This window comes from Bos grunniens, chromosome 18 (assembly GCF_055505025.1).
Source record: "Bos grunniens cultivar Pamir isolate PY7600 chromosome 18, Bosgru_T2T1.0, whole genome shotgun sequence".
Classification (NCBI taxonomy): domain Eukaryota; kingdom Metazoa; phylum Chordata; class Mammalia; order Artiodactyla; family Bovidae; genus Bos; species Bos grunniens.
This window is the reverse complement of record NC_141182.1, coordinates 52,329,283-52,401,371: the sequence shown is the minus strand read 5'-3', so window position 1 is coordinate 52,401,371 and position 72,089 is coordinate 52,329,283. Positions and strand designations below refer to the sequence as shown.

Genomic DNA, 72,089 nt, shown 5'->3' with positions numbered 1-72,089 from the left:
TTCCCACACTGCTCACATCTGAATGGCTTCTCTACAGTGTGGACTTTCTGATGAATTTGCAGCTGTGAACTCTGGCTGAATTCCTTGCCACACTCATCACACTTATAGCGTTTCTCTCCCGAGTGCACTCTCTGATGAATGCGAAGTGCTGAGCTGTAACAGAAGCTTTTTCCACACTCACAACATGTATGAGACTTCTCTCCTGAGTGAATTTGTTGATGAAGGTCAAAGTTGGAGAGATCATCAAAAGATTTTGTACATTCATTACACTGAGAAGGTATCTGGCCTGTGTGAATTACAGATAGTCCTGCCCCATTCTGGCCAGGTGAGTCACATTGTTGGTGGAATTCAGAACATTTTATCCTGGAGTCTTGACACCTGGTTAAGTCACTTGCAATGTGTCGCCAGATCTGCCAGCAGGAAAGCTCTTCATGTGGTCCTACTTCTGAAATAGTCTCCATCTCACTTTGGATCTTTTCTTCTGCAAAGACACAAAATTCAGAGATGTGGACAACTGAAGGTTCTGTTCGCTGTTTTCAAGATTTCACATTTAGGAGAGAGTATGAGACGTGAGTGAATCCAGAGAATGTTCAGTTTGTCTCTTCCATTGTGTGTCATGTGCTCTGATTTGCATGCCAGTTGAAACCAAGTGGTGGTCCAGGTCGCTCCTACCCACTAAGCATAACAAGCTTCCTCCATGAGGTGCAAGTTAGATGTCAAAAATTTAACTTGAAAAATTGATAATTAGATTCAAACTGTTCACCTATAGACATTTTCTATTGGATTCAAAGGCAGTGTAGAATCTCCAATAGTAAACTTGATAGTTAGTAAATGATGCAGACAAAAAAGTTATATAGATAATAAAATATGAATCAACTAGACCTTTAAGGGAAAGCAATAACTTTTTTTGTAAATAAAACTTGGAAGCAACTAAGATGCCCTTCAGCAGGTAAATGTATAAATAAAAAGTATGGTACTTCCACACAATGGAATATTATTCAGTGCTAACAAGAAATGTACTACCAAGCCAGGAAAAGATGTGGAGGAAATGTAAATACATATTTCTAAGTTTCTAAATAGAAGCCAATCTGACAAGCATACATACTGTGTAATTCCAACTATATGACATTCTGGAAAACCCAGTGCAGCCAAATAAAGTAAATAAAAATAAATATTTAAAAAGAAAAAAGAACCAGCATCATCATCAACAGGAAAGGGGTCATCACATGAAATACCTATGAAAGTGATACATATAAATCTCCAACACCTGAAATGCAGGTTTTTGTTATGACAAAGCATGCATTTCTTACCATGGCTCATGTTTTACCAAAAAAATCCCTCAAAAACTGAGTCTAACTTCTTGAGTTACTTTCCTGCACAGCAGAAATTAGCACAGCATTGTAAATCAACTATTCTTCAATTTAAATTAAAGAAAAAAAGGAAAGAAATTAAAATAAAAAGGAACTGGGAAAATTAAATTTTAAAAACTAAAAGGAAGAAAAAAAAGAAAGTAATCAGATAGGCAATCATCAAAGACAAAAAATGCTCTCCAACCTCCTTCCTTCACTCTGGTTTTTACATGACCTATAATTATCCCCTTCACACTGAGAGAAACAGAGCTCTCCTATCCCATCCATCAAACTTACACAGTCAACAAATATTTACAGATGCTTGCCACAACTGGGCTGCTCCGGGTACTCAAGACAGACAAAACTCCACACTCCTGGTGATCACACTCCAGTGCAGAGAGGGGTGATAAACAAGCAAAGTCTGTGAGATCCAGTAAGATGCAGAAAGAGGAGAGAAAAGGGAGGATGGAATTTTACACAGGGTGGTCAGAGAAGGCCTCTCTCATGATGTTGGAACTGAGCGAAGACCTGAAGGCAGAAAGGGAGGGAGTTGGAAGACCAGAGGTAGAGGAGTAGGTCTGGCAGAGTTAAAGGCTCATAGGTGGAAGTATCTGCTGTGATCACAGTAACTGTCCCCCAAAGAACTCACATCCTGATTTTTGGAGCCTAGACTATGTCAGATTATGTGGCAAAGGGGAATTAAGATTTCAGACAGAATTGAGGCTGCCGATTAGCTGACCTTAAAATGTAAGTACATCCTCTACTTTGGGGTGGAGTGGGAGGCTCAATGCAATCAAAAGTCTCCTATGAAGCAGAAGCATGATGCAGGAAAAGAGCAGAAGAGGGACATGTGACAAGGGAGGACGGGGCAGAGAAAAGCGATGTCGCTCGGTGTGAAGCTTGAGGAAGGTGGCCACGAGCCACTGGAAAGGCAAACACAGATACTCCCCCAGAACCTCCAAAGTGAAACCACACCACACCTCTGACCTCTGGAAGTGTAAGATGTTCAACGTGTGTTGTGTTAAGCTATGGTGTTTGCAGTGATTTGTTCAGGCAGCCGCGGGTGATACAGCATCCCTGGCGAGTCTGAGCCTGGTGTGGTGTACAGCATGGGTAGGAGACAAGGAGCGAGAGTAAAGGAATCAGAGAGACAGTGGGGGACCATGAGCAGATCCTGGAGGACTGCAGAGCCACTTTAAGAAAAATAAGAAGCTATAAAAGATTTGGAAGAGAGCAATGGCAGTCTTGCCTAAGCATCACTCTTGGCTGCTACCTGGAAAACAGACTATAGGCGGGGCAGGGCAACCAGTACTAAGGTGTGTTAAAGAAGAGGTCTGGCAGTTTGGACGAGATGCCAGCCAAAGGGTTGGAGAGAAGCAAAAACACATGGGAGGGCTTCTCTAAGGACCCCCATCTGCCTGGTTCTTACCTGACTTTCCTTCTCTTTGGGTTGCTGTCTTCACCACCCAAAGCCTTTTTTCCTTTTCTAAGTGAAATATATCATGTCTGAAGGGGTGACACCCTGTGAACATGCAGAGTAACATATTTAAAATGAACACACTGTGGCTGATTCATGTTGACGTTTGGTAGAAACCAACACAATACTGTAAAGCAATTATCCTTCAGTTAAAAATAAATAAATTTAAAGTCAGAAAAAAAAGAAAATGAATACACTAACAGTACAATTTACTGGAAATTAAGACTCCTGTATTTAATGTTGATCAATGAGTCAAAACGAGTGTAATTAAAATATTTAAGAAAACATGACCTATTTGAAAAAATATTGGAACTTCTCTGATGGTCTAGCAGTTAAGACTCTGGGTTTCTATGCAGGAGGCACGGGTTTGATCTCTGATCAGGGAACTAAGATCCCTCATGGCCCAAGGTGCAGTCAAAAAGTTAAAAGGAAAACACACACAAAAAAACCCCAAGATACCAATATTTCAAGACCTGGACACATAAATACAGTAAGTATTACAGAAACCAATTTCTCACCAGTGCCTATTTTCATTAAATCTCCCCTTACTGGTTTTTATATGACTCACACAATTGGCCAGAGTTTTTCCTGCAATGTATTCCATTCTTCCTGACAAATTCTGATATTTTTCTCCCTTATTTTATTTTGATAAAAAGCTTTGGTATGAAAGTCAGGTCCCCAAATGCCATTTCAATACCCCAAAAGCCTTCCACATCTGAGGACACAAAGCCAAACCAAGGAGATGACCTTGTGAGAAAAGGTGCCTGGGACCTCTCTGGGGGTCCAGTGACTAAGACTCTGCACTCCCAATGCAGGGGGCCCGGGTTTGATCCATGGTCAGGGAACTAGATTCCACATACTGCAACTAAGACTCGAAACAGCCAAGTACACATTTTTTTAAAAAGAAAGGGTGCCTGTCCTCACCCACTGAGACCAGATTCCGGAAGTTCTCCAGCATCACATCCTGGTACAGCTTCTTCTGGGCCGAGTCCAGCAGCCCGAACTCCTCCTCCGTGAAGGTCACAGCCACATCCGTGAAGGTCACTGCCTCCTACAACAAATAATCTCAGCTCAATCTTACAACCAGTGTCCAGTGGAAGAGGGACAAAGCCAAGCAGCAGAGATGGATGATGGGAAGATACTCCGGCTCCTGTGGAAATGTGTAGACTTCCCAGTCTCCCTCCTTCTGTCCTGCCAACACCATACACTGACTTTCCTCAGCCTCCCCAGAAGTGCAGCTATGGAAAAGAAAGGATGGGTGAGATGTAAGTTCAGATTCTGAAGGACTTCAGTCAATTTGTAGACTTCCCAGCCCTTCTTCTGTCATGCCAGTGCCACACACTGATTTTCCTCAGCCTCAGTGGCTTCCTCAGTGATTCTCCTTCCTCAGTGGCAACAGACTGACTGAAGTCCCTCAGAATCTGGACTCACTTCCTACTCATCCTCTCCACCTTCCTGGCACTTTCGCTTTTCAAGTAGCCACTGATTGTAAGATGGACATTACATGTGTCTGGTGTTATACCAACATTTTAAAAAAATAAATTTATTTATTTATTTGGCTGAACCAAGTTTCAGTTGCGGCATGCAAATTTTTAGTTGGGGTATGTGGGACCTAGTTCCCTGACCAGGGATTGAACTCAGGCCCCCTGCATTGGGAATATGGAATCTTAGCCACTGGACCACCAGGAAGTCTCCCCAAATCTTTTTAACAAACTAAAATCCCACAAGCTGTGTGGTGCATCAAAAAAAAGAGAGAGAGAAAGAAAGAAAGAAGAGCTGTGCCATGCCATTATTTGGATATTCTACCTAAGAAACAGCCAACACAACACAGATCAAATGTACTCTTTCTATATTGAATGCATAGTACATCAAGGACAAAACTGACATTGTTTTCAGAACTGATTTGAGGGGAAAAGGTATCATGGAAGAAAGCTGTCACTGAAGTGTTGCTTAGAACAGTCAAATTTGTAAACCACCTAAATGTCTACAGGTGGAAAGTAGTCAAAAATAAAAAGGCAGCCCCCCTCCCCAAAAAAAGGTGTATCAATACAGTGGCAAATGTGAAGTATCCATTTAAAAATATAATATTAAAGGGACAAAGTCAAAATTTAAAGTTAGATGTACACCATAAATACAAATACAGTTATAAATGCACATGAGGAAAATACAAAATAAAAAGTTAGTTTGCCAGTAGGGAAGTAATGAAATGGGAGAGTTATTCATTTCTAGTCATTTTTCTACTCCATAAAATATATAATAATCACATAGAATAAAAACAAACACAAAGAAAACTCAAGAAGGACAATGCAATGTCTCCCGTGTCTCCTGTTCTGCTTGAGTCATCCCAAAACAAACATGTAACAATCTGAGCAATGAGATGGAACTTTAAAGTGAGAAAGGCAGGTACTACTCACCTTAAATGTGGTCATGTTTCTTCCTATGCCTGGGGATGGGCACAGTCCTGAATTATACAGGTTCTAGGAGGTCAGAACTGTCTTGAGAGAGTTCTGAGAGTCTGAGAAGGCAGAAAAAACCATGAAAGAGTAGCTTGGGTCACTGCTCATCCACACAGATGCTTCTTGTGAATGAGTGCATGAACATTCATAGCAGCATTACTCAGAATAATCTACAACTGGAAACAACTGGAATGTTGGCCTATGTGTGAATGAACAAACTGTGGTATATTCATACAATGGAATACTATGCACCAATGAAAATGAATCCAGTACTGACTATGCTACAACATGGGTAAACCCTGCAAATGCTATGGCAAGCAAAAGAAGACAGACACAAAAGACTGCATACTGTATGCCTCTATTTACATGGAATGTCTAGAATAGGCAAATCTATGGAGACGGAAAGTATGTTAGTGGTACCCGGGGTTTCTGGGGAGAGAATAGGGGTTAACTAAGGAATCCAACTGCAGAAATGAAAATGTTCCAGATTATTATGGTGATAGTTGTACTGCTGAGCAAAGTTACTAAAAATCTTTAATCTGTACACCTGAAATGGGTGAATTCTATGATACGCATATTTTGGGCTGGTAAAAGTAAATGTTTATTAATCAACATGTCATTTAGATTTGCAATACGAATTTATGGATTGAGTCCATACTAATATTTATATATGAATGAATAAATACATAAGTACGGAAGGAGAAGCTTCTCTTTACAGTAGAATGTAAACTAATAAACATATCTCCCTATTAAAAAACTTTATTAAAAAAAGAAGATAACTTTACAATGAAGAAATCTGACAGACATTACCTGAGCCTAGTAAATAAAGCTGAGTTTACTAATATAGGGATATACTGATATCCTTTGGCTCCAGCTATGTTGCAGTGACAAGGACACCTCACCACTTCTGTGGAATCCCTGCCAACAATGCATAATCTGAACTTAAAAATGGAAAACATCAGACGAACCTCAAATGAAGAACTTTCTCCAAAATAACTTGACTCTATACACCCCCAAAAACCTAGACAGCATATTAAAAAGCAGAGACATTACGTTGCTGACCAAGGTCTGTCTAGTCAAAGCTATGGTTTTTCCAGTAGTCATGTATAGATGTGAGAGTTGGACCATAAAGAAACCTGAGCATCAAAGAATTGATGCTTTTGAACTGTGGTCTTGGAGAAGGCTCTTGAGAGTCCCTTGGACAGCAAGGAGATCAAATCCGTCAATCCTAAAGGAAATCAACCCTGAATATTCATTGGAAGGACTGATTCTGAAGCTGAAGCTCCAATACTTTGGCCACCTGGTGAGAAGAGCCGACTCACTGGAAAAGACCCTGATGCTGGGAAAGATAGAAGGCAGGAGGAGAAGGGGTCGACAGAGGATGAGATGGTTGATGGCATCACTGACTTGATGGCATGAGTTTGAGCAAGCTCCAGGAGTTGGTGATAGACAGGGAAGCCTGGCATGCTGTCCGTGGGGTCATAAAGTCGGACACGACTGAGCGACTGAACTGATACTCCCCCAAAATATCAAGAATAAAAAAGACAAAGGTTGTAGAATCATTCCACATTAAAGAATGTTAAGAAAAGTATGAGAAAAATTCTGTAAAATGTTTATTAACAAAAAATACGAATTAAGGCATAAAATTGGACTTTGAACTGGGGGGAAAACCAGTTATGAAGACTTTTAGTTAAAAAAAACATAACAAAAGAAATACAAGACTGTGGATTATTTAATAGTACATTATTCAATATGCTATCTGGCAATACTTACTTATGATTAACTTAATAGATACCTACTAGATAAAACACTATTCTTTAGTATAATATCTAACATTACCAAGTATGTGATGCTAAAATTCTACAATCAGTCTTTCTGAAATCCCTCTTATCAAGACACCTCCTGATTTCATGTTATGTGGGCTTCCTTCACGCAGAAAGTTAAGATAAGCTGTCATTGAATACAAGTAACTTCCTGGTGTTATTTGGATGATGGAGGTACAGAGCAGATAGGCAAAATGTAAACAATTGGTCAATTTGAGTAACAGGTATATGAGAGCTCCTTATAATATTTTTGCAACTTTTCCATAGGTTTAAAATTATATGAAGATAAAATAGCCTTAAAAATCAGAAAACAGGATAAGAAAGCTATGGTACATATACACAATGGAGTATTACTCAGCTATTAAAAAGAAAACATTTGAATCAGTTCTAATGAGATGGATGAAACTGGAGCCTATTATACAGAGTGAAGTAAGCCAGAAGGAAAAACACCAATACAGTATAATAACGCATATATATGGAATTTAGAAAGATGGTAACAATAACCCTGTGTACAAGACAGCAAAAGAGACACTGATGTATAGAACAGTCTTATGGACTCTATGGGAGAGGGAGAGGGTGGGAAGATTTGGGAGAATGGCATTGAAACATGTAAAATATCATGTATGAAACGAGATGCCAGTCCAGGTTCGATGCACCATACTGGATGCTTGGGGCTAGTGCACTGGGACGACCCAGAGGGATGGTATGGGGAGGGAGGAGGGAGGAGGGTTCAGGATGGGGAACACATGTATACCTGTGGTGGATTCATTTTGATATTTGGCAAAACTAATACAATTATGTAAAGTTTAAAAATAAAATAAAAAAAAATCAGAAAACAGTCATAGGAATAACAATAATGAAAATACTAAAAAAAAAAAGAAAATACTAAGACTAATTATGAAATTACATGGAAGTTCATTAGTTTATTCTATCTTATCAGGGCTTGGAAATTCCCATAGTTAAAACACATAAGGGGAAAACCATTGAGAAAGGCGTGATTAAAAAAAAAAAATCTGTAAAATGTTTATAGAGAAATATACAAGAAGACCCACTAAGCAAAAACATATTAGAAGCTTAACAGTTGCTATCATTACACCCTGGATTAATGAGTAATTAAGAAATTTTTTCTCTCAAATTTTTAATTCCTGAATGCTCCACAATAAGAGTCTGTAAGAATAAGAAATATTATTCACAACAAGGGAAACAAAATAGTTGACAATGACTTTAAAAACTCACAGGAAAGTCCAAACCCATCTTACTTGATTTAAGGTCCTTCATGACCAATTCCTAACTATGATGCCTGATTCCACCTGGTTCCTAAGCCTTAAGGACTAAAAGACTATGAACTCAAGCTCTGGACTGACTGCCTGAATTTCAACCTCAGTTGAGCCCCCTGACTTGGTGGGTGACTATGGGCACATAATTTACAGCACTCTGAGTATCAATCTCATTTTACAGAAGGGGAAAAAAGCAACATTTCTTTTCAGAGTCATGGTGTGGCACAATGTATTTATTTGTGTAAAGCCCTCATCATTGGCGGAGAAGGCGATGGCACCCCACTCCAGTACTCTTGCCTGGAAAATCCTATGGACGGAGGAGCCTGGTGGGCTGCAGTCCATGGGGTCGAAAAGAGTCAGACACGACTGAGCGACTTCACTTTCACTTTTCACTTTCATGCACTGGAGAAGGAAATGGCAACCCACTCCAGTGTTCTTGCCTGGAGAATGCCAGGGACGGGGGAGCCTAGTGAGCTGCCATCTATGGGGTCGCACAGAGTCGGAAACAACTGACGCGACTTAGCAACAGCTCATCACTGGGGCTTCCCTGGTGTCTCAGAGGGTAAACAATCTGCCTGTAATGCAGAAGATCAGGATCCGATCCCTGGGTCAGGAAGATCCCCTGGAGAGAAGAGAAAGGCTACCCATTCCAGTATTCTTGCCTGGAGAATTTCATGGACGGGAGGTTGAAGGGCTACAGTCCATGGGGTCGCAAAGAGTTGGACAGGACTGAGCAACTAACATTTTCACTCATTGAAGTTAACGGTTAAGGGTTAATTATTATCAATGCCCATGTCAAGTTACACATCGGACACATTCTCTGATTGATGTAACCGTCATTGTAAGAGAAAAATATCAAGTCCTACTCACGTGGAGCTTTGCAGTTAGTAGCCCAGGAGTCACTCCTACCTCCTGTAGTTCTTTTTGAGGTCACGTTGGGGAAAGAAAGAATGCTAGGAAATGCCAGGACCGAGCCCTCGGCCTCGTTAAAAGTTAAAGCTTCCCTTCCCTCCGAGCAGTCTGGAATCTTCTCTTCCAAGTCAGAAGGGGTGCAGGATGACCCAGTGTCGCACAGAGATAGAAAGAAGGGTAAGGGTCACTGAAAATGGATCTCTGATGCTAACCCGGTACCTGACCACTCCTTGAGATATTAACAGCACGGAGAAATCACCATTCACTATTTGCCAGGAACCGGCTAAGACTTTTATCCTATCACCTCTTCCCAAAACAAAAAGTAATGGGTAGGCTCAGGCGATAAAGACTCCTCCTGCAAAGCGGGAGATCTGGGTCCGATCCCTGGGTTGGGAAGATCCTCTGGAGGAGGGCATGGTAACAGTATTCTTGCCTGGAGAATCCCATGGACAGAGGAGCCTGGAGGCCTACAGTTCATGGGATGGCAGAGTCGGACACAACTGAGCGACTAAGCGAGCGGCGCGCGCACACACACACACACACACACACACAACGGGAGGCACAGGGAGATTAACTCCCCATGTGAGGAAGTAGAAGCGCGCGTGGACAGTTGAGAGGCGGAACGGGTTATCCCAAAGCCACGGAAACTCCTAATCTAGGAGATATGCGAGGGGAGCCGGTCCTCTCTGTCTCCAGAATACCCCAACCGCTCCGCCTAGGAGAACGCACACTGCCGCCTTTGCTCCTCCGCACCTGCACTCTGCGCCGAGGATTCGTTTCCCCTAAGTCGATTGCCAGGTAATTGCGCATCCCAGGCATGGATCCACGAAATTTGGAAGGACCAGCAAGACGCGGAACTGACAAGCCCGCCCCACCGAAGAGACACCCCAACCTCACTCTCCCTGAACGGAAGTCCTAGGAGTTCGCAGGGCGTCTGGACTACATTTCCCAGAATTCATCAGATTTCCTCTTCCTGAGCGGAAGTGCAAGTAACTAAGTGTCAGAACTACACTTCCCCGAATGCCAAGGGACACTAACCAGAGTCTCACTTTCCAGGAAGTGTTGAAACTACGGGGAGTTCCTTAATTACACTTCCCTAAATACCACAGCGGAAAGAACCCCACAGTCCCGACTCACGGGGTGGTAATGAGGTTTCCTGTACGGAGTCTGTTACTTTTCCTTGAGTTCCCCAGTGAAAATATTCCATAGACATGACTTTCTGAAATCAAAATGTCTCCCAATTTTGGCAGGAGTGTTGTTGGACAGGAACAAGATACAATCTTCAAGATATTAACTGCTTAGGGGACACAAGGTGATTGAATGTAGGCTCATTTTAGTGTAATCTGATGTTATGAGGCTAAAGCTGTGAGATAAAAGAATACGCAAAGAGGAATGACTTGGGAGGGGCAATGAGGAAGGAAGGAGGTAACAATGCCAACTCCAGACCCTTGGTACCACTGCTTTGGCAGGAAAAACAAACTTGAGAGGGCCAAAATGGAAGCTTGCCCTCATGGAAAAGTGCTCTTCCCTCACCTGAACTTTTCATTGAAGTTGATACAATCCCGACTTTGGATGTGAAAACACCCAAATTTCAGAAAGTTATGAAATTGTCTGCTATTTCAATGCAAGCATCATTGCTGAAGAGCTTGTCACTGGAGTCACTGTGATTCCCAAAGCCTATGATTTAATGCCTGAGCACTGAGGAGGATTCTATTGGTGAGGGAGGATGTTTATATTAATATGAAATGTTGTATTTATTGTATTAAATATTAATATTTTCTGGTTAAAATCCTTATTATAGGTAGTAATTTTTAAACATATGTTCAGTTCAGTTCAGTCCCTCAGTCGTGTCCAACTCTTTGTGACCCCATGAATCACAGCACGCCAGGCCTCCTTGTCCATCATCAACTCCCAGAGTTCACCCAAACTCATGTCCATTGAGTCAGTGATGCCATCCAGCCATCTCATTTTCTGTCGTCCCCTTCTCCTCCTGCCCTCAATCCCTCCCAGCATCAGAGTCTTTTCCAATGAGTCAACTCTTCACATGAGGTGGCCAAAGTATTGAGGTTTCAGCTTCAGCATCAGTCCCTCCAATGAACACCCAGGACTGATCTCCTTTAGGATGGACCAGTTGGATCTCCCTGCAGTCCAAGGGACTCTCAAGAGTCTTCTCCAACACCACAGTTCAGAAGCATGAAATCTTCAGCGCTAGCTTTCTTCAAAGTCCAACTCTCGCATCCATACATGACCACAGGAAAAACCATAGCCTTGACTAGATGGACCTTTGTTGGCAAAGTAATGTCTCTGCTTTTCAATATGCTATCTAGGTTGGTCATAACTTTCCTTCCAAGGAGTAAGAGTCTTTTAATTTCATGGCTGCAATCACCATCTGCAGTGATTTGGGAACCCCCCAAAATAAAGTCTGACACTGTTTCCACTGTTTCCCCATCTATTTCCCATGAAGTGATGGGACTGGATGCCATGATCTTCATTTTCTGAATGTGGAGCTTTAATCCACTTTTTCACTCTCCTCTTTCACTTTCATCAAGAGGCTTTTTAGTTCCTCTTCACTTTCTGCCATAAGGGTGGTGTCACCTGCATATCTGATGTTATTGATATTTCTCCCAGCAATCTTGATTCCAGCTTATGCTTCTTCCAGCCCAGCATTTCTCATGATGTACTCGGCATATAAGTTAAATAAGCAGGGTGACAATATACAACCTTGACGTATTCCTTTTCCTATTTGGAACCAGTCTGTTGTTCCATGTCCAGTTCTAACTGTTGCTTCCTGACCTGCATATGTTTCTCAAGAGGCAGGTCAGGTGGTCCGGTATTCCCATCTCTTTCAGAATTTTCCACAGTTTATTGTGATCCACAGTCAAAGGCTTTGACATAGTCAATAAAACAGAAATAGATGTTTTTCTGGAACTCTCTTGCTTTTTCGATGATCCAGTGGATGTTGGCAATTTGATCTCTGGTTCCTCTGCCTTTTCTAAAACCAGCTTGAACATCTGGAAGTTCACGGTTCACATATTGCTGAAGCCTGGCTTGGAGAATTTTGAGCATTACTTCACTAGCATGTGAGATGAGTGCAACTGTGCAGTAGTTCGAGCATTCTTTGGCACTGCCTTTCTTTGGGATTGGAATGAAAACTGACCTTTTCCAGTCCTGTGGCCACTGCTGAGTTTTCCAAATTTGCTGGGATATTGAGTGTAGCACTTTCACAGCATCATCTTCCAGAATTCGAAATAGCTCCACTGGAATTCCATCACCTCCATTAGCTTTGTTCATAGTGCTGCTTTCTAAGGCCCACTTGAGTTCACATTCCAGGATGTTTGGCTCTAGGTGAGTGATCACACCATTGTGATTATCTTGGTCATGAAGCTCTTTTTTGTACAGTTCTTCTGTGTATTCTTGCCACCTCTTCTTAATATCTTCTGCTTCTGTTAGGTCCATACCATTGCTAATTAAAACAGTATAAAGCCAAATGCGGGGGGGGGGGGGGGGGGTCGTGGTGGTGGTGGAATGATACTTAGATTCTGTCCCCTTGAAGATAACCAGATTTTTTTTCTCTCTGTAAACATACTTAACATGTATCAACACACAGACTTGGTTTTTTTTTGTTTTGCCCACACTCTATGGCATGCAAGATCTTATATAGTTCCTTGCCCAGGGTTTAAAACCACACCCCCTGCAATGGAAACACAGAGTCTTAATCACTGGGCCACCAGACAAGTCCCCACATGTACTTGTTTTTTCAAGTCTCGTATTTTGCCTCTATTTCTCTAAACTCAATATAAGCTAGATATTTTCTAATAAAAGCCACTGAAAATCTAAAACCTTTCAATGATGATTATATAATGATTCATTGAATGAATCTGAGAAGTGAAAACAAAACAGCCCCTGACATGTGGAAGCTGGCACGGCACTCCAACTAGGCCAATGTTATTCTCCTTTAGGATATAAACCAATCACAGAATACCATCCTCAAATGAGGTGTCTCTGAGACTATGGTTAAAGTAAGACAAAACAAGGCTTCTTCCTAATTTTGTTTAGAAAGACAAAAATAAGGTCACTGTGCCACCCACATAATACCAAACATCACCCTCTTGGCTAAAACAGTGACTGCTACTTCTTTACCACTTTAGACTTTATCTTTGTTCTATTCTGCTCTCCGAAAGCCTTCTGACGGCATCCAACCTAGAGTGAACCCTGCTTCTTTAGGCTCTGTCCCAAAACACCGAACCAAAGCCCAAATCCTGTAAGACTGAGCAGAGACATTTCCACATGGCATGGTGGAAATGCAAGGGCTTGTCAGTCCCATTGTCTCTTGGCAGTACTAGTTCCCTGAGTGAAAAACTGAGCTGCTGGCTACCCTCTGGCCACATGGGGACAAAAAGGATATAGATAAGCTTCCTGTTACCAGGGATAAGCTGGTGCAGTGGGTGAGGACGTAAGTGAGAGGTGACTCCTAGAAGAGCAGGAAACTACATCCTACCCAGGCTTTTGGCCAAGCTCAAACTGCCTTGTGTGCTACTCGCCAACTCCCATGATGTCCCAGGGGTTGCAGTGTCTGGGAATATTAGAAGGGTCCTGTGCAGGAAGCTCTGTCCAGTCCAGGTCATGCACAACTCTCATTTTTGTGCAGTACCAAACAACTGATGGCTTTACTGAAACTTTTGAGATAATCTCCTCCTTGAAGGATAAATTAAAAAATTGAAGTACAGATAAGGACAGAAGCTAGGAAAATCCCATGCTAACTGGATGCTGCATCTTATTTAAAGGGACATTGCAGATTCAAATGTCTCCAGCCAAATACCATACTTAGGGATGGGACCAAGTTCTCCGTGTCTTCACCAGAGACAGTGGCCCTATTCTCTAAGATAAAAGGGGGAAACAGAGGAATTAAGACTTTTCTGGGAATCATGGACACTGCATCCCATATGGTAGTTTTTCTAGGCCTCTGTAGGTCTAAAGATTAAACTGATCACACTGGGCTTTGGGGATGAACCTGATACCCATAGTGCTTATGTGCTTGTGTGGCCTATGTGCCTGATGTGGTTGTGGGTGCGGTGCTTTGGGAGATTTTAGGTGCCAGTCATTGTGGTTTCCATCAGTTCAGTTCAGTCGCTCAGTCGTGTCCGACTCTTCGCGACCCCATGAATCGCCATGAATCGCCATGAGCGGCTTGTGGGATCTTACTCCGCTGACGAGGAATCCTACCCAGGTCCTTGGCAGTGAAAGTGCGGAGTCCTAACCACTGGACAAACAGGGAATTTCTTGAACCTTGCTTTTTAAGAGTAGTAACCTCATCCCAAACTTACGGAAAACCGTCAGAGGAGGAGAAATTTAATTCATCCAATGTTCTACTGCGTTAAATGACAGAGTAAGATGGCGTGCAGCTTGAGAGGACGGTCCTTACGGGGAGAGATCTGGAGACCCTTCAACCAGGCCAGAACTGATCCCATCCACCTCCGGGAACGGAAAGGCCTCGGCCCAAAGGAACCACCTTCCACGCCCCATCCTTCAAACCACTGCTCTCTGAAGCAGCTCTTTCCCCCAAATTGATGACTGGGTTAGACAGGTTCCCAAAGACGTTCCCATGGGTCGCATAATGCGGAAACCACTCACCGTTGCCAGGTAGGAGAGGGGGATAACAGGCAGCCCAAAGCAGAAGTTCCGCCCAGAGAGGAAGTTCCGCCCAGAGCGGAAGTTCCACCCACAGGCTGCTCTGGAGACACATTTCCCACAATTCCCGTGCCCGGGTTGCGCCTGCGCGGAAGTGACCGCGAGCCTACCGAACTTGTTGACTACACTTCCCAGAAAGCCAAGTGGGCATACCGCTTACTTTCTCAGAAGGTCTGCAATCTGAGGCCTGCAGTGCAGGAGACCCAGGGTCCATCCTTGGTTCGGGAAGATTGGAGTAGGAAATGACAACCCACTCCAGTATCACTGCCTGGAGAATTCTATACACACAGGAATCTGGCGGGCTGCAGTCCTTGGGGTCGCGAAGAATCGGACACGACTGAGCGACTAACACTTCATTCTTTGCACTGGAAGTATTTAAGCCCCCTCACAGATGTTGGACTATAGTTTCCACAATGCCCTTGCAGGCAAAGTTTATGCAGTCGACTTACTGGGCAGTAAGGTGGATTCCTACTAGGGGCCAGTGTTACCCTCTCCTGAATCCGAGAGCAAAACTACATATCATTTGAAAGTTTAGTTCAAACTCCAGTGATGAACTTCAGATTCTCTGAAAGAACATCGCAAAAAGTGAAGGCTCCAGAAGCTGCACGTTTGGAAATCTACATAGAGCTGTTGATAAAAACAATTTCAGTTCAGTTCAGTCGCTCAGTTGTGTCCAACTCTTTGTGACCCCATGAACTGCAGCACGCCAGGCCTCCCTGTACATCACCAACTCCCGGAGTTCACCCAAACTTATGTCCATCAAGTCGGTGATGTCATCCAGCCATCTCATCCTCTGTTGTCTCCTTCTCCTCCTGCCCACAATCTCTCCCAGCATCAGTGTCTTATCCAATTAGTCAACTCTTTGCATGAGGTGGCCAAAGTACTGGAGTTTCAGCTTCAGCATCAGTCCTTCCAAAGAACACCAGGACTGATCTCCTTTAAAATGGACTGGTTGGATCTCCTTGCCGACAAGGGAATCTCAAGTCTTCTCCAACACCACAGTTCAAAAGCATCAATTCTTTGGCGCTCAGCTTTCTTAAAAGTCCAACTCTCACATCTATACACGACCACTGGAAAAACCATAGCCTTGACTAGATGGACCTTTGTTGGCAAAGTGATGTCTCTGCTTTTCAATATGCTATCTAGGTTGGTCATAACTTTCCTACAAAGGAGTAAGTGTCTTTTAATTTCATGGCTGCAATCACTATCTGCAGTGGTTTGGGAGCCCAAAAAAATAAAGTCTGATACTGTTTCCCCATCTATTTCCCATGAAGTGATGGGACCAGATGCCATGATCTTCGTTTTCTGAATGTGGAGCTTTAAGCCAACTTTTTCACTCTCCTCTTTCACTTACATCAAGAGGCTTTTTAGTTCCTCTTCACTTTCTGCCATAAGGGTGGTGTCATCTGCATATCTGAGGTTAGTGATATTTCTCCCAGCAATCTTGATTCCAGCTTGTGCTTCTTCCAGCCCAGCGTTTCTCATGATGTACCCTGCATAGAAGTTAAATAAGCAGGGTGACAATATACTGCCTTGACGTACTCCTTTTCCTTTTTGGAACCAGTCTGTTGGTCCATGTCCAGTTTTAACTGTTGCTTCTTGACCTGCATATAGATTTCTCAAGAGGCAGGTCAGGTGGTCCGGTATTCCCATCTCCTTCAGAATTTTCCACAGTTTATTGTGATCCACAGTCAAAGGCTTTGACATAGTCAATAAAGCAGAAGTAGATGTCTTTCTGGAACTCTCTTGCTTTTTCCATGATCCAGCGGATGTTGGCAATTTGATCTCTGGTTCCTCTGCCTTTTCTAAAACCAGCTTGAACATCTGGAAGTTCACAGTTCACATATTGCTGAAGCCTGGCTTGGAGAATTTTGAGCACTACTTTACTAGTGTGTGAGATGAGGGGAATTGTGCGGTAGTTTGAGCATTCTTTGGTATTGCCTTTCTTTGGGATTGGAATGAAAACTGACCTTTTCCAGTCCTGTGGCCACTGCTGACTTTTCCAAATATGCTGGTATATTATCTTCCAGGATTTGAAATAGCTCCACTGGAATTCCATCACCTCCACTAGCTTTGTTCATAGTGATGCTTTCTAAGGCCCACTTGACTTTACATTCCAGGATGTCTGGCTCTAGGTGAGTGATCACATCATCGTGATTATCTTGGTTGTGAAGCTCTTTTTTTGTACAGTTCTTCTGTGTATTCTTGCCACCTCTTCTTAATATCTTCTGCTTCTGTTAGGTCCATACCATGCTGTCCTTTATCGAGCCCATCTTTGCATGAAATGTTCTCTTGGTATCTCTAATTTTCTTGAAGAGATCTCTAGTCTTTCTCATTCTGTTGTTTTCCTCTATTTCTTTGCATTGATCGCTGAGGAAGGCTTTCTTATCTCTCCTTGCTATTCTTTGGAACTCTACATTCAGATGCTTATATCTTTCCTTTTCTCCTTTGCTTTTCACTTCTCTTCTTTTCAAAGGTATTTGTAAGGCCTCCCAAGACAGCCATTTTGCTTTTTTGCATTTCTTTTCCATGGGGATGGTCTTGATCCCTGTCTCCTGTACAATGTCACAAACCTCCGTCCATAGTTCATCAGGCACTCTATTAGATCTAGTCCCTTAAATCTATTTCTCACTTCCACTGTATAATCATAAGGGATTTGATTTAGGTCATAGATGGCAAGAGTACACAGAGGAACTGTACAAAAAAGATCTTCATGACCCAGATAATCACGATGGTGTGATACTGACCTAGAGACAGACATCGTGGAATGTGAAGTCAAGTGGGCCTTAGAAAGCGTCACTACGAACAAAGCTAGTGCAGGTGATAGAATTCCAGTTGAGCTATTTCAAATCCTGAAAGATGATGCTGTGAAAGTGCTACACTCAATATCCCAGCAAATTTGGAAAACTCAGCAGTGGCCACAAGACTGGAAAAGGTCAGTTTTCATTCCAATCCCAAAGAAAGGCAATGCTCAAACTACCGCACAATTGCCCTCATCTCACACGCTAGTAAAGTAATGCTCAAAATTCTCCAAACCAGGCTTCAGCAATATGCAAACCGTGAACTTCCTGATGTTCAAACTGGTTTAGAAAAGGAAGAGGAACCAGAGATCAAATTGCCAACACCTGCTAGATCATGGAGAAAGCAAGAGAGTTCCAGAAAAACATCTATTTCTGCTTTATTGACTATGCCAAAGCCTTTGACTGTGTGGATCACAATAAACTGTGGAAAATTCTGAAAGAGATGGGAATACCAGACCACCTGATCTGCCTCTTGAGAAATTTGTATGCAGGTCAGGAAGCAACAGTTAAAACTGGACATGGACCAACAGACTGGTTCCAAATAGGAAAAGGAGTACGTCAAGGCTGTATATTGTCACCCTGTTTATTTAACTTATACACAGAGTACATCATGAGAAACACTGGACTGAAAGAAACACAAGCTGGAATCAGGATTGCCGGGAGAAATATCACTAACCTCAGATATGCAGATGACACCACCCTTATGGCAGAAAGTGAAGAGGAACTCAAAAGCCTCTTGATGAAAGTGAAAGTGGAGAGTGAAAAAGTTGGCTTAAAGCTCAACATTCAGAAAACAAAGATCATGGCATCTGGTCCCATCACTTCATGGGAAATAGATGGGGAAACAGTGGAAACAGTGTCAGACTTTATTTTTCTGGGCTCCAAAATCACTGCAGATGGTGACTGCAGCCATGAAATTAAAAGACGCTTACTCCTTGGAAGGAAAGTTATGACCAACCTAGACAGCATATTGAAAAGCAGAGACATTACTTTGCCAACAAAGGTTCGTCTAGTCAAGGCTATGGTTTTTCCTGTGGTCATGTATGGATGTGAGAGTTGGACTGTGAAGAAGGCTGAGTGCCAAAGAATTGATGCTTTTGAACTGTGGTGTTGGAGAAGACTCTTGAGAGTCCCTTGGACTGCAAGGAGATCCAGCCAGTCCATTCTGAAGGAGATCAGCCCTGGGATTTCTTTGGAAGGACTGATGCTGAAGCTGAAACTCTAGTACTTTGGCCACCTCATGCGAAGGGTTGACTCATTGGAAAAGACTTTGATGCTGGGAGGGATTGGGGGCAGGAGGAGAAGTGGACGACAGAGGATGAGATGGCTGGATGGCATCACTGACTCGATGGACGTGAGTCTGAGTGAACTCTGGGAGTTGGTGATGGACAGGGAGGCCTGGCATGCTGCGGTTCATGGGGTCGCAAAGAGTCGGACGCGACTGAGCGACTGATCTGATCTGAATGGTCTAGTGGTTTTCCCCACTTTCTTCAATTTAAGTCTGAATTTGGCAATAAGGAGTTCATGGTCTGAGCCACAGTCAGCTCCTGGTCTTGTTTTTGCTGACTGTATAGAGCTTCTCCATCTTTGGCTGCAAAGAATATAATCAATCTGATTTCAGTGTTGACCATCTGGTGATGTCCATGTGTAGAGTTTTCTCTTGTGTTCCTGGAAGAGGGTGTTTGCTATGACCAGTGCATTCTCTTGGCAAAAGTCTATTAGCCTTTGCCCTGCTTCATTCCGTATTCCAAGGCCAAATTTGCCTGTTTCCCCAGGTGTTTCTTGACTTCCTACTTTTTGCATTCCAGTCCCCTATAATGAAAAGGACATCTTTTTTGGGTGTTAGTTCTAAAAGGCCTTGTAGGTCTTCATAGAACCTTTCAACTTCAGCTTCAGCGTTAGTGGTTGGGGCATAGACTTGGATTACCACGATATTGAATGATTTGCCTTGGAAATGAAGAGATCATTCTGTCTTTTTTGAGATTGCATCCAAGTACTGCATTTTGGACTCTTGTTGACCATGATGACTACTCCATTTCCTCTAAGGGATTCCTGCCCAGTAGTAGATGTAATGGTCATCTGAGTTAAATTCACCCATCCCAGTCCATTTTAGTTTGCTGATTCCTAGAATGTCGACGTTCACTCTTGCCATCTCCTGTTTGACCACTTCCAATTTGCCTTGATTCATAGACCTAACATTCCAGGTTCCTATGCAATATTGCTCTTTACAGCATCGGACCTTGCTTCTATCACCAGTCACATCCACAGGTGGGTATTGTTTTTGCTTTGGCTCCATCCCTTCATTCTTTCTGGAGTTATTTCTCCACTGATCTCCAGTAGCATATTGGGCACCTACTGACCTGGGGAGTTACTCTTTCAGTATCCTATCATTTTGCCTTTTCATACTGTTCATGGGGTTCTCAAGGCAAGAATACTGAAGTGGTTTGCCATTCCCTTCTCCAGTGGACCACATTCTGTCAGATCTATCCACCATGACTTGCCCATCTTGGGTAGCCCCACATGGCATAGCTTAGTTTCATTGAGTTAGACAAGGCTGTGGTCCGTGTGATTAGATTGACTAGCTTTCTTTGTGGATACGGTAATGGCACCCCACTCCAGTACTCTTGCCTGGAAAATCCCATGGACAGAGGAGCCCAGTAGGCTGCAGTCCATGGGGATTGCTCAGAGTCGGACACGACTAAGCAACTTCACTTTCACTTTTCACTTTCATGTGTTGGAGAAGAAAATGGCAACTCACTCCAGTATTCTTGCCTGGAGAATCCCAGGGATGGGGGAGCCTGGTGAGATGCAATCTATGGGGTCGCAGAGAGTCGGACATGACTGAAGCGACTTAGCAGCAGCAGCAGCTTTCTGTGATTATGGTTTGTGTGTCTGCCCTCTGATGCCTCTCGCAACACCTACCATCTTACTTGGGTTTCTCTTACCTGGGACATGGGGTATCTCTTCACGGATGCTCCAGCAAAGTGCAGCCGCTGCTCCTTACCTTGGACGAGGGGTATCTCCTCACAGCCACCCCTCCTGACCTTGAACGTGGAGTAGTTCCTCTCGGCCCTCCTGGGCCCGAGAAAAACTTAAAAATACTTTAAGGTTGTATTATAGGGACTTCCCTGCTGAATCACGGGTTAGAATTCCAGGCTTTCACTGCAGTGGCTTGGGGTCAATCCCTGGCTGAGATTAGAGATCCTACAAGTGTGGCGAAGCAAAAAACATACAAGCTCAAAAGTGTATTATAGCCTTCATGGGCCCAAGAGAATACAGTAACTTGGTTGATTCTTTATGGTGTCTCTCATATGAGTCTGAGTCACCAAAGTCAATGAGTCAGAGACTTTTGTGGTAGTTCAGTGGCTAAGATTCTGGCTTCCACTGCAGGGGGGCCTGGGTTTGATCTGTGGTCAGGGAACTAGATCCCAGAACCCCATAACTAAAGATTCTGCATGCCGCAAGAGCATAGATCCTACGTGCCACCAATAAGACTTGGCATGGCCAAATAAATAAATATTAATTCAAATGGATCATAGACCTAAATGTAAAACCTGAAACTGTGCAGCTTTTAGAGTAGGAAAAAAAAGTGGGGGCAGAAAAACCTTTGTGACATTAAATTAGGCAGAGTTATTATATCTGAAACCCAAAGCACAATCGCAGAAGACAAAAACTGAACTTCATCAAAAATTTAAAAAACTTAAATGCTCTGTGAAAAATACTATGTGGCAAAAACAAAAACCACACGCTGTGACAAAATATCTGCAAAACACATAACTGACAAAGGACAAGTGTCCAGAACATATAACTAACTCAAAAATCTAGAACAAGAAAACAGTTCACCAAAGAAAATAGGTCTATGGTTATCAAACATTCATGTATAAAGATGCTCAACTTAGTCATTGCTGCTGCTGCTGCTAAGTCGCTTCAGTCGTGTCCAGCTCTGTGAGACCCCATAGACGGCAGCCCACCAGGCTCCGCCGTCCCTGGGATTCTCCAGGCAAGAACACCAGAGTGGGTTGCCATTTCCTTCTCCAATGCATGAAAGTGAAAAGTGAAAGTGAAGTCGCTCAGTCGTGTCCGACTCTTTTCGACCCCATGGACTGCAGCCAACCAGGCCCCTCCGTCCATGGGGTTTTCCAGGCAAGAGTACTGGAGTGGGGTGCCATTGCCTTCTCCAAACTTAGTCATTAGGGAAATATAAATTAAGACCAACATGAGAAACCACTATAAAACTACTGAAATGTTAAAAAATAAAACCCTGATATGCACTGGTGGTGGGAGTGCAAAATGGTATATCCACTTTAGAAACACCTGTTTTTCACAAAGTTAGACATACTCTTACAACCCAACAATCCCACTCCTAAGTATTTACCAAAATAAAGAAACCTGTGTTGATACACAAATATTGTCAGACAGATCTAGTTAATACACCATATAGAAATCATCATACTTGCTGCCACTGGAGGTAGAACTGACAAGAATGGTACACAAGGAAACATTCAGGTTTAATAGAAATGTGGTATATATTGATTTTGGTGATGATTACACAAGTAGATACATTTATCAAAATTCACGAAGCTGTAAACTTGAGATTTATGCATGTGCTTGCATGCAAATTACATCTCAATAAGGAACTGTTAGCATACAAAATTGCTGGTCACACACAACCTGGTGATTCTGGACCCACTAATGGGTTATGACCTTCAGTTTGATAAGCACTAGTTTACAAGACCTGCAGGGCTGGGAAGATGACCCCAAGTGTCTAATCCAATCCTCCAAGCCTTGGAGAATTCCTCTGTTTACAAGTTTATAGAAAACTTTAGAGAGGAACTGAATAAAAATTTCAAAAGTGACTTCTCCCTTTAACTCACTTAACATTGCTGGACACCTGCAGTGTGGTAGGCATTGAAGAGGCAGAGTGGACTTGCTGTAAACAAAGTCCATGCCTTCCGGGAGCTTCTATTCTAGTGGAAGAGATTTGGGCATTTCTGTCTTAGTACTTTTGGTTCCCTCCAGATCGGACCCATCCTTCCCATGCCTCTCATCCATGTAGTATCTGCTAAATGTCAAGGTTCTGAATGAAGCTCTGTCTCCACACTCATGAGGCTTCTCTGCTGTGTGGTCATCCAACCACCATGACACTTTGTGAGTTCTGGAGGAAATAAATGTTTTGTTTTCTACGACAGGACTGTTTCAGCACACATGTGAGGTATTAACTCATGCAATTTTATAGAGATTCTTTGCTGTATGTATTCTCTGATGAGGCAAAGTCTTTGTCACCCTCATCCCCAGCATGGACTCGCTGATGAATTGTAAGACTGGAGCTCCAACTGAAGCCTTTCCCACACTCTTCACATTTATATGGTTTTTCCCCTGTGTGGACTCTCTGATGGGCCTGGAGGTATGAGCTCCAACTGAAGACCTTACCACACTCCTCACACTTATATGGTTTCTCTCCAGTGTGAACCCTCTGGTGGGCTTGAAGGTATGATCTCTGTCTGAAGCGTTTACCACACACATCACATCGGTACGGTTTCTCTCCTGTGTGGACTCCACGGTGAGCCAGAAAATTTGAGGCCCGACAGAAGCCTTTCCCACACTCCTCACACTGGTAGGGTTTCTCTCCAGTATGGCACCTCTGATGGGCCTGCAGCTGCGAGCCCACACTGAAGCCTTTCCCACACTCTGCACACTGATACGGTTTCTCGCCAGTGTGGACTCTCTGATGCACCTGAAGGCTTGAGAACTGACTGAAGGCCTTCCCACATTTTTCACATTTATAGGGCTTCTCTCCTGTGTGGATTCGACAATGAACGTTAAGATCTGAACTCCGGCTGAAGCCCTTCCCACATGTACCACATTTGTACGGTTTTTCTCCAGTGTGGCCTCTCTGATGGGCCAGAAGATTTGAGGCCTGACTGAAACCTTTCCCACACTCCTCACATTTATATGGTTTCTCTCCTGTATGGACTCTAAAATGAATGTTAAAATCTGAGCTACGACTAAAGCCCTTTCCGCATGCATCGCATTGATAGGGTTTCTCACCACTATGGCCTCTCTGATGGTCCAGAAGATTTGAGGCCCGGCAGAAGCCCTTCCCACACTCCTCGCATTTGTAAGGTTTCTCTCCTGTGTGGCTTATCTGATGGGCTTGGAGATGGGAACCCACACTGAAGCCTTTCCCACACTCCTCACACTTATACGGTTTCTCACCTGTGTGGATTCTACAATGGATGTTCAGGTGTGAGCTATAACTGAAGCCCTTGCCACACGCATCACATTTGTAAGGCTTCTCCCCAGTGTGGATTCGCTGATGAGCTTGCAGGCGTGAATGCCAACTGAAGCCCTTCCCACACTCTTCACATTGATAAGGTTTCTTTTCCGTGTGAACTCTCTGATGGACATGGAGATAGGAGCGCTTACTGTAGCCCAGCCCACATTCCTCACATTTATAGGGTTTCTCCAATGGGTGGGCTATTAGAGGAGCCTGAAAATGTGAGCTTTTTCTGATGTTCCTCCCACACTCCTCTAATCTGTGTGGATTCTCTCCAGCAGGGACTCTTTGATGTTGATGAAGATATGACCTCTGACTAAAACCTTTGTGTGACATATCATGATTGTTCAGTTTTGCTCTACTGTGGACTCTCTGATGGGCTTGAAGACTTGAAAACCGACGGAAGGTGTTTTCACATTTTTCACATTTATAGGGCTTCTCTCCTGTGGAGGCTGTCCGGTTCATTTGAAGGTAAGAGCCCCATATGAAACCCTTCCCACACTCCACCCCTTTATAGGGTTTTCCTCCAGTGTAGTCTCTGCGCTGAACTTGAAGATGTGAACTCTGACTGAAGTCTTTACTGAACTCATCTTTATAGAGTGTGTCACTTTGTTTTTCCAACTGAGAGCCAATTCCTTGACGAATTCCCATGGAATCTCGACACCTGGTTAATTCCTCTGTAACCTGTAGCCAGATTTTTGAGCAGAAAAATTCTTCGTGTGGCAGATACCTTAATCCAACTTCTTGAAGAGTCTCTATGCCATTTAGATTCTGATTTCCTAAGAGGATAAAGAAAATTAAAAGATGGGGCATATGAGTGCTTTGCTCAGAAATGCCAAGGTTATAAACTTAGGCCCACACCCTAAGGCCTTATGAGGACATGAAAAACTTCTATTTTTCTTCAGCATCATGTATCCTTTGCATACCTCCAGACACCGAGAGGTGTTCCACCAGGGTCCCTTTCACTACACATCAGTGGGATTCATTTAGAATCATAATAAGTTTCATAGCTGAAATATAAATTAGAGATCTAGTAGCTATAAAGCAAGAAAAATACCTCCTAGGGAATGTTTACCAAGACGAGGCTGCATGTTACTCAAAGCCTTACTTTCTCTGCTGCAACAAGTGTTTCATAAACAGCTTTCACATAATTGCACATCTGATCCAAATGCTCAAAAGCTCAAGTAAGACCCTTACTAACAGATTATCAGAAGACATCCCCAAGCAGTGTTGAAAACTTTTGCTTTATTAGAAGTTTACTCCACTGGAAGGAGCTTTGAAGGCCCTGGTAGGTTGGAAAGATAGATGTTTAGGAGAAAATAATTTATCACCTAAGGGCCTAAAGTTCAGAGTATAAGCAGAGAGAGTGGTCTTTTGTCTCCTGCTGGGAAATATCCTTCAGGAAAACAATATGCAGAAAAGTTTACTATAATAACATACACTATTCTAAAACTTCACATCAATAAAATTCCTACAACTTCCCTGGGGGAAAAATAAAGACTGAAAAATTAAAAGATAACCTAATTTTTACAACAGAGTAAGACCTTGCAAGGAGTAAATAAATAGGGTGGAATACAGATTTTAAAAGTCAGTATTGGACAGGAAGAGTTACATTCTCCTTGGAACTCTGTTCCACCAATTAGTCATATAGCTTGCTACTAACTTCTTTAGAGGTGTCTTTTCAAATAATGCCTTATCAGTGATGCCTCTTTTATTACCATACAAAATCATATACTAAATTCTCCCTATCTATTCTACATTCTGAGCGACTGATCTGATCTGATCTGATTCTACATTCCTGGAAATCTCCATTAGCCATACACTGTCTTGTTTTTACATAGCACATATTCCCATCTGACATACTATATACATAGTATAGGGCACAAATAGTCCTTGATCTTTTTCGTTTTATGTCTTCTCATGCTTGAATGTAATACCCACAGGGACAAGCATTTTGTACTGTTCACAGGTTTATCACCACTCCCAGAACTCTGTCTGATACGGTCAGTGTTCCAGAAGTACATGCTGGATGGATAAATAAATCCTAGTTTGATGTCTCTGTGACAGTTTGAGCCATGTTACAAAAGTAAGAGAGATTTTGCAGGTAACTTACTCATCACAGGAAAGGCAGTGGAAACAGCTGGGAAGCTGAAAGGCTTCACTAGATGCAGGGCTAACCTAAGTGAATGCTGCTGAGAGAAAATCACGATGATCACAAAATCAGGGAATTTCCTGGTGGTCTAATTGTTAGGACACTGTGCTCTCATTGCCAAGGGCCCAGGTTGGATCCTTGGTCAGGGAACTAAGATCCCACAAGCCACAGAGTGTGAAAAAGAAAAAAAAAAATCTTGGCAAGAATCACTCGGAAGGCAAAAAAAATAAAAAAGCATAGGGCATAAAGATGGCCATGGGGTATACAGATGGAATGTCTCTGAAATTCTTATACCCTTTTCCTGAATGGGTGAAGATTTTCCTTTTTCATTTAGGAGTCAATATTTTGACCCTTATGTTACCCCTGCCCTGTGAAAAAGTTGTTTCTGAAAGTAGACTATAAAATTGACGGGTATAGGGGACATCACAAGCCACTTTCTATACTGGGATTTTATTTTGAATGAGAGATCTGAGCAGAGAAATGACAATGCTTGAATTTAAAAGAATCACTTGGAGTGGAGAACGGATTGTGAAAAAGCAAAGCAGAAGAGAGAGCATTACAAAGACTGTGGCAGTAATCCAGACTATGACTTGGACCAGAGCCACAGCTGGAGAGGCCACAAGAAGGAGGACAGACTCAGAGTCACAGGACTCTCACCCGAGGAACAGCAGCTCTGGGCTGCTGTCCTTATCATTTGCAGCTTTTCTTCTCTCTCTAATTGGGATGGTACATCTGGTGTGAAGGATTGATGCCCTGTAAAAAGGCAAGGACAAACATTGAAAATGAATGTATTAGAAGCCCAAATTATGAAAAATGGTGGTTTACACTATATCAACACTGACATCAAAATCAGTGTTTTCCAAGCTTTCAATTATGACCCATTGGCAGAAATATATTTTATGCAAAATCGAGGATGTGTAGTCATTGCTGTTGCTGTTTAGTTGCTAAGTCATGTCCAACTCTTGAGACCGCATAGACTGTAGCCCACCAGGTTCCTCTGTCCATGGGACTTTCCAGGCAAGAATACTGCAGTAGGTTGCCATTTCCTTCTCCAGGAGATCTTCCCGACCAAGGATGGAACCCATATCTCCTGCATTGCAGGTGGATTCTTTACCACTGAGCCACTTGGGAAGCCCCCAGGATATGTAGACTAAGTATAAATTACTGGAAGACATTATTTTCATTACACCCTTTTCACCATTTCTCATACTCTTCTTGGCAACAGGCCATAGTTTTTATCGCATTGTGCAGTTACTGCCAAATGCTGTGATATTTTCTACCCTATTTTATTTCAATTCCTTAAAGAATGTCATGACCCACTAATTGGAGATGATTACAATTTGAAAAGCCAAAAAGGTAGAGCAATCATGTGGACAATTTATAGTATGTTTACCAACACATTTTGGTCAGCAGAGAAAGAAAAACACTATTTCTGTGGGACTTCCCTGGCGGTCCAGTGGTTACGAATCTGCCTTCCAATGCAGGGGTGCAGGTTTAGTCCCTGGTCAGGGAGCTAAGTTCCCACACGCCATGGGGCAACTAAGCCAATGCACTGCAACTAGAGAACGTGCACTTCAATGAAAGATCCTGCATGAAGCAACAAGACCCCGTGCACCTCAACTAAGACCTGATGCGGCCAAATAAATAAATAAATATTAAAGCAAACTAACAAACAAAAAGCCCTGCGATCTCTGCATCTCATGCTGATTAGAAAACCGAAATTTGGTCCAAGAGCTCCGAAGCTCTGCCTGTTCAAGGGCACATAAATATTGCAGGGGGTCTCTGTTCAGTTACAGAGGGCACCCGTCCTCACCCACTGAGAGCAGGTTCCGGAAGTTCTCCAGCATCACTTCCTGGTACAGCTTCCTCTGGGCCAAGTCCAGCAGCCCCATCTCCTCCTCTGTGAAGACCACGGCCACATCCTTGAAGGTCACTGCCTCCTACAACATCAATCACACTCCTGATTCCCCCTGGAGGAAGGGTAACAACTGAGAAAAGTGGGCAGGATGTGTATAAAGTGGTTCCAGGTGCTGACAGACCAGAGTCAATTTTACTGTAACATAATTAAACGTCCCCAATAACGCATTTATGTTGTATATATTTTTCTTTTTATAATAAATGCTGAAAAGAACAACTTTTCATATAGATTTTTTTGCTTTCCTTCTGATTATTTCTTTAGGATAAGTTCCAAACAGTGAAAAATTACCATGTCAAAGAATAGGCAGCTTCAAAATTGTTATGTACAACAGCAGATTTTCTTCTCAACTTTTCCCTTATTTTATCCTCCTCCAAGAGTATGTAAGTAGCCCCAATTCTCCATATCCCACACTTGGAATATAACCATATTTTTAAATCCTAGGCAAACTTAGTAAAAGAACAACTAATTTGATTATTTGCACTTATTTGATCATTAATTAGCTTATCATATTTTCACATATTTACTAGGTGTTTTTATTTTTTTCTTCAGAACTTGGCCTGTTAATATTCTTTTTTTTTTTAATTTTTATTTTTTTTCAGCAACAGAGGTATCAGTGGATTCATAGAGGAGTAGCTTCCTTGTCTGAAGCAAGGTCCTGGAGCAAACCCTACTGTGTGTGTCCCATGGCAGGCAGGACATGGCCAATATATATATATATTTTTAATTACCTTGGCCATACCACATGGCACGTGGGATCTTAGTTCCCCAACCAGGGACTGAAGGCACACCCCTCTGTAGTGGAAGCACAGAATATTTAACACTGGACCTCCAGGGAAGTCCCACCTGTTAATATTCTTTGCACATACTCCAACTGGGGTTTTATATTAGGATTCTGTAAAATTCCTATTACAGATTTCAAGCTTTGGTTTTTTGAGCATGGTGATGGACAGGGAGGCCTGGCATGCTGCGGTTCATGGGGTCGCCAAGAGTCGGACACGACTGAGTGACTGAACTGAACTGATTACACATATTTTCACCTACATTTGGCTACTGTTCTTGTACAGCACTGGGGACAGTATGGTTTCACAGCCTTGGCACTTCTGACATTTGAGGCCAGATGATTCTTTGTTGAAGGGGGCTGCTTCGTGCACTGCAGAGTATTTAGCAGCGTCCCTGGCTCTTATGTACTGTATCAGTAACATCCCCCAAGTCAGACAGCAAAAATGTTTTCAGACATGGCCTGAGGGCACAATCACTCATGACTAGGAATCACTTGTGCTGCTGCTGCTGCTAAGTCACTTCAGTCGTGTCCGACTCTGTGTGACCCCATAGACAGGAGCCCACCAGGCTCCCCCGTCCCTGGGATTCCCCAGGCAAGAACACTGGAGTGGGTTGCCATTTCCTTCTCCAATGCATGAAAGTGAAACATGAAAGTGAAGTTGCTCAGTTGTGTCTGACTCTTAGCGATCCCATGGACTGCAGCCTACCAGGCTCCTCCGTCCATGAGATTCTCCAGGCAAAAGTACTGGAGTGGAGTGCCACTGCCTTCTCTGAAGAATCACTTGTATACAGCATTATTTTAACATCTTCTATTCTACTCTGATATGAAATTACAAAAAAGTGATAAAACAACAAAAATGAAACTATATTAAAATTAAAAACCAGTGATCATCTGGCACTCTTCTTGGAAGAGGTTCTCAGATGCCTACTGTTCACTTCAACTGTTCACTTCAGGGCTTCCCAAGAAAGAGAAACAGGATGTGTTTAATTGCTGAGAAATGAGGTGACAACTGAATGCCTAGAAAGGCAAGCCCAACTCACCTTGAACTTGGACATTTTTTCCTCCTCCTTCTGGGGAACTGCTGAGTCTTGGGAAGGCCTGATGGGAGAAGAAGGAAAAAAACTGTCAAAGTCTGGTCAAGGATGTCACTGACCCATGTTGTTATTGTTCAGTTGCTAAGTTGTGTCTGACTCTTTTGAGAACCCATTGACTGCAGCCCACCACCCTCCTCTGTCTATGGGATTTCCCAGGCAAGAATACTGGAGTGGGTTGCCATTTCCTTCTCCAGGGGATATTCCCCACCCAGGGATTGAACCCAGAGCACAGCAGAAAATGGAGGGATTAACAATGTCTATCTTGTACACCTACTGTCTTTGCTAAAATAATTAACTTGTATTCACAATTTCAGTACAACTTATGTGGCAAAATGCACAGGCTAACCTAACTTTTCACCATTCGAATAGAACTTATACTTTTAATTTTAATTAAACCTGGAGTATAAACACAAAACAATGCCTAGGATTGCTGTCAGAATTAAATGAGTAGGCGGAAAGCTCAAAGAACACTTCCAAGGCACCTTATTTCTCAGTAGCAGCAGAAAGCAGGTCATGTTCAGTAATGAAAAACCTGTCCTCATAAATAGTTTCTATCACTGGATCCTTCAGAGGCTGTTGCTTTGTCATATGAAAATCACCTTTAGCCTCTGACATGTTATTCTTGCTTGGTTTGTCATACTTAATTTGATGCCTTTGCAGTAATATTTAAGATTACATTGATGATTTTTTTCCCTGTGTAAAATATACATCACATAAAATTTTATGTTTGAACTATTTTTTTAGGGTGTTGAGTTCATTAGGTATGTTCATATTGTGAATCACCATCACTATCTGTCTCTAGAACTTTTCCACCACCAGGAACTGAAACTCTATACTCATCAAACGCTTAGCTCTCCACAGCCTATCCCCTTGGCCCCTGGTAATCACTATTCCACTTTCATAGTCGTCGTGTCAGATTTTTCATGACACTACGAATGATCACTTTTTCAAAGATATAAGACCTTGCTAATTTGACTTTGCTATCAGTAGGGCCTTAAAAAAACTCATACCATTGAGCTGAAGAAAAATGAACAGAATCCTATTATTTAACAGTAAGTTAATCAGTATGCCATTTTAATTAACAAGCTAATCATAGTAATGACAGAAACAACACAAATGGCAATGTTTAACACCACACAAGCACTAAGTACGTGCTAGGGACCTTGAGACGCACTTGGCACACATTGCTCCATTAGGTACCTCCCACACACCTGTGAAGAATCTAGTGTCGTACGAGCGGTGTGACGCTGGTCTGATCACCTCCACCTCTGTGCCTCTCCTCAGCTACAACAGGAGGGAAAAAAAGAGAATGTCAGTCCTAGGGTTACTGTGAGGGATGAATGAGCTCAATGCCCTTAGCCGTGTACCTGGCATTTTAGAAAGTTCTCAGTAAATGGTGATGGTCACGACTGTTGTTTCCACGTAACAGACGAGGAAGCCGAGGCTCGGTGAGGTCAAGAGGCGGGGAGGAACCTGAATCCACTCTCACAAAGGAGCTAATCTTCTAGATCTTGTATCTCTGTTGCTTCTAAGAAAAAAAAAATACACTGATGGGAGTCTGAGGTCTCATGGAAAGAGAAATGAGAGGTTGAGAGCTGGGGACAGAAGACAGACATGGAAACTGGAAGAGGACTCTGAAGTCAGAGGATCCGCTTGAAGGAGATGAGAACAGAGTCAGGAAGGGTGGCGGCTTTGGAATCAGACCACTGGTATTTGAATACTGGCATCTCCAACATGCCACTACTTAGTCCCAAGGTCTGATCTGTAAATCAGGAATTAACTTGGTTATGATTAACCAGTGGCCAACAGAAGAGTCAAGATTTTCACCGAGAGCCTAACCTAATAGCACATCAGACTCACAGGGGAATTTTTTAAAAATGGTCAGACTTTAAATGGAAAGCAACTTATAAAAGCTGTATTTTAAAAATTGTTTTTTTTAAACAAAACAAAGACAAAGAAATCCTCAGAACTTATTCACAACTAATTAAATCAGAAACTGTGGAGGAGGGTTGCTAACATCTGCACTCTTACCCCTCTCCGAGCACCCCAGCCTGTGATTTCATTGTCCAGTCAGGACACTGCACCAGGAAACGAACCCCAGGTAACAGGACACGGGGTGGTAACCGTGATCAACGTGCAGTAGTTCCCAAGCTCCGGTCAGCTCTATCGTAAGGCCTAAAATGCCCAGTTCTCCCCTGACACCTTTGAGCCTCACAGAGCCCAGAAGGCCTAGCTCCTAGCTCCTCTGCTCTCTCCAGACATGACCTTTTCCCTGGGGAAGACTCCCCATCCAGCTGGTTTGCCTGTGAGTTAACCATGTTTTTATTTATTCATTTATTGGCTGTACCTCATGGCTTGTGGGATCTTAGTTCCCCAACTAGGGATCGAATCTGGGCCCCTGAAATGAAAGTGCTGGGCCTAAAGACTGAACTGCCAGGGAATTCCCTTAACCATATTTTATTTTAATTCATTAATTAACTAATTTATTTATTTGCCAGCACCACATGGCATGTGGGATCTTAGTTCCCCAACCAGAGATCAACACATGCCCCTGCAGTGGAAGTGCAGAGTCCTAACCACTGGACCGCCAACAAGTCCCATCCCTTAACCAGTTTTTAGATTCTAGCTATTTAACATCTGTGATTCCTGACTTCTTCCTCAGTCTGTTGAATCACAGGGCCAGACTGTCAACCACAGTTAGTAACACATTCCCCACAAGCCAGCTTCCCAAGGCATGTGAGGGTCACAAGGGTCCATAACATGTTATGGAAAAAATTCAAACAAACTTTTTAGTCAATGTAAGATAACCCGCCCAACCACTGCCCCCTGCTCTCCTGTTCTTAGTGCCCCAAAGGGGGATCTCACCACCTATTTACTTCCCACCACTATAGTCATAAAGACACAGTCCTCTTGCTCTGCTCCACGACTCCTGTGTGCGACAGGCCTTGTATGGCCCTGGGTGGCATGCTGTGTCTCTTTTTGGGGGAAACTTCTTTCTTGGTACAGAAAACCTTCTTTCTTGGTAACCTCTCCATGCTGTCATTCGATCACCTTTATAAATGAAGACCTGACACAGTTCACCCCATCAAATGATCAGATGTAGCCCACCTAGTTCTCAACCTAACAGGTTTTGCCTCTGTGCCAGCTTCAAAATTGTTCCAGCAAGCCAACCACATCCTCCTGCCAGAACCAAGGGTTACCCTGCTGCTGCTGCTGCTGCTAAGACGCTTCAGTCGTGTCTGACTCTGTGCGACCCCACAGACGAGAGCCCACCAGGCTCCCCTGTCCCTGGGATTCTCCAGGCAAGAACACTGGAGTGGGTTGCCATCCTACCCTCCGTTTAATACAGAGCCTGCCTCCCAGAGCCACTGCTGCTTCATTCAAGTCCCAAGTGCAACCATGCGTGGCCTTGCATGGCTGTATGTGATAAACAAACTGCTGCCAACCTCATCTGCCCAACGCAGATATCTCATACTGTTCAGGACAGGGATTCCGCCTTCCTAAATAAGGTGAATAGGAAGTGATTGGAACACCATCACAATCATCCAGAAAGCTAAAAGAGAACACATTGGTCCAGGGACTTCCCTGGTGGTCCAATGGTTAAGATTTTGCCTTCCACTGCAGGGGGTGTGGGTTCAATCTCTGGTCAGGGAGATTCCACATGCCTCATAGGCAAAAAGCCAAAACATAAAACAGAAACTATACTGTAAAAAAAAAAAAAAATTCAATAAACAAACAAACCCACAGAAGCCCAGATTCATTGAAATGGTAAAAGGACTGGGTTTTTACCAACTTCCTTAGGTGATTCCAATATGGCCCAAGTTTGGGAACCACTGCAGTATTCTATTCTGCCCCTCAAACTGTTATCTGAAATGCCTAATAGCCAGGAAGCCCAGGACAGGACTAGAACTGGCACTTAGGCCTCCTGATGACTAGCCTCCTTCTTCTCTCTGTTGTAAGATGCCCTCGAAGGTCTAAAGAGGTAAGAGTAATTTGTAAATGCCCCGGGAGGCAAATCCTCAGAGGAAAAATGGAGGCTTCCATTTATACCAGTGGTGCCCAGCTGAAACATAATGCAAGTTACATGGGTAATTTAAATGTTTCTAGCAGACATGTTGAAAAATGTAAAAAGAAGTAGCCTTTATTTTAACAATATATTTAATGCAACATATCCAAAATATTACTTCAACCTGCAACAGAGGTATTTTACATTCTTTTTCAGTGTTTGAAATCTCTTGTGTGTCCTACACTTAACAGCACATCTCAGTTGGCACCAGCAACATTTGAAGAACAACAGTCTCACGTGGCCAATGGCTACCATAGTGAATGGTGCAGACTCAGGCCTTTTTAACGCAATAGAGACCATATGATTATCCCCGAGGAACCGCTGCTGCTGCTGCTAAGTTGCTTCAGTTGTGTCTGACTCTGTGCGACCCCACAGATGGCGGCCCACCAGGCTCCCCAGTTCCTGGGATTCTCCAGGCAAGAACACTGGAGTGGGTTGCCATTTCCTTCTCCAATGCATGGAAGTGAAAAGTAAAAGTGAAGTCACTCAGTCGTGTCCTATTCTTAGTGACCCCATGGACTGCAGCCTACCAGGCTGCTCCGTCCATGGGATTTTCCAGGCAAGAGTACTGGAGTGGGGTGCCATTGCCTTCTCCGCCCCTAGGAACTGACTAGGTTCAAAAGACAACCAATTCTGTTAGTTATCAGTTTCAACAAAGGTTACTATGGAAACGATTCATTTTTGCTCAACTGTATGGTCAAATTGAACTATTAAAAGAAAATGGGGGAAAAAAGAAAACCCTAAAATATTCTTTGCACTTTTAATAACTCACTGCATTTTTCATACTGCATACTCTTCTGTAATAGAAAAAAAAGTACAACTGTAGTCTATAATACATATAGGATGTACTACGTGCCAGGCACCATTTCAAGCACTTTCCACATCATATTTCTTTTAATCATCACATGTCCAACTCTTTGTGACCCCCTCAGCTGTAGCCCACAAGGCTCCTCTGTCCATGGAATTCTCCAGGCAAGAATACTGGAGTGGGGTACCATTTCCTTCTCCAGAGGATCTTCCTAACCCAGGGATTGAACCCAGGTCTCCTGCATTGAAGGCAGATTCTTTACCATCTGAGCCACTAGGGAAGCCCCCAAAACTTTAATTCTGTGGTTACCTGATGTGAGAAAACCGAGGCACAGAGAAGTTAAGTAAGCTGTGCTGGCCACAGAGTGCTGGAACAAGGAGGTTTTAAAGCTAGCTGCTGAGGTTTAACTCTGGCTCTGCCCCTTGCTGGGTCACCAGGTCATTTATTCAACTGTCTTCGACTGTTTCTTCATTTAAAAAATGACAATAATAATTACTGCACACAGAGCACTGGAAATTCACTGAAACAGAAGAGGTGCCCAACAAATGTTAGCTTTTCTCAGCATCCCCATCACAATCCTGACATAACAAACAAAAAACTGAACACTAACATCGATTTGACAACAAATTTATGGTTACCAGGGGAAGGCAGAGGGACAAATTAGGAGTTTGGGATTAAAATATACACAGTTCTATACACAAAACAGATAATCAACAAGGACTCACTGTACAGCACAGGGAACTATACTCAGTATTTTATAGTAACCTTTAGGGAAAAGAATCTGAAAAGACTATATATACATATGTACTGAATATATATATATATACACATATACACACACATATATGCACATATATATAAATAACTGAATCACTGTGCTGCATACCTAAAACTAACATGAAAGTAAAAGTCACTCAGTTGTGTCTGACTCTACTGGAGAGGGTACCCTTTCCCTTCTCCAGGGGATCTTCCCAACCCAGGGATCCAACACCAGGTCTCCCACATTGCAAGCGGATTCTTTACCAGCTGGGCCACAAGGGAAGTCCAAGAATACTAGGGGGAGTAGCCTATCCCTTCTCCAGTAGATCTTCCCAACCCAGGAATTGAACCAGGGTCTTCTGCATTGCAGGTGGATTCTTTACCAACTGAGTTATCTGGAAAGCTTGAAACTAACATAACATTGTAAATTAACTATGCTTCCATTTAAAAAAAAAATTTATTTGCTTCCAAGGAAATCTGTCTTACACATGACAAAATTAGGCATAATGATACATCAACTTTTTTTTTTTAAGGTAAAAAGTAGATTTATTTAGAGAGAAATACACTTTACAGAGTGTGGGCCATCCCAGAAGGCAGGAGAGTTGATGATACATCAAACTTTGAATACTCGGAAAAAGTTGATGAATTCTACAGCTCACCAAAGGAATGTGAGGCACCAGACAAGGCATATGCCTATAGACTGCCTTTCTGTTTTGTTCTCTAATTCCAGGCTATAGCCCCTCTGGGCGACTGTTTGCATCACACTTACTCACTAAATAATTCCTCTCTGCCGACCCTGTGCTGGACTCTCCAAAAAGATTAGGACCAGGTCCATGAATCAGAGGTCCCTGTAGCCTAATAGGAGAGAAAGATGAAACTGAGAGTTATATGCCCATGGCAAGTGCAACTCCAAAGAAGCACAGGAAATTTATCATTTTCCTTTCATAATTCCAACTCTTTCTAACTTTCTTATATAAAAAACATTCTCCTAGTGGCCAAGTGTGAAAAATCGTAGAGTTGCTGTTAATACCTGTTATGGACTGAATTGTGAGTCCTACCCCTAAACTCACACATGGAAGTCCTAATCACCAGAACCTCGGAATGTGGCTGCATTGGCAGACAAGGCATTTAAAGGGGTGATTAAGTTAAAATGAGGTCATTAGGGTGGGCCCTAAGTCAATCTGACTGGTATCCTTCTTTGAAGAAACTGGACATAAATAGGGATAGTAGGGGCATGCACACACACAAAGGAAAGACCTTGTGAGGACATGACAAGAAGGCAGCCATCTGCAAGCCATGGAGAGAGGCCTCAGAAGAAACCAAATTTGCTGACAGACTCCTAGCTCCAGACTATGAGAAAATCTGTTTCTGTTGTCTATGCCAGCCAGGCTGTGATATTTTGTACCAGGAGAAGCTGAAGCTCCAATACTTTGGCCATCTGATGCGAAGAGCTGACTCACTGGAAAAGACTCTGATGCTGGAAAAGACTGAAGGCAGGAGGAGAAGGAAACAACAGAGGATGAGATGGTTGATGGCATCACCGACTGGATGGACATGAGTTAGAGCAAGCTCTGGGAGTTGGTAATGGACAGGGAAGCCTGGCGTGCTGCAGTCCATGGGGTCGCAAAGAGTCGGGCATGACTGAGCGACTGAACTGAGGCACTGTACTTCAGATACACTAACTTATTTCTTCTCATCTAACCATGTCATGATCTTTAACTTCAGCTTACTTGTTTTTATGATATATCGCCCCCTGCTGCAACTCAATAGTCCATCTTGAATTTTTTTTCCACTTTTACAAATAATACATGGATCTGTCATTTCAGGTGCCTCTTACATTCAGTGATGTGTCAGTGATGTGGCATGCTGCAGTACATGGGGTTGCAAAGAGTCGGACCCAAGTGAACGACAGAACAACAAGTTTTAGCAAATTAATAAAGTCTCGGTATAATAACTAATGTTTAAGTTCTATTGACTCAACATCTGGGTTTGCTTTAAAATACTCAATGGGAAAAACCTGTGCGTGGGGATAGAGCGATGCAACAAGATCAGCAAGAACTGAAGCAGGATGACTGTTACACAGGAGTCATTATATTACACTTTGTGGGGCTTCCCCCATGGCTCAGATGGTAAAGAATCTGCTAGCAATGAGAGAGACCCAGGTTCTATCCCTGGGTCGGAAAGATCCCCTGGAGAACGGAAGGGCAACCCACTCCAGTATTCTTGCCTGGAGAATTCCAGGGACAGAGGAGCCTGGCAGGTTGTCTGGAAATTTCCAGAATTAAGAGTTAAGGATATGAATAACCTGATAACAATTGTATATAATATAGATAAATACATATAGAAAAGCTGCTAAACAGAAGTGCACTTAAATGTTGATAATCGTCTATATCCTATAGGTCTGTGTCCTATATACGTCATACACATCCTACAAGTTATAACATACGTATCTACATGGGTAATTCGTAATGGTTTTGACTATGTCATAGCTCTACATTTTCTGAATTCTCTACAATGAATGTGCATTTCTTCTATAATCAGTATACAAGCTTTAAATAATATTTAAAATAAGATTAAGTGAGAATGCTTTCAAATTTTTACAAAGACGGCCAAACTCACTAACCCTGTTTTCAAATCCTCTACAATAAAATTTCAACCTACCTGCACAAATTGATCCCAAAAGTCTCCTCTGCAGCCAGTTTCCTAATGGTTGACTATTTCGATAGACTGCTTTTCTATCTACGAATGGCAAGTGAGTATCTGCCTTATACTCTTAATATCCCTTTTTATATTAAAGGAATCCAAGGAACAGAAAGAATAAATTCGCATCTAACGTTACCTCGCTAGGAAGTAACTAACGGTGTGGAAGGTGCTGGAGGAGGCGGATTGGACAGCAAGGAGACCTGGAGACAGTCAAACTGCCGATTTCAGTCCGCCTACAACCCCAGGACTTGTGAACCGCCCCAAACGCAGAGAATCCAGCCGTTAAGAGGAAGGCAAGCGGCCGCCCTCGCCCTTCCATCCCGCCCTCTGTTGCAAGTCGCGGCTTTTCTGCCCTGCGACCGAATACCGAGTCCAGCTGATCCCAGGACCGGGTGAGAAAAGTTAAAAGAGACGGCAGGCTCCCAAGGAATCACTCACCTACCTGTGAGAACCAAAGGCCGCAATCGCAATCTCCTAAAGCGGAAATACCTCCAACTATTCGCAGCCCCTGGACTACATTTCCCAGGATCCCCGAGAGGGGAAGGCGCCACTACCCCGCCCCCGACAGGAAGTGACGTGTTCGACATCGCAGGCCTGACTCGAATTTCCCAGAATCCACGAAAGCAGCGAGGTTCGTGTTCTTGCCCTCCGGTAGGCGAAATACCAGCAGACACGCACAGCGCTGATTATGATTTTTATTTCCCCAGCGCAGCGAATAACCCCTCCGCGCTTTCCCGGAGCGGAAGTTCCGAATCACAGGAAGCCTCCGAGACTACACCTCCCAGAATGCTCTCTGCCGCTGAGCTTCCCACCTGTCTGCAATTTTACTTTTGAATTAGCAGGTGGATGGGGTCGCTATAAGTTGGACACGACTGAGCGACTTCACTTTCACTTTTCACTTTCATGCATTGGAGAATGAAATGGCAGCCCACTCCAGTGTTCTTGCCTGGAGAATCCCAGGGACGGGGGAGTCTGGTGGGCTGCAGTCCATGGGGTCGCGAAGAGTCGGACACGACTGAAGCGACTTAGCATAGCATAGCATATGTGTAGGAGAAGGCGATGGCACCCCACTCCAGTACTTTTGCCTGGAAAATCCCATGGATGGAGGAGCCTGGTGGGCTGCAGTCCATGGGGTCTCGAAGAGTCGGACACGACTGAGCGACTTCACTTTGATTTCCCACTTTCATGCACTGGAGAAGGAAATGGCAACCCATCCCAGTGTTCTTGCCTGGAGAATCCCAGGTGCGGGGGAGCCTGGTGGGCTGTCGTCTATGGGGTCGCACAGAGTCGGACACGACTGAAGCGACTTGGCAGCAGCAGTAGCAGCAGCATATGTGTAAGCTGTCGGGCGCTTGTAGAACTTGGCTTTCCCCCCCCCCCCTCGTTTCCTGACAGAAATTGGAAATATGTATGGAAAAGTAAATGGCAAATAATTGTAAAGGCGTGGTATGTGTGAGAGATCTCTTCAAGAAAATTAAAGATACCAAGGGAACATTTCATGCAAAGATGGCCTCGATAAAGGACAGAGATGGAATGGACCTAACAGAAGCAGAAGATATTAAGAAGAGGTGGCAAGAATACACAGAAGAACTGTACAAAAAAGAGCTTCATGACCAAGATAATCATGATGGTGTGATCCCTGACCTAGAGCCAGACATCCTGGAATGTGAAGTCAAGTGGGCCTTAGAAAGCATCACGACGAACAAAGCTAGTGGAGGTGATGGAATTCCAGTTGAGCTATTTCAAATCCTGAAAGGTGATGCTGTGAAAGTGCTGCACTCAATATGCCAGCAAATTTGGAAAACTCAGCAGTGGTCACAGGACTGGAAAAGGTCAGTTTTCATTCCAATCCCAAAGAAAGGCAATGCCAAAGAATGCTCAAACTACCGCACAATTGCACTCATCTCACACGCTAGTAAAGTAATGCTCAAAATTCTCCAAGCCAGGCTTCAGCAATACGTGAACCATGAACTTCCAGATGTTCAAGCTGGTTTTAGAAAAGGCAGAGGAACCAGAGATCAAATTGCCAACATCCGCTGGATCATGGAAAAAGCAAGAGAGTTCCAGAAAAACATCTATTTCTGCTTTATTGACTATGCCAAAGCTTTTGACTGTGTGGATCATGATAAACTGTGGAAAATTCTGAAAGAGATGGGAATACCAGACCACCTAACCTGCCTCTTGAGAAACCTATATGCAGGTCAGAAAGCAACAGTTAGAGCTGGACATGGAACAACAGACTGGTTCCAAATAGGAAAAGGAGTACGTCAAGGTTGTATATTGTCACCCTGCTTATTTAACTTATATGCCGAGTACATCATGAGAAACGCTGGGCTGGAAGAAGCACAAGCTGGAATCAAGATTGCCCGGAGAAATATCAATAACCTCACATATGCAGGTGACACCACCCTTATGGCAGAAAGTGAAGAGGAACTAAAAAGCCTCTTGATGAAAGTGAAAGAGGAGAGTGAAAAAGTTGACTTAAAGCTCAACATTCAGAAAATGAAGATCATGGCATCCAGTCCCATCACTTCATGGGAAATAGATGGGGCAACAGTGGAAACAGTGTCAGACTATTTTTATGGGCTCCAAAATCACTGCAGATGGTGACTGCAGCCATGAAATTAAAAGACGCTTACTCCTTGGAAGGAAAGTTATGACCAACCTGGATAGCATATTGAAAAGCAGAGACATTACTTTGCCAACAAAGGTCCATCTAGTCAAGGCTATGGTTTTTCCAGTGGTCATGTATGGATGTGAGAGTTGGACTGTGAAGAAAGCTGAGCGCCGAAGAATTGATGGCTTTTGAACTGTGGTGTTGGAGAAGACTCTTGAGAACCAGTCCATTCTAAAGGAGATCAGCCCTGGGTGTTCTTTGGAAGGACTGATGCTAAAGCTCAAACTCCAATACTTTGGCCACCTCATGCGAAGAGTTGACTCATTGGAAAAGACTCTGATGCTGGGAAGGATTGGAGGCAGGAGGAGAAGGGGACGACAGAGGATGAGATGGCTGGATGGCATCACCGACTTGATGGACGTGTTTGAGTGAACTCCGGGATATGGTGACCAACAGGGTGGCCTGGCATGCTGCGATTCATGGGGTCGCAAAGAATCAGACACGACTGAGCGACTGAACTGAACTGAACTGAGCTATAATGAACCATCTTCTTTACTACCTGGCCCTGTATTCAACCTTGGCCAAGAAAACGAGATGCGACCATTGAATGGGATGTGAAACAGAAGCAGAAAAATGCTCCGCTTTTGCTTTGGTTTTCTTACATCGTTAGGAAATTGAAATATTACTTGTATTTCGAAAAAGTTATTCATCTTCCAATTAAGAAATCACACCATGTAATTCTTATTCCTTTTTAACCGGTTAATTGACGTGTAATTTTAAGGTACAACATATGTTGATTTGATGCATTAATGTATTGCAATATGATTATCATCTTAGTGTCAGCTAACACTTCTATCACCTCAACTAGTTTTCATGACTTTTTTGGTTTCAGAACAATTAGGGTCTAGTCCCTTAGAAACTTTGAAGTTTATAATACAGTATTATTGATTATATCACTATGCTGTCCATTAGCTCTCCAGAACTTATCTCCTAGTCCAAATTTGTACCCTTAAAAAACAGTATCCCATTCACACCCAGCCCCCTAACCTGGAATAGCTATCATTCTACTCTGTATTTATGAATTCGCCTTTTTTAACATTCCACATACAAGTGATAATAAACAGTATCTCTCTGTCTGATTTAATCTCACTTTAGCATAATACTCACCTTTGCTTTGCAAATGGGTCTGTTTCTTTTCCTTCTTATGGCTGAATAAATTCCATTGTATATATGCCACAACTTCAACACTTAGGTTGTTTCCCTATTGTGAATAATGCTGAAAGAAACATGGGAGTGCACGTACCTCTTCAAATAACTATTTTCATTTATTTTGAATATACAAGCAGAAGTAAAATTGCTATGTTAGTTGCTCAGTCATGTCCAACTCTTTGTGATCCCATGGACTGCAGCCTGCCAGGTTCCTCTGTCCGTGGAATTTTTCAGGCAAGAATACTGGAGTGGGTAGCCATTCCCTTCTCCAGGGGATCTTCCCAACCCAGGAATTGGAACTGGGTCTCCTGCATTGGAGGCAGATTCTTTACCACCTGAGCTACTGGGAAGCCCATTTTTGTAGTAGAGTTTGGAATTAGGAAGTGGGATGTCTCTGGCTTTGTTCTTTCTTCTGATTGCTTTGGCTATTACAGGTTTTTGTGGCTCCGTACAAAATCTTAGAATTTTTTTTCTATTTCTGTGAAATATGCCATTGGAATTTTGATACAAATTGCACTGAGTCTATAGATGGCTTTTGGGTAGTAGGGACATTTTAATGATATTAATCCTTCTGATCCAAGTACACAGCATATTTTTCTGCTTATTTGTGTCTTCAATTTCTTCCATCAAAGTCTTATCATTTTTGGTATACAAGTCTTTCATCTCCTTATTTAAATTAATTCCTAAGTATTTTTATTGTCTTTAGTGATATTGTGAATGGAATTATTTTACATATATTGTTACTGTATAAAAATAGCAACTGGTTTTTATATGTTAATTTTGTATTATTCAACTTGACAGAAGGCACTAATGAGTTCTAACAGTTTTGATGTATAGTGTTTAGAAAATATATATTTATTTATATATCTCTTTTGTTTGTATCTGCAAAGGCAATTTTATTTCTTCCTCTCTGACTTGGATGCCTTTTAATTTCTTTATATTTTGATTGCTCAGCTAGGACTTCCAGTACTCTGTGGAATAGAAGTGGTGAGAGTGGGCACCTTTGTTTTGTTTCTGTTTGTAAAGGAAAAGCTTTCAACCTTTCACCACTGAATATGACATTAGCTCTGAGTTCACTGTATATGGCTTCTATTACATTGAGTTATGTTCCATCTAGGAGAAGGCAATGGCACCCCACTCCAGTACTCTTGCCTGGAAAATCCCATGGATGGAGGAGCCTGATGGGCTGTAGTCCATGGGGTCGCCAAGAGTCGGACATGACTGAGTGACTTCCCTTTCACTTTTCACTTTCATGCTTTGGAGAAGGAAATGGCAACCCACTCCAGCGTTCTTGCCTGGAGAGTCCCAGGGACCGGGGAGCCTGGTGGGCTGCCGTCTATGGGGTCGCACAGAGTCGGACACGACTGAAGCGACTTAGCAGCAGCAGTAGCATGTTCCATCTATACCAATTTGTTGAGAGTTTTTATCATCAAAGGATGTTGTACTGTCAAATGCTTTTTCTGTATCTATTGAGATGGTCCTATGATTTTTATCTTTCATCTTGTTAAAGTGATGTAACGTGGTACATATTGCATATGTTGAATCATCCTTGTATCAGAGGGATAAATCCCACTTGGTCCTAGTGTTTAGTCGCTAAGTCATGTCTGACTCTTTTGCGACCCCATGGCCTGTAGCCTGCCAGGCTCCTCTATCCCTGGGATTTCCTGGGCAAGAATACTGGAGTGGGTAGCCATTTCTTTCTCCAAGGGATCTTCCCAACCCAGGGATCAAACCCATGTCTCCTGCATTGGCAGTCATATTCTTTACCACTGAGCCACCAGGGAAACCCTGGTCCTAGTATATGATCCTTTTAATACTCTGTTGAGTTCAATTTGTTGATATTTTGTTGAGAAGTTTTCCATCTATGTTTTTCAGAGATATTAGTCTGCAGTTTTCTTTTCTTGTATTCATCTTTTTGTGATGGGCTTGTTTCACTTAGTACAACGTTCTCTAGATACATCCGCGTTATAGCATGTGTCGGAATTTTTTCTTTTTAAGGCTAAGTAATAGAGCATAAAATATCCAAATGATTTGCCAAATAAATAGCAAATCCTTTAACCCAAATCTTAAAGTTATTGTTCCATAAAGGTGCAACATTCCTCTCATTCATTGTTGAGAAGAGTAAAAGCAGCTTATCGTCACTCACCAAGATATACAGTCATAATATCACAGGGTTCTATATTCATAAAATCAGAATCACACATTTCCATCTCATGTAGTTTCTCACTTAATAAGCCTGTTCACACTTAATAAGCCTATTTTAAGTAATCCATTCACAATATCCGTAAAATGCCCACATAATAAAAGCATGTCTTTCAAGGTATCACATACATTTTAAGTCATACTCACAGATAAAAACACACAATCTCATAACTAAAGCCATAATCTCACAGGCCTCAAAATGTGCACTATATTATATAATTCCACACACAGTCGCAAAAGCACTCAAACTTTTTAATGCTTATTTACAAAGAGTCTGGGAAGGGAAGTTTTATTAGGAGACCAAAATATGTGTTCAAACTTCATTTTCAAGGTGCCCAGACAGCTGGAGAAGGAAATGTTCCACTTCATCCTGGGATCATGGAAGACTCACATGAGGGAAGGTCAGAGTTTACTGCAGTTTCACCTAAGGTCAGCAGGTACAGTGCTGTTTTCACAAGTCCCACTGAAGAACTGAAGAAGAATAAGGCAGAATTGAAATCTGATTTGATTTGGGTAAGATGCGGGGCTGTATTAGAACTTCTGTGGGGCCCTTCAACAATAAATAGAAAATAAAAATAACAGTATTTTGTGATTCTTTAGGTATAGTAATAATAATAAGTTGAGTTTCTTTAAATTAAACATTTCCTTTGACCAAAAATTAATGTTTATTTCTGATTTTAAAAGACTTATTGGTAGGCCCCTAAAATCAACCCTGAATATTCACTGGAAAGACTGATGCTGAAGTTCCAATATTTTGATGTGAAGACCCGCCTCATTGGAAAAGACACTGATGTTGGGAAAGATTGAGGGCAGGAGAAGGGGGCGACAGAGGATGAGATGGTTGGGTGGCATCACGGACTCAGTGGACATGAATTTGAACAAACTCTGGGCGATAGTGAAGGACGGGGAAGCCTGAGGTGCTGCAGTTCACGGCGTCACAAAGAGTCGGAAAAAGCAACTAAACCCTAACAACAAAGAGTATTGTGGGCTCTAGACGTTTTGCATACTATGTCTAATGGATGAGTTGGCCCTGCTAGCATATGTCTCTGGCAAAAGTCAGCCAGAAGTAGCCCTTAACGGAAAGAAACGCAAGATACTGGGCAGGAGGAATTTCAGGGTGGGGATGGAGGAGTGGGAAGGAAGTGTGCTTAACAAGTTTTATAATATCTCAAAATCTGAAACAAACCATCTTCATATTTACACTCTAGGAAACAAACCAAACAGAAAAACAATCCCATACATAGTGGTTGTTTAGTCGCTAAGTCGTGTCTGACTCTTTGTCCTCAAGGACTGTAGCCCGCCAGGATTCTCTGTCCATGGGATGTCCCTGGCAAGAAAACTGAAGCAGGTTGCCATTTCCTTCTTCAGGGGATCTTTCCTACCCAGGGATAGAACCCCCATCTTCTGCATTGACTGGCGGATTCTTTACTGCTGAGCCACAAGGGAAGCCGCCATACATGGTTACAGACACACAATGAGGTCCCACAGAAACACAGAGAATGAAAATGCAAACACACAACCCCAGGGGTTCTTTCTTTAAAAACAAATGCACACTTAATGTCAGGTGTGCTTCTGGCGCTACTCGGGATGCTGATGCTACCTGAGCGGGAATGGGGGTAGGGATGGGGGTCAAAAGACTGAAGTCCCAATCCTCAGAGCTCACACCCAAGAAACCACCGTACACAAGAGCCCGCCGTCTCCTGCTGCAGGTTTGGGGCTCTGAAGTTCCCAGGATCCCACCCGCCTTCTACAGACTAGACAGAGATTCCACTCGCTTTTTCCATGTATGCTAACCTCACCAGCTACCATCTTCCTTCAGAGGGGTCTAGCCGTTCTCCACCGCGCGCTGACACAGTCCTGGCATCTGCGAATTCGGATCGCCGAGCTCTCTCAGAGCCAGAAATGTTCCGGATGGACTGCATTTCCCAGAAGCCACCGGGCACGCATCAGCCTCGAGCCCTGGGTGCTCTTCCGGTGGCGGAGTCCCTACGTGTTAAGCAGATCCCCAAAACGGAACACGCTTCCATAGTCTATTTCGGTAGCCGTCTGGTGACGGGCGCTCAAGGCTGGGACGCTCCGGGCGCGGATAAGACGTGTCGGTCCTCGAATGTAAGGCTCGTGTCTGCGACAGCAGCAGAGATTTATGTACCTATTGAGAAACTCGTATGTGTAGACGTGTCTCCATGAAGTGTATGTTTGTGTGTCATTATTTAATTGGGTGATGGTGCTTATTTCAATGATGCGTGGCTTTTGGATGAGCAGCAGTTGTGTGGCTGTGTGGATTGTCACTGGAACTTTTGGCTTTTGTCTCTGCCGATTCCTCGTCTCTCTCCCCTCACAGCCGCTTGGGGTCTGTGGCAGATAAAGGAGGGAAGCCAGAATCTTAGCGTTAGAATGGAAGAATGGAGGATCCCAGCAAGAAGACACAGATTGGATCAGGAGATGAGATTTTCTGAAGCTGAATACGGCCCCAAACAGGCTTTTGGGAAGACCTAATGGCAACCCACTCCAGTACTATTGCCTGGAAAGTCCCATGGACGGAGGAGCCTGGTAGGCTGCAGTCCATGAGGCCGCTAAGAGTCGGACACGACTGAGCGACTTCACTTTCACTTTTCACTTTCCTGCACTGGAGAAGGAAATGGCAACCCACTCCAGTGTTCTTGCCTGGAGAATCCCAGGGATGGGGGAGCCCGGTGGGCTGCTGTCTATGGGGCCGCACAGAGTCGTATACGACTGAAGCGACTTAGCAGCAGCAGCAATGACGTCCTGTAGAAGGTAATGGCAGCCCACTCCAGTACTCTTGCCTGGAAAATCCCATGGACGGAGGAGCCTGGTAGGCTGCAGTCCATGGGATCGCTGAGGGTCGGACACGGCTGAGCGACTTCACTTTCACTTTTCACTTTCATGTATTGGAGAAGGAAATGGCAACCCACTCCAGTGTTCTTCGCTGGAGAATCCCAGGGACGGCGGAGCCTGGTGGGCTGCCGTCTATGGGGTCGCACAGAGTCGGACACGACTGAAGCGACTTAACAGCAACGGCAACAATGACGTCTAGGAGTGGGTTTCCTCCTGGGAGGGTCCCCTTTGAAAGTTTCGAGGGGCCAGCTATGTTTCACTGCCACAGCATTTCCAAAACTCTGGCCCCAGAAGCCTGCTGTCAATTCCACAGATTCCACCCTAGACATCAGTTACCCCAGCCTCTCACACACTGGGAAAGGTCAACGCTGTTCTAGCCTCCTTCCTATTCCCATCTGGTTGTTTATGGTGAACTGGATGAGGAGGGGTGGGGGGGTCGAGTTTTGTAAATGAATGTGCTCTCCAAGAAAATGCTGATGTCTCATGTTCATTTTCTCTTTTCTTAGTGCTTGCATGTCTCTAAAAAATAGGATCCTGAGAGAGGAAAGAATTTTTGTTAAACTAAAAGTTTAAGTTAAAGTGAATTTGTGTTTTCTCATTGGTAAAATACACTTTAATTTTAAAGGCATATGATCCTTCTTTCCCTGGGGATGAAATATACTGTCTGATAGTAACATATCTGTAAGTCATAGGGCCATGCAGATTAATCACCCTTGTCAGGGTCCCCAGGCCCTTCTGTCTCTAAATTATTTAACCTGTGCCTAACATCAGTCCTGTGATCATGTTAGTTTTTGTGGAAAAAGTGATGGGATGTCACTACTATGGTTCCATTTTATCATTTAAGACTCCATTGTAGCAGACTGGAGCTAGAGACTTGCCTTGTGGACTTGATGAAGTAAGTGGCAATGTTGAAGAATTTCCTGTTGCAAGAAACGGCAGGCAGCTTCTAGGACCTGAGGGTGTCCTCCAGCTGACAGCCATAAAAAAATTGAGGCCATCATTCATCTAGCCACAAGGATATGAATTCTGCCAACAATCTGAATAAACTTGGAATTGAATTCTTCCCCAGTTGAGCCTCTGAATGAGAACACAGCCCAGCTGACATCTGTTTGTAACCTCAAGACCAGCCTGAGGAGAGCACCCAGTGAAACTGTGTCCAGACTCCAAGTCCACAAAACACCATGAGATAATAAATGTGTGTTGTGTTAAGATATATTTATGGTTAATTTGTTATGGCAGCAATTGAAAACCACTACCACAGGAAAGACTGGGTAGACTGGAAGAGACTGAGGAGAAATAACAAACAGTCTGGAACTTCCTTGATGGTCCAGTTGCTAAGACTGTGTTCCCAATACAGGAGGCCCAGGTTCGATTCCGAGTTAGGGAACTAGATCCCACATGCCACAACTAAGTGTTAGCATACCACAACTAAAGATCCCACATGCCGCAACTAAGACCCATTGCAGCCAAATAAATAAATATTGTGGGGTGGGAAGAAATAATAGCCAAATGCAATGTGGGATCATGTATAGGATCCTGGAAAAGAAAAAGGACATTAATGGAGGGAAACTGGTGATATTTGAATAAGATATGCCATTGATAGTATCTACTATACCAGTGTTAATTTCATGGTTTTGATAATCCTAAGATGTCAACAGTAAGTTGAGGGATATACAGGAAACCCTCTGTACTACTCTTGCAAATTTTCTCTAAGTCTACAATAAGTAGAAATAAAAATTAAACCAGAAAAAAAAGAGGAAAATTTTGGCTATCCCAAGATCATGGAGATATTTTCCTGTTTCTTCTTCCAGAAACTTTATAGCTTTAGTTTTCACATTTAGGCATATGATCCATCTTGAATTTATATGTGTGTGTGGTAGGATCAGGGTTAAAACCATTTTTTCCATACAGCTAGCCAATTGCTTTGGTACCATTTGTTGAAAAGACTTTCCTTTCTGTTCTAATTTGCAGTTAGACTTTTATTGTTAAAAAAAAAAAAGTGGCTATATATGTGCAAGTCTCTTTCTGGACTCTGTTCTGTTGGTCTTTTTGTAAATCCTGTGTCAGTCCCACTGTTTTAATTACAGTAATTACATAATACATATGTCTTGATGACTGGTAATATACATTCAACAACTTTGTTCTTCAAACTTGCCCTGACTGTTCTGGATTCTTAGCTGTGTGCTGTGCTTAGTCGCTCAGTCATGTCCACCTCTTTGCCACCCCATGGACTGCAGCCCACCAGGCTCCTCTGTCCATGGGGATTCTCCAGGCAAGAATACTGGAGTGGGTTGCCATGTTCTCCTCCAGGGGATCTTTCCAACCTAGTGATCAAACCAGGTTTCCCGCATTGTAGGTGGATTCTTTACCATCAGAGCCATTTCCATATAAATTTAGAATGAGTTTTATTAATGTTCTACAAAAAAGCTCCTAATATTGTTTAGGAATACATTGAATCAATAGATCAATTTAGAGAAAATTGGTCATCTTAAAATTGATTCTTCCAGTTCATAAACATGAAATAAGTTTCCATTTATTTAATTCTTCTTTCTTTTCTTAATGTTTTGCTTTTGGTCTATAAGTTGAAAACACTTCTTTTGTTAGGTTCATTTCAAAGTGTTTCATATTTTTCTTATTTTTTATACTGTTCAGATTTTTAAAATTTCATTTTCAATAACTTTGTTTTAATATAATTGTTTTATACTGTGACCTTTTATTCAACAAACTTCCTAATAAATTCATGTATTAATAGTTTATAGAATTGAAAAAAATTTTTTCTATGTACAAAATGATGTTATCTGCAAATAAAACTGGCTGTACCTCTTTCCTTCCAATCTTCATACCTTTCATCTCACTTTTTCTTGTATGGTATTAGAGAGGTCTTCTAGTAGAAAGTTAAATGGAAGTGGTAAAAGTGGACACCCTGCCTTGTTCCTGAGCTCAGGGCAGTGGTCCATATTTCACCTCCCAGTTTTATTCTGCCAGATCCCTTTTATCAAATTAAAGAAGTTCACTTCCATTCCTAGTTTGAAGGATTTTTATCATGAACTGATGTTGAATATTATAAATGGTTTTTCTGCATTTAATGAAATCATTGAATAGTTTTTCTCCTTTATTATTTTTTAAAATAATTTTATGTATTTTTATTTTGGGCTATGCTAGGTCTTCACGGGCTGCATGGGCTTTTCTCTAGTTGCTGCAAGTGGGGGCTACTCTTTGTTGTGGTGCACGGGCTTTTCATTGTAGTGGCTTCTCTTGTCATGGAGCACGGAGTTCCCTGATAACTCAGTTGGTAAGAATCTGCCTGCAATGCAGGAGTCCCTGGTTCGATTCCTGGGTCATTTCAATTCCTGGGTCGGGAGATTCCTGGGTCAGGAGATTCCCTGGAGAAGGGATAGGCTATCCACTTCAGTGTTCTTGGGCTTCCCTTGTGGCTCGGCTGATAAAGAATCTGCCCACAATGCAGGAGACCTGGGTTCAATCCCTGGGTTGGGACAATCCCCTGGAGAAGAGAAAGGCTACCCACTTCAGTATTCTGGCCTGGAGAAGTTCATGGGGTCATAAAGAGTCGGACTTGACTGAGTGACTTTCACTTTCACAGGGCTCTAGGGCACTGGGGCTTAGTAGTTTTGGCTTCCAGGCTCTAGAGCTCAAGCTCAATAGTTGTGGCACACTGGCTTACCTGCTTCACAACATGTGGGATCTTCCTGTATCAGGGATGGAACCTGTGCCTTCTGTATTGGCAGGTGGATGGATTCTTTACCACTGATCCACCAGGGTAACTGTCTTATTTAAAGTTGGAAGATTACATTGATTGCTTTTTGAAAATTAAGTGACTTTGCATTTCTAGAATAAATCTCTTGCTCATACATATCAGTGGCCTCTTGCTAATACTTTATTTAATAGTCTTGCATCTACATTCATGAGAGAGATATACTGTAGTTTTCCTTTCCTATAATGTCCTTGTCAGGTTTTGATGTCATAATTATGGACCTCATGATGTGGTCCATTTTGGGGGTTTGTTTTCTAGAAAAGATAGTTTGGTTGGCATTTTTAATTCCTTAAGTGTTTGGAGAATTTGCCACTGAAGCCTCTGGGCCTGATATTTTATGGGAAGGTCCTTAATACAGATTTAATTTCTTTAATAAATCTATATTCAGATTTTCCATTTTTTATATCAGTTTTTTTATATCAGTTTTAATAAATTGTGTTTTCAAGAAATTTTTAAATTGCATCTACATTTTCAAGTTTATTGTCATAGAGTTCATAAAGTTATGTTATCAATGTATCTCTTATCAAAATAATGTCTATAATATATGTAGTGATATCTCCTTTTATATTCCTGATATGGGCAATGTTTTTCTTGACAGTATACCAAGAGGTTTATTAATCTTATCTTTTCAATGAAATAGCTTTTGGCTTTATTGATTTTTCTCTGTTATATGTCTGGGTTTTTTTTATGCCATTTGTTTCTTTTAGTATGTTTTACTTTCTGTAGACTTAATTTGTTTTTCCTTTTCTAGCTTCCAGAGATAGATCATTGTTTTTTAACCATTCTACTTTATAAAACATATGTTTATGTTTAGGTGAAGGGGATCAAAGAAGGGTAAAAAGAAAGGGAAAACATAAGTGGGCAGTCATTATAAATGCTCATGATATCTATGGGAGAAAATAAATTATGGATTTACTTGGCATTGCAGTAATTTGACAAAGTATTTTCATAATAATTTCACTACCAATTGATTTGCTATGACTTCAGTACACCTAGCAATTATCAATGGTGATGAGATAATGAATGCTATTTATCTGCAGCATTTGTGAATACAAAACAAAAACAAAAATACACATTTAAAGCTAAAAATATCTTTCGGTTTTTTATTGTTTTGTTTTTTATAATTTACTTACTTATTCTTTTGGTTGCCCTGGGTCTTCATTGTTTTGAGTGGGCTTTCTCTAGTTACAACAAGTCAGGGCTTCTCATTGCAGTGGCTTCCCTTGTTGCAGAGCACAGGATCTAGACACATGGGCTCAGTGGTTGCAGCTTGTGGGTCTAGAGCACAGGTTCAGTAGTTGTGGTGCACGGGCTCAGTTGCCCGGTGGCATGTGGAGCCTTCCCAGACCAGGGATCAAAACCGTGTCCTCTGCTTTGGTAAGCAGATTCCCATCCAGTGGGCCACCAGGGAAGTCCTAATGTCTTTGTAAGCATTGGTGTGATTGTGTCTCACAAGCTTTGTTATGCCATACTTTCATTATCATTTAGCTTGAAATATTTCCTAGGTTTTTTGCACATTCATGCTTCCATCTAGGATTATTTTCCTTTTGCCTGACTTCTGTTCTTTAGTATTTCTTGTATTATGGGTCTGTTGATACGAAATTCTCTCAGCTGACTTCGCTGGTGGCTCAGATGGTAAAGCATCTGCCTACAATGCAGGAGACCTGGGTTCAATCCCTGGGTCAGGAAGATCTCCTGGAGAAGGAAAGGGCAACCCACTCCAGTATTTTTGCTTGGAAAATCCCTTGGATGGAGGAACCTGGTAGGCTACAGTCCATGGGGTCACAAAGAGTCGGACACGACTGAGCGACTTCACTTTTTAAAAAAAAAAAAAAAAATCATTATTTCACCTTTCTTTCTGAAAGATATCTTCTCTGGGTATAAGAGTCAGAGTTCTCAGGGTTTTTCCTTTTAGCACTTTTTAAACACATGGTTCCATTTTTCAGGCTGCTAAAGATTCTCTTGAGATATGGACTGTTTTTCTTGTTTATTTATAACAGATGTCTTTTTTTTTTAAACTACATACTTTTAATATATGTTTTTCAGCTTTGTTTCTTAACAATTTGGCCAAGATGTGCCTAGGTATGGATTCCATTATTTCAACTGGTTAGGTTTGCTGAGCTTTTTCATTTATATATCAAGATATTTCATGACAGTTGCACATTTTGTCCATTATTTCTTCAAATAAATTTTCTGTTCTATTTTGTTTTAGATGTTCATTTCTACATTTTGGCAGTTTCTTGTATTTCTCTTACGTTCAGCTCTGTTCTTTTTTCTCTCAGTATAAGATTATTGTTAATTTAACTTTATGTTAATTAAAACAGTTTTCTGCTGTTAAATCATCCTGTACAGTTTTAATTTTCAGTAATATATTTTGGAAGAAATGGAGTAGCCATCATGGTCAACAAAAGAGTCCAAAATGCAGTACTTGGATGCAATCTCAAAAACGACAGAATGATCTCTGTTCATTTCCAGGGCAAACCATTCAATATCACGGTAATCCAAGCCTATGCCCCAACCAGTAACGCTGAAGAAGCTGAAGTTGAACAGTTCCATGAAGACCTACAAGTCCTTTTCATTATAGGGGACTGGAATGCAAAAGTAGGAGGTCAAGAAACACCTGGAGTAACAGGCAAATTTGGCCTTGGAATACGGAATGAAGCAGGGCAAAGGCTAATAGAGTTTTGCCAAGAGAACCCACTGGTCATAGCAAACACCTTCTTCCAACAACACAAGAGAAGACTCTACACATGGACATCACCAGATTGTCAACACTGAAATCAGATTGATTATATTATTTGCAGCCAAAGATGGAGAAGCTCTATACAGTCAGCAAAAACAAGACCGGGAGCTGACTGTGGCTCAGATCATGAACTCCTTATTGCCAAATTCAGACTTAAATTGAAGAAAGTGGGGAAAACCACTAGACCATTCAGGTATGACCTAAATCAAATCCCTTATATACAGTGGAAGTGAGAAATAGATTTAAGGGACTAGATCTAATAGACAGAGTGCCTGATGAACTATGGAATGAGGTTCGTGACATTGTACAGGAGACAGGGATCAAGACCATCCCCATGCAAAAGAAATGCAAAAAAGCAAAATGGCTGTCTGAGGAGGCCTTACAAATAGCTGTGAAAGGAAGAGAAGCGAAAAGCAAAGGAGAAAATGACAGATATAAGCATCTGAATGGAGAGTTCCAAAGAATAGCAAGGAGAGATAAGAAAGCCTTCCTCAGTGATCAATGCAAAGAAATAGAGGAAAATAACAGAATGGGAAAAACTAGAGATCTCTTCAAGAAAATTAGAGATACCAAGGGAACATTTCATGCAGAGATGGGCTCAATTAAGGACAGAAATGGTATGGACCTAACAGAAGCAGAAGATATTAAGAAGAGCTGGCAAGAATACACAGAAGAACTATACAAAAAAAGAGCTTCATAACCCAGATAATCACGATGGTGTGATCACTCATCTAGAGCCATTCATCCTGGAATGAAGTCAAGTGGGCCTTAGAAAGCATCACAACCAACAAAGTTAGTGGAGGTAATGGAATTCCAGTGGAGCTATTTCAAATCCTGAAAGGTGATGCTGTGAAAGTGCTGCACTCAATATGCCAGCAAATTTGGAAAACTTAGCAGTGGCCACAGGACTGGAAAAGGTCAGTTTTCATTCCAATCCCAAAGAAAGGCAATACCAAAGAATGCTCAAACTACTGCACAATTGCACCCATCTCACACCCTAGTAAAGTAATACTCAAAATTCTCCAAGCCAGGCTTCAGCAATACGTGAATCGTGAACTTCCAGGTGTTTAAGCTGGTTTTAGAAAAGGCAGAGGAACCAGAGATCAAATTGTCAACATCCGCTGGATCATCGAAAAAGCAAGAGAGTTCCAGAAAAACATCTATTTCTGCTTTATTGACTATGCCAAAGCCTTTGACTGTGTGGATCACAATAAACTGTGGGAAATTCTGAAAGAGATGGGAATACCAGACCATCTGACCTGCCTCTTGAGAAATTTGTATGCAGGTCAGGAAGCAACAGTTAGAACTGGACATGGACCAACAGACTGGTTCCAAATAGGAAAAGGAGTACGTCAAGGCTGTATATTCACCCTGCTTATTTAACTTATATACAGAGTACATCATGAGAAACGCTGGGCTGGAAGAAACACAAGCTGGAATCAAGATTGCCCGGAGAAATATCAATAACCTCAGATGTGCAGATGACACCACCCTTATGGCAGAAAGTGAAGAGGAACTAAAAAGCCTCTTGACGAAGGTGAAAGAGGAGAGTGAAAAAGTTGGCTTAAAGCTCCACATTCAGAAAACGAAGATCATGGCATCTGGTCCCATCACTTCATGGGAAATAGATGGGGAAACAGTGGAAACAGTGTCAGACTTTATTTTTGGGGGCTCCAAATCACTGCAGATGGTGATTGCAGCCATGAAATTAAAAGACGCTTACTCCTTGGAAGGAAAGTTATGACCAACCTAGACAGCATATTGAAAAGCAGAGACATTACTTTGCCAACAAAGGTCTGTCTAGTCAAGGCTATAGTTTTTCCAGTGGTCACGTATGGATGTGAAAGTTGGACTGTGAAGAAAGCTGAGTGCCGAGGAATTGATGCTTTTGAACTATGGTGTTGGAGAAGACTTGAGAGTCCCTTGGACTGCAAGGCGGTCCAATCAGTCCATCCTAAAGAAGATCAGTCCTGGGTGTTCATTGGAAGGACTGATGCTGAAGCTGAAACTCCAATATTTTGGCCACCTCATGCGAAGAGTTGACTCACTGGAAAAGACCCTGATTCTGGGAGGAATTGGGGGCAGAAGGAGAAGGGGACAACAAAGGATGAGATGGCTGGATGGCATCACCGACTCGATGGACATGAGTTTGAGTGAATTCCGGGAGTTGGTGATGGACAGGGAGGCCTGGCGTGCTGTGATTTCATGGGGTCGCAAAGAGTCGGACACGACTGAGCAACTGAACTGAACTGAATATATTTTTATAAGTATAAAATATCCATGTGATTCTTGTTTTAAGAGTCTTAACCTCTATTGATATGCTCCATTTTGCATTCCATATTTTTCATCTTTTCCTCTCTTTTCTTTAGCATGTTAATCATAATATCTTCAAATCCTGTCTGTTAGCTCCACTGACTGGATTATCTTTGGGTTTATTTCTATTGAGACTTTTCTTTCTTGATTATCAGTAACATTTTCCTGTTTCTTTGCATTTTCATTAAGTTTTATCATAGACTGGCATTGTGAATAACATATTATTGACACTCTGAATTATGTTATCTTCCTTTAATAAGCCTACAGTCAGGGTTTCTCAGCCTTAGCACTGTTGATATTTTTGACTAGAAAATTCTTTACTGTGGGGGGCTTTCCTGTGTGTTGTAGGGTGTTTAGTAGCATCCCTAGTCTCTACCCACTAGATAGTAGCCTCCCTCCACACGTTTTGACAACCTAGTATGTCTCCAGACATTGCCACGTGTGCCCTGAGGAGCAGGATCACCCCCAATTGAGAACCAGTGATCTGCCCATTTTAAATATCTACTTCATTTTCTTTTTTTAATTTTGGCTATGCTGGATCTTCAGAGTGGCACAAGTCTCTCTAGTTGTGGTGCAAGGGGTTAGTTGCCCTGCAGCATGTGGGGTCGTAGTTTCCTTACCAGGGATTGAACCTGTGTTCCCTGCATTGGAAGGTGGATTTTTAACTGCTGGACCACCAGGGAATTCCCTTACTTCATTTCCATTATATAAATGAATACATTTTATTTAATTAATTACCCATCTAAGTACCTTTAGACTTTTCTCCAGCTTTTTTTTTTTTTTTCATTTTAACTAGTGTCTGTCATCATATTCCTTTATACATTTCTAGGCACGTTTTACTGTTATTTTTTTGATGAAGACTCTGAAATGGCTTTCTATCATTAAATTATTCTTATGCATATTTTTTTGTACAAGTCTCAACTTCAGTAGGTTTTCATAGGTCTAAAGGACAGCATGAGCATAAGGTTCTTGTTTTCCTACAGCCTTATTAATACATGGTGCATCATTAATTTTTAAAATCTGACAGTAGAATACCTGCGAAATGGTACTCTTTATTTAAAACATCTTTAATAGGTCTTTTGGCAGGTGATATCTTAATTACCTGTGCTCAGATTTCATACAATGGAACAACAACAACAAAAAAAAACTGGGTGTCAGAGACAACAGTTAAAGTTGAGTTTATAATTATAGAAATGTTGGAGAAGGAAATGGCAACCCACTCCAGTGTTCTTGCTAGGAGAATCCCAGGGATGGGGGAGCCTGGTGGGCTGCAGTCTATGGGGTCGCACAGAGTCAGACACGACTGAAGCGACTTAGCAGCAGCAGTGACTATATAACATCCAGCTGAAGACTAGCCAGGGGGGTACTCTTTCTGCCCCCTTCTGATGCCTATGTCAGAAGCTTTCTCTGTCTCCTTTATACTTTAATAAAACTTTATTACACACACACACAAATTATAGAAATGTGCTTCAAAACACATCACTTCTACTTACTGCTTATTATATGGGGAAATATCTTCACTTCTTTGAGCTTCTATTTCCCCATCTGTTGAACTGAGTTAATAATTACATTTTAGGATTAAAAGTTAATGTGTATAGAGCAGCTATCACATAGAAGGTTGCAAAAATCTATGTGTTGCTATACAGCTATAGTGAGCATAAATTCACATCTCTCTTGTGGGTACTGGGTGGGTTGGGAGCAGGGGATGTGGGGGAGCACAGGAAATAATTCATGTCAGAAAGCAAAGTGGATCCTGATGGGAAAAACCCAGGTTGGTCACCCCAGGGGACCTTGAGAGTCAAGTTCAGGCTTCATATGGGCAGGCAGTTTTAGAGTAGTTACGTTTTTCAGATTGGTCTCTACTGTTTTCTGCCTTTTGTGTAGCAGAGTCCAGATCCACTGGGAGGCCATGAGCTTATTGAAGTTTTTGTTGTATGGCCTGGTCTCAACCCTGGCAGGTAGGGCTGGATTGGGGAGGATCCACTCATTGTGACTGGACAACCCAGGCTGGGTACATGTGGTGTGATCAGAATTAGAAATAGGCCAGAGAGGTGTGTCTGGAACTGGCTTTGCCTCAGAGAGCCCCTGCTGTGTATCCACGCTTGTGTGGCTTGTTTCCTAGGCATAAGAAAGGGTGGTTGGATTTGTCTGGGGGGGGGTGTGTGTGTGTGTGTGAGTTAGTCACTCAGTTGTGTTCAACTCTTTGTGATCCCATGGACTGTAGACTGCCAGGCTCCTCTGTCCCTGGGGTTTCCCAAGCAAGACTACTGAGTGGGTTGCCATTTCCTTCCCCAGGAGATCTTCCCAACCCAGGATTGAACCCATCTCCTGCATTGCAGGCCAATTCTCTACCACCTGAGCTATCAGGGAAGCCGGAATTGTCTGGACTCCTACTCATATTCCCTGACATGTGTTTATGTGTTTGGGAAGGGGAAGAGTGGCAAGGACAATGGGAAGCAGGAATAAAGAAGAAAAAAGAAAGGCTCTCATACCTTAATTTTTGGAGTTCTGAGCTACGCTGGGTCTCGAAGCTTCTTTTTCCTCCCTCAGCTCTGGCTTCTCTGGACTCAGCTTCTGAGAATGATTGGCAATTCTAAAATCATGGCCCTAGTAAGTGGATGTCTCTATTTCCTTCCTGAAATATAGTTTTTAATTCAGGTAATATTTTCATTCTTTAGCCCCAAATCTTCTTCTTAGGGAAGCTGTATCTCTAAGCCAATTTTCACTTTTTCCCTTTACAGAGAATGATTGTGTCCTCTCTGTTTGCTCCCTTTTTTTGAACTGGTTTTTCAGTTTTTCATCAAATAATTTATGTATCTTATATGTTCAGTCTTCTCTTAGGGGCAGTGTTGGAGCAGTGAAGGGGTAGAGTACCTTGAAGGAAATATTGGAGCTTCCCTTATTGGGCTTGTAGTTTAATTATATAAAAATGGTGGTCCTCTTTGACCAGAAGAGGGAGAACTTTCTCCACTGTTTCCCAGGTAGATAAGGGAGAGAGGTTGAGGGCAGTAGGAGAACGGGCCAACAGAGGATGAGATGGTTGGATGGCATCACTGATTCAATAGACATGAATTTGAACAAAACTCCAGGAGATAGTGAAGGACAGGGAAGCCTGACATGCTGTAGTACATGGGGGTCACAGAGTCAGACAAAACTTTGGGACTGAACAACAACAAAGGGTGAATTTGGTTATGAATGGTCTCAGTCTCAGTGTGGGATGAGACTTCAGCTTTGAAAAGCTTTTAGGTTTGGGTTGAAATGGAGTTGGTCCCTTCCTAGAAAGAGAGAGAGGTGGGGTTCTGGCTAAGGAATCACTGAGAAATGAATAGGGTTCTGAGGTCCATTATGTGGTGGAAGAGAAATTGCTGGTCTTGAGTGATTCAGTATTATTCTGGATCATTCTATATTAGTGTGTTCTAACTCAAGAACCAGAAGTTCAATAAGAGATTGTAAAAAGGAAGATCACTGGGAACCACATCCGCTGGATAATACTAAACTTTGAGGAAGAGGTCAGGATTTTTGTCCAGCCGAAATACTATAATAGTATATATGTTATTATTAATAACCTAACACTTTAAGAAAGATTAAACCTGATGTCTATGAAAAACCTGATGTTTATGAAAGTGTAAATTTGTCAGAATAAGGGAAATACTTATGATATAATCTGACATATAATATGCTTGTGTCTTGACAATAATGGATGCCCTTCTCCAATTAGATAAAATTGTTTGGATTCTTTTTTAGTCAAGAATCCCCACGTTGATTCTTCCCTGCTGATCCAGTGGTTAAGACTCCATGCTTCACTGCAGGGGGCAGGGCTTCCATCCCTGGTCGGGGAACTAAGATCCCATATGCTGGACGGCACAGCCAAAAAATAAAAAATAAAACATTAAAAGAAAGAATCCCCAAGTTTCAGCATAATAATTTGGGCTATAGTATAAATTATATGTTATCTTACTAGCTATAAACATTGGTATATCTGGAAAGTTGTTTAAATTTAGTTATTGATCTCTATTTAAAAGTGAAATAGAGATTGATGGTTTTGGAAAACTCAGCAGTGGCTACAGAACTGGAAAATGTCAGTTTTCATTCCAATCCCAAAGAAAGGCAATGCCGAAGAATGCTCAAACTACCGCATAATTGCACTCATCTCACATGCTAGCAAAGTAATGCTCAAAATTCTCCAACCCAGGCTTCAGCAATACGTGAACCGTGAACTTCCAGATGTTCAAGCTGGTTTTAGAAAAGGCAGAGGAACATGAAATCAAGTTGCAAACATCTGTTGCATCATCGAAAAAGCAAGAGAGTTCCGGAAAAACATCGATTTCTGCTTTATTGACTATACCAAAGCCTTTGACTGTGTGGGTCACAACAAACTGTGGAAAATTCTTAAAGAGATGGGAATACCAGACCACTTGACCTGCCTCTTGAGAAATCTGTATGCAGGTCAAGAAGCAACAGGTAGTACCAGACATGGAACAACAGACTGGTTCCAAATTGGGGAAGGAGTGAGTCAAGGCTGTATATTTTTACCCTGCTTATTTAACTTCTATGCAGAGTACATCACGCAAAATGCCAGGCTGGATGAAGCACAAGCTAGAATCAAGACTGCTGGGAGAAATATCAATAACCTCAGATATGCAGATGACACCACCCTTATGGCAGAAAACAAAGAAGAACTGAAGAGCCTCTTGATGAAAGTGAAAGAGGAGAGTGAAAAAGCTGGCTTAAAACTCAACATTCAAAAAACTAAGATCATCACCAGTCCAAGTTCGATGCATGAAACAGGGCACTCAAAGCCAGTGCACTGGGACAACCCTGAGGGATGGGGTGGGGAGGGAGGTGGGAGGGTGGTTCAGGATGGGGGGCACATGTACACCCATGGCTGCAATGTATGGCGAAAACCACCACAATATTGTAAAGTAATTAGCCTCAAATTAAAATAAATTAATTAATTAAAAAAGAAAAAACTAAGACCATGGCATTCAGTTTCATCACTTCATGGCAAATAGATGGGGAAACAATGGAAATAGTGAGAGACTTTATTTTCTTGGGCTCCAAAATCATTGCATATGGTGACTGCAGCCATAAAATAAAAGACACTTACTCCTTGGAAGGAAAGTTATGACCAACCTAGATAGCATATTAAAAAGCAGAGACATTACTTTGTCGACAAAGGTCCGTCTAGTCAAGGCTATGGTTTTTCCAGTAGTCATGTATGGATGTGAGAGTTGGACCATAAAGAAAGCTGAACACTTTTGAACTATGGTGTTGGAGAAGACTCTTGAGAGTCCCTTGGACTGCAAGGACATCCAACCAGTCAATCCCAAAGGAAATCACTCCTGAATATTGGGAGGATTGATGCTGAAGCTGAAGCTCCAATACTTTGGCCATCTGATGCAAAGAACTGACTCAATGGAAAAGACCTGATGCTGGGAAAGATGGAAGGCAGGAGGAGAAGGGGACAACAGAGGATGAGATGGTTGGATGGCATCACCGACTCGATTGACATGAGTTTGAGCAAGCTCTGGGAGTTGGTGATGGACAGAGAAGTCTGGTGTGCTGCAGTCCATGGGGTCACAAAGAGTCAGACATGACTGAGCAACTGAACTGAGGCACTGTACTTTAGATACACTAATTTATTTCTTTTCATCTAACTATGTCATGATCTTTAACTTCAGCTTACTTGTTTTTATGATATATCACCCCCTGCTGCAACTCAATATTTCATCTTGAATTTTTTTTCCACTTTTACAGATAATACATGGATCTGTCATTTCAGATGCCTCTTACATTCAGTGATGTCTCCATAGACTTCTCTCAGGAGGAGTGGGAATGCCTAAATTCAGATCAGAAGAATTTGTACAGAGATGTGATGTTGGAGACTTATACTAACTTGGTATCACTGGGTAAGGACATCTGCCTGGAATAATGTAGAATCTGCTGTCTGGAATATCCACTTTCTTTACTGTATATTTTATGCTCTGTGTCAATACACTCACAAAATTTCTGCTCCATATTCTCAAAGGACTATTTTGGGCGTTGTTAGATGGAAATGGGCTCCTCCATTCAGCACCTACATCTCCCCTTTCCTTCATTTACCATCCTACCTCCTTCTGATCCATCCTGTAGTTGCTTCCTTTTCTAAATGACCAAAGGATTGAATCCTGGGATTTTTCTGCATAACTGCTGGCAAAGAAGGCAAATTTCATATTATGTATATGTTCAGAATATCTATAAATATTCTATTTTAGTTGCTAATTCACCTGTATGGAGAACAGGTAGCAAAGAGTCTGGTTTTCTCTTTACTACAAATGAGCCTTTGTAATTTTTTACATTGGTAGGGTGAATCAAGCTCATTAACTTTTTGAGTATTATTTAAAATTTTATAGCAGTGGAAATGTTGGCTTTCAGTGATTTGATAGGTTTTAGTCAGAAGTGTTGGAGAAGGCAGTGGCACCCCACTCCAGTACTCTTGCCTGGAAAATCCCATGGACGGAAGAGCCTGGTTGGCTGCAGTCCATGGGGTCGCTGAGGGTCGGACACGGCTGAGCGACTTCACTTTCACTTTTCACTTTCATGCATTGGAGAAGGAAATGGCAACCCACTCCAGTGTTCTTGCCTGGAGAATCCCAGGGACGGCGGAGCCTGGTGGGCTGCCGTCTATGGGGTCACACAGAGTTGGACACGACTGAAGTGACTTAGCAGCAGCAGCAGTCAGAAGTGTCTTTGTTCAGTTTTTAGAAAAAATAGATCATTCTCTCCTCTCTTCTGGGATTCTAATTATACTTAAGTTAGATCTTTTGAGAACTTTTCTCACAGTTCTGAGTCAATAAAGGGCTTCCCAGGTGGCACTAGTGGCAAAGAACTTGCTTGCAAATGCAGGAGACATAAGACACATGGGTTCGATCCCTAGATCAGGAAGAGCCCCTGGAGCAAGGCATGGCAACCCACTCTAGTATTCTTGTCTGGAAAATACCATGGACAGAGGAGTCTGGCAGGCTACAGTCCATAGAGTCACAAAGAATCAGACACGAATGAAGCAACTTAGCATGCACGCACCCACTGAAGCAATAAGATGTGAGAGATTAAGAGTCAGAGAGAGATAGTTGGTGATTGCCACATAATTTTCATAAACTAGATCATTATTTTACTCAGCTGCCTTCTCCAGTGACCTTGACTTTAATCCTTACTTACTGTGATTTTCATCCGTTACCTTTTTTTAATTCAGTATTTTATTCTACAGTTAATTATGTAATACCTTATGATACAACTTGTTTTTCAGTAGTAGTTAGAAAAAATTTTGAATGCATATGTGAGTTTTAGAGTATGAAAATAAGAAGTAAAATAAACGAGGCAATATGTACTAGAGAAAAGCATCATGAAGACAGAATTAGGTGTTGGGATATAGAATAAGGGATATGAATATACTTACATTTAGCAGGGCCAACCTTTCTGAGGAAGTGATTTCTAACCTGCCACACCTGGAGGTAGTCATTTATAGAAGCTACCTAAGAGGATTCCTGAAAGGTAGAGCATTCATGTGAAGCCACAGGCAATGGGAAACATCACAATATGTTCTTGTAGCTGAAAAGAAGCAATGTGGTCAGATATAGGGGAACAAAGATGTCAAGGGCTTGAAATTAATTTGTAGAAATAAGACAGAGTCTTCTTATTCGTGGTTATATGCTTGGGTTTCATCCTAAGATAAAGACAGACCTCCATTCGTGGTTATATATTTGGGTTTCATCCTAAGATAAAGACAGACCTTTGGAAAAATTACATAGAGATCCATCTGGTTGTGTTGTTGTTTAGTCACTAAGTCATGTCTGACTCTTTGTGACCCCATGGACTGCAGCACAGCAGGCTCCTCTGTCCTCCACTATCTCCTGGAGTTTGCTCATGTCCATTGAGTCAATGATGCTATCTAACCATCTCATCCTCTGCTGCCCTCTTCCCCTGCCCTCAACCTTTCCCAGCATCAGGGTCTTTTCAAATGAGTCAGCTCTTCACATCAGGTGGCCCAAGTATTGGAGCTTCAGCTTCAGAATCAGTCCTTCCAATCAATAGTCAGGGTTAATTTCCTTTAGGATTGACTGGTTTGATCTCCTTGCAGTCCAAGGGACTCTCAAAAGAGTCTTCTCCAGCATCACAATTTGAAAGCATCAATTATTTGGAGTTCTACCTTCTTTAAAGTCTAATTCATACCCATACATGACTACTGGAAAAACCATCTGACAGAAAACATTAAAATGTAGTTGATCAAGACCTACTCATAGATTTTGATTCACTCAGTCTCAGTGGATATCTAAAGGGTAGTATATCCACATGGAGAAGGCAATGGCACCCCACTCCAGTACTCTTGCCTGGAAAATCCCATGGATGGAGCAGCCTGGAAGGCTGCAGTCCATGGGGTCGCTGAGGGTCGGACACGACTGAGCGACTTCACTTTCAATTTTCACTTTCATGCATTGGAGAAGGAAATGGCAACCCACTCCAATGTTCTTGCCTGGAGAATCCCAGGGACGGGGGGGCCTGATGGGCTGCCGTCTATGGGATCGCACAGAATCGGATACGACTGAAGTGACTCAGCAGCAGTATATCCACAAGCTGATCATGCCTTCTATAAAACTTCTCACTGCCTCCTCCAGGTTGGTAGTCTTGAGGGTTTTAGCCCACTGTAGCTCCTTTTGCCTGGCAAAGCAATAAAGCTATTCTTTATAATAAATAAAGAATAAAATAAAAAGGGGGGAGGGTAGTATATGTAAGAAATTCCTATGATAATTCTGATCCACAACTAATTGAGAACTACTGATTTTTCTCTTTGTCTACTCACAAATGTTACATTCTCATATGAACTTTCAGAGTCCATTGCACCTTTAAAAAACTTTATCACAGTAATTTAGAATTTTATGGCCTTTTACTTCTAATGGATTTACTTGTCAATTTTATCATTATTCTTACTATATTTCCCCCTGTACTGGAAAAATAGCATTTGTTCATTTTCTTGTTTTCTTTCAGACTTTGATTTCACAACTGAGAACAACAAATTATCTTCAGAAAAAAGCAGTTTTGAAGTAAATTCATACCATTGGGAGATAATGAAAAGTAAAACCTTCAACCTCATGGGGTTTATTTTCAGAAATGACTCACAGAGCAGAAATCAATTTGAAGGACAACAGGCATCTCAAGTGGGACATTTTAGTCAAATGATATTCCAAAAACATATATCTCTTCCTCTGCATCAGAGAATTCACACTAAAGAGAAGTCATGTGAATGTAAGGAATGTAGGAAGGGCTTTAGGAAATATTCACATCTTACTGAAAATCTGAGAGACCATAGTGGTGTGAGACCCTATGAATGTAGAGAATGTGGAAAGGCCTTCCCAGTTCTCCAGCATTTTATTAGACATAAAAAAAGTCACACTGATTTGAAGTCCTATGAATGTAATGGATGTGAGAAAGCCTTTAGATTGTATTCACAGCTTATTCAACATCAGATAATTCATACTGGTGTGAAACCCTACAAATGTAAACAATGTGGAAAGGCCTTTAGACGTCATTCTCACCTTACTAAACATCAGAACATTCATGTTGGTTTGAAACCCTACAAATGTAAGGAATGTGGGGAAACTTTTAGGTTCTACCGACACATGTGTCTCCATCAGAAAACTCATCATGGTGTGAAACCTTATATCTGTAAGGAATGTGGAAAGGCCTTTGGTCATCATTCAAGTCTCTATCAACACAAGAAAATTCATTCTGGTGAGAAACCATATAAATGTAAACAGTGTGGAAAGGCCTTTGTTTACAGCTATCTACTTACTGAACATCAGAGAAGTCATACTGGTGAAAAGCCTCATGAATGTAAGGAATGTGGAAAGGCCTTTAGTAGGGCCTCAAGCCTTCTTAGACATAAAAGGATTCGTAGTGGTGAGAAACACTATGATTGTAAGGAATGTGGGAAGGCCTTCTGTAGAGTTTATCAATTTACACAACATCAGAGAATTCATACTGGTGAGAAGCCCCATGAATGTAAAGAATGTGGGAAGACTTTTAAGCTCCATTCTTACCTTATTAAACATCAGATCATTCACAGTGACTTGAAACCATATGAATGTAAACACTGTGGGAAAGCCTTCAATCGTGTCGGGAACCTTAAAATGCATGAGTCAATTCATACTGGGGAGAAACCTTATGAATGTAAGGAATGTGGAAAAACCTTTAGACTTAATTCTAAACTAAATTATCATCAGGCAGTCCATACTGGCTTGAAACCATATATATGTAAAGAATGTAAAAAGGCCTTCCGTTCTATATCAGGTCTTTCTCAACATAAGAGAATTCATACTGGTGAAAAAACCTTATGAATGTAAGGAATGTGGTAAGGCCTTTAATCGTAGCGAGCGACTTATTCAGCATCAGAGAATTCATACTGGCATGAAGCCACATAAATGTATGGAATGCGGGAAAGCCTTTACTCATTGCTCTCAACTTACTCAACATCAAAGATTTCACATTGGCGAGAAACTCTTAATGTAATGAAAGTCAGCCTTTAGCCTTGGCACATCGTTTAATATTATCACTTTTCTACCACCTAACTATGTCATGCTAAAGATTATTAAACATAAATATAAATGCTTGGAAGGGTGTCTGGCTCAGAGTATTTGCTTACTATTAATAATTATTCTTTAATGATAATTACTAGTATTGTTATAAATTCACATGGAAGGAAGACCCTATGAGCATTTTAAAAATCTTTCTATCATCACTCATCCATATTTCACGTCAGAGCATTAATTTTGCACAAAATCCCATAGAATGTATTAAACAGGAAATTTTTTTATTCAGAGCTCATCCCCCTGAAGATGAATAATGGGAAGAAACCCTATGCCTTTGCTGAATGTTGAGTATATAGCTGTTGGGAAATTACAAAATGGCTTGAAGAAATTTTCTTACAGTAATTTCTGGGATACAGGTGACAGACAATTCACATTCTCTACAATTCATGGAAATTAGAGATTTCAGTTGGGTAGCCAAAAGAGAGGTGTTGACCTGGCAAAGTTTTCCTCAAGTATTTGAAAAAGTTCACATTTACATGAATGGTACAATGGTATAATGAAGGTCTTTTTGCCTTCCACCTAGATTCAGTGTATTGCCACTCTCTCTCCATCTAAGAATGTATATATATTCACAGCTATCATATTTATAACATATTGAACATATATATATATATATGTTATATACTATAGTATATCATAGTGCTGTGCTTTTTGAGTAAATGTTTCAGGTATCACCTCACCTCTAAAAAAAAATCAACATCTCAAAAATACAACTCCTAGATTTAAAGATTATCTTCTACATGACTATTAGGCCATTGTCACCTAAAAGACATTAATACTAGACCTATAATGTTCTATAATCAGTCCATTTACAGATTTCTCCAATTATTTAAGAAATGTCTTTCAAAAGTGTTTGCTTTTTCTAAAAGCTCAAAACAAACTAAGGTCGTATATTTTATGATTATGGCAATTGAGTCTGTTTTGGTCAAGAACTTATCGTCCACCTATTTTGTGAGTCAAACTCTTTGAAGACTCAAGAGAAGTAACCCATATAATGTTGCCCATTCTAGATTTGTGTTAATTTTTCTTCAGATAGGCTTAACTTGTTTCTCTAACCTTCACATTTACTGTGAACATTATGTCTAGAGGCTTGATTAGGTATCAGATTAAACATTTTTGACAAGATAACTTCATAGACAATATTGTGTGCTCAATATTTTGTCAAATAACAGGGGGCACATAAGTGAAGCTATGTTTAATCTCCTGATGCATGTATTGACCACCAGCTCTCTTCTTTGCATCAGTACTTTTTTTTCTTTTTTTGCAGTCAAGAAGTAGTAATCCATAAAGTCACATCAGCACTCCACTTGGAAATTTAAAGTCTTTTGTATTTTAAAGAAATTAAGACCAAAAAACTTTTTTATTTACTCATATATTTACCTTTTCACATGATTTTCATTCTTTCCCAATGATCTAAATTCCATTATCAATTCCTTTCAGCTTGAAGAACTTAATTTCTTGGAGTACATGTCTGCTAATGACAAATTTTCATTGTGTCTTTTACTGAAATGCCTTTGTTCTTTATGGATTCTTTTCTTTGCTACTGAATTCTGGGTCTTGTTTTTTATATTTTTCTGCTTCATTTCTGAAGACAAGTCATTTTTGTCTTCATGCTGCCAAGATTTTCTCATTACCTTCAGTTTTCAGTTGTTTAAATATGATGTGCCTCAGTATGGTTTTCTTTGTGTTAACCGTTTTTGGATTAACAGGGTTGATTTCCTTTAAGATTGAGTGGCTTAATCTCCTTGTTGTCCAAGAGACTCTCAAGAGTCTTCTCCAGTACCAAAGTTCAAAGGCATCAATTCTTTGGCGCTTAGTCTTCCTTATGGTCTAACTTTCACATCCATAAGTGACTACTGGAAAAACCACAGCTTTGACTATACAGACCTTTGTTGGCAAAGTGTATATGTATCATCTCTTTCTCTGGAGAACCCAGACTAACGCACACAAATAAAAAATCTCAGCTATGATGGGGCTCAGCAATTATGCCATCCACTGAATGTAACCTATGGAAGTTGTTTGAAGGAACTCTTAGGGGAGGGGATCCAGCCAAACGATACTTAAATCACAACTAAGCTTTCAGGGAAAGGGAAATGAAGTGCACATCCAGGAGTGATGCTCCGCACCTCTGATCTTCCAGTTCCTTTCAAAATCTCCAAGCACTTTCCCTTCTTGGTGTTGGTTTGCAACAGGAGTTTCCAGGTGAAATTCAAAACTGACCCATGTATATGGAGGGCAACAGAATAGGCAGACAGCTCCATCTTGGTAGGTGGCAGTGTAAATAAGCAAGGGAACTTATGTAGGAGGCTTATCTTGGGCAGCTGTAAGCTGTCTACAGAGAAGCCTTAACTGAGTTCAGTCACACTGTCCAGATGGTCTCCACAACACAGTAGCATCTCAAGGCTGCATCCTTGAAATGGCTCCTAGTGTGAGAACATTGGGAATTCTGCACTTTCCAAGGAAGGGAGTTGGGAGGAGTCTCCAATTGCCAGGGTCCAGCTTTAAGGTCAACCAGTTGTCACCTCCTTTTGATGACCTCTTCCAATAGCCTCCATCTTATAAAAGGCTGTCAGTGGGACCCTGCACAGCCTTTTGTTAGAGCACCTCCCAGTCCAGCACTAAGGTCCAAATAATACTCATTTGGAGGAGTTCCATGTTGTGAGACAACCCCACAAAGTAAGAACACCTGTTTATCTGCCCATACCTTTTATTTCTTTGTCAAATTGTGCTCACATGGTGGGGGTCACATTTTCAGGAAGTCTGTATGAAGGAGAAATTTCTTTAACTTTGGGTATTACAAAGCATCTTAACGTACAGAATTCTGACAGATTTTCTCCCTTTTTCTTGTAATTTTCTCCACAACTATTCATAACTATTCATGGACTGTGTGTTGCAGCCCATGGGGTCACAAAGAGTTGGACATGACTGAATGACTGAACTGAACTGATTCATAAGCAGACTTATTAGTGACAATGGTTCTGCCACAAGTCATCATAAGACTCAATTTGTTGTTTAGTCACTAAGTTGTGTCTAACTCTTTTGCAACCCCATGGGCTGTAGCCTGCCATGCTCCTCTGTCCATGGGATTTCCCAGGCAAGAATACTAGAGTGGGTAGCCATTCCCTTCTCCAGGGGGCCTTCCCAACCCAGGGACTGAAACCACATCTCTTGCATTGGCAGGCAGATTCTTTACCACTGAGCCAAGGAAGACTCAATTTAAACCTTAGTAATACATGATAATTTACTATTTTTGAAATAAATAGATGTAAATTTATGAATTCATATGGCAACTATTAGCATGGTTATAGGAAACGTTTATATTTTTCTATTGGCTGACATCATGGAGATATATTATCTTTGAAATGATTAACTATTGCTCAGCTACCCCCATAAGGCAATATAGGGAAGCCACCTATGTTGTTGCTTATTTAACTTCTATGCAGAGTACATCATGAGAAACGCTGGCTGGAAGAAGCACAAGCTGGAATCAAGACTGCTGGGAGAAATATCAGTAACCTTAGATATGCAGATGACACCACCCTTATGGTAGAAAGTGAAGAGGAACTAAAAAGCCTCTTGATGAAAGTGAAAGAGGAGAGTGAAAAAGTTGGCTTAAAGTTCCACATTCAGAAAACTAAGATCATGGCATTTGGTCCCATCACTTCATGGGAAATAGATGGGCAAACAGTGGAAACAGTGTCAGACTTTATTTTTTGGGCTCCAAAATCACTGCAGATGGTGACTGCAGTCATGAAATTAAAAGACGCTTACTCCTTAGAAGGAAAGTTATGACCAACCTAGATAGCATATTAAGAAGCAGAGATATTACTTTGCCAACAAAGGTCTGTCTAGTCAAGGCTATGGTTTTTCCTGTGGTCCTGTATGGATGTGAGAGTTGGACTGTGAAGAAAGCTGAGCGCTCAAGAATTGATGCTTTTGAACTATGGTGTTGGAGAAGACTCTTCAGAGTCCCTGGGACTGCAAGGAGATCCAATCAGTCCATCCTAAAGGAGATCAGTCCTGGGTGTTCACTGGAAGGACTGATGCTGAGGCTGAAACTCCAATACTTTGGTCACCTGGAAAAGACCCTGATGCTGGGAAGGATTGGGGGCAGGAGGAGAAGGGGACGATAGAGGATGAGATGGCTGGATGGCATCACCGACTCGATGCACATGAGTCTGAGTGAACTCTGGGAGTTGGTGATGGACAGGGAGGCCTGGCGTGCTGTGATTCATGGGGTCGCAGAGTCGGACACGACTGAGTGACTGAACCGACTGACCTATGTTGTTATGAGCCTGGTAGCTTGTACTGTTTTCCCACAATTCTTCCTTTACCATCTGCCCTTGGCATGGCTCACCCCTGCCTCTGTTAATGTTGGGCTTGTCCACTTGACTTGTCTAATCAACAGAATGTGAGCTGATCAGGATGGGTGTATAGACCTTAAAGATGCTTTGGCTCAGCATTTTGTGCTTCTGCCATGGACCGTGAAAAGAACGTGCTCAAGAATCTGCTGGCCAAAATGAGACATCAGAAACAGAAGGGGAGAATAATCTTTTTAACCATGTGAGTGATTTTAAAGTCACCCCCTTCTAAGAAAGCAACTGGAGGTTTTCCACCTGGGGAGCGAGCAGAGAACTAGAAACTCAATATAGGAGAGAAGTGATGTGATGGTGGTGGAGATCACAGTATCTCTCATGTCAGGCACAAAGGGCAACCAGCCCAGAATGGATCATATTATATGACTCAGTATACTTCCTCATTGCTTCAGTCATTTTGGTTCTTTTAATTTCTGATGAGTGTATCCTAACTGTGTTAAACAACTAAAACTCATGGATCACACTGTGAGCTGGAGATGCAAAGACAAAGTTGATTCCATCATAGCCATCAACCAGCTCCCTGTCTAGTGGAGGATAAATGCACAGATGATGGCCTAGGTGTTAAATCCTGTCCTAGAAATTGTGCAGATACTTTGTGAAACTGTACACACTTAATGCATCCAATGATGTATGAGCAAGGAGCGAAGAGATACTGAAAAATTCAAATAGCCAACAGACAATCAGAAAACTGGAAATGTGAACCATAATCATTACAATCAGGTAGCACTGTATACCTACCACAGTAGCAAAATATGTACATATATTTTTAAACTGATGATGCTACATATTGTCAAGGATACGAACACACACTGCTGTTGGGAGTGTCAGCTGGTATATTTGTTTGGAAATCTATTAATATGTAGAACTAAACTTATTAAAGCTGAACATGGGCATACCCATAAACAAATTCAAGCAATTCTACCTCCCAGTATACACAGAAAGAAATGTGTATACTCTGAAAGTGAAAGTGAAGTCGCTCAGTCCTGTCCGACTCTTCACAACCCCAAGGACTGCAGCCTACCAGGCTCCTCTGTCCAT

General features: G+C 41.9%; 3 protein-coding genes and 1 long non-coding RNA gene across 20 annotated transcripts in view; 1 reads left to right on the top strand and 3 right to left on the bottom strand.

Moving 5' to 3' along the window:
• The window catches only part of LOC147353996 (uncharacterized), an 18,006-nt gene extending 3,089 nt beyond the window's left edge, over positions 1 to 14,917 (bottom strand). The window contains 5 exon segments of the mRNA XM_086352980.1: positions 1 to 481; positions 2,779 to 2,871; positions 3,751 to 3,877; positions 5,241 to 5,341; positions 9,253 to 14,917. The exon segment at positions 1 to 481 is cut by the window's left edge and continues 1,314 nt beyond it. Coding sequence (XP_086209106.1) covers positions 1 to 481; positions 2,779 to 2,871; positions 3,751 to 3,877; positions 5,241 to 5,255 — 716 coding nt within the window. The 5' untranslated portion in view covers positions 5,256 to 5,341; positions 9,253 to 14,917.
• A 7,373-nt stretch (positions 14,918 to 22,290) lies between these two features.
• On the bottom strand, positions 22,291 to 38,856 carry ZNF45 (zinc finger protein 45). 16 transcript variants are annotated; one of them, XM_086352992.1, is made up of 7 exons: positions 38,300 to 38,856; positions 31,373 to 31,533; positions 31,217 to 31,289; positions 29,952 to 30,009; positions 28,026 to 28,200; positions 26,870 to 26,965; positions 22,291 to 24,839 (listed from the first exon to the last, which is right to left on the bottom strand). In XM_086352992.1, the coding sequence occupies exons 5-7, from the start codon at positions 28,102 to 28,104 to the stop codon at positions 23,014 to 23,016; spliced, it is 2,001 nt and encodes a 666-aa protein (XP_086209118.1). In that variant the 5' UTR covers positions 28,105 to 28,200; positions 29,952 to 30,009; positions 31,217 to 31,289; positions 31,373 to 31,533; positions 38,300 to 38,856; the 3' UTR covers positions 22,291 to 23,013. The 16 variants fall into 16 exon arrangements, with proteins under 16 accessions (XP_086209118.1, XP_086209120.1, XP_086209121.1 ...); XM_086352994.1 differs by having other exon boundaries at positions 28,026 to 28,182; XM_086352995.1 differs by having other exon boundaries at positions 28,026 to 28,172.
• Positions 38,857 to 44,607: 5,751 nt separating this feature from the next.
• On the bottom strand, positions 44,608 to 46,465 carry LOC147353994 (uncharacterized). 2 transcript variants are annotated; one of them, XR_015146161.1, is made up of 2 exons: positions 46,169 to 46,465; positions 44,608 to 44,840 (listed from the first exon to the last, which is right to left on the bottom strand). It is a non-coding gene; the product is annotated as an uncharacterized LOC147353994 (long non-coding RNA). The 2 variants fall into 2 exon arrangements; XR_015146160.1 differs by having other exon boundaries at positions 46,164 to 46,358.
• Positions 46,348 to 66,700, top strand: ZNF404 (zinc finger protein 404). The gene is given in 4 exon segments (XM_086353032.1): positions 46,348 to 46,478; positions 61,811 to 61,962; positions 65,075 to 66,411; positions 66,413 to 66,700. Coding segments are annotated over 3 exon segments (1,665 nt in total). The 5' UTR covers positions 46,348 to 46,478; positions 61,811 to 61,817; the 3' UTR covers positions 66,596 to 66,700.
• The last annotated feature ends 5,389 nt before the right edge of the window (positions 66,701 to 72,089 follow it).

Excerpts from the sequence above, each read along its gene's own strand:
- ZNF45 (XM_086352985.1), bottom strand. Across the intron at positions 26,966-28,025 it reads CCGGAACCTGCTCTCAGTGG|GGCATCAATCCTTCACACCA; the intron begins GTGAGGACGGGT and ends GCCTTTTTACAG. Across the intron at positions 24,840-26,869 it reads CCAGAGCTGCTGTTCCTCGG|GAAATCAGAATCTAAATGGC; the intron begins GTGAGAGTCCTG and ends TTATCCTCTTAG.